The following is a 55442-nucleotide window of genomic DNA, read 5'->3' on the forward strand; positions in this document are numbered from 1 at the left end:
TTCAGTTCAACAAAAGTAAAATAAAAAAAATGACAAGTAAAACATCTGGATTATATTTTGATCTGTAATAATTTAATGTGTGTTACATGCCAGAACTGGTATCATCAAAATCAGTAGGTTCTCCTGTTTAATTCGATATGTAACATCCACGGTACTTTCCAAAGTACTTCTACTGGACTCAAACACAGTTTGAAAAAAACAAAAAAAACAAAAAAACAAATGGGACAGTGTTTACATTTGGCACAATTGTGAAATTAAAATGTTTTTATTTAAAATAGACCTGGATCAGACCAGAGGACACTGCCACACCGGCAGTCCTCTCCACTAATTTCGTCTGACTGGGAGGGGTGGGGGTCTGCTTATCTCCAATGAGTGGAACTGTATTCCTTTACCATCTCTGTGTGACAATAGCTTCTTTTGAATCGCATGCAGTCACTATCACCCACCCTATTAAAATCCATTTTGTAGTTGTTTATCGTCCCCCAGGTCAGGTAATGGTTGGATGTGTTACTCTCATCCTTCCCTGAGGATGGACTTCAACATTCACCTAGAAAAACCTCAGGCTGCTGACTTCCACACTCTACTTGCCCTGTTTGACCTCAAGCAAGTGTCTATTGTGGCTACTCACAAATCAGGTAACTAATTGGACCTTGTTTACACACGCTACTGCTCCACTGATCATACACTGGTTACTCCACACCTCCACACCTCAGATCACTTCTACCTTACTCTAGCTCCTGACACAACATACACTCTACAAGTCACCTTTCGGTGTAACCTACGCTCACTCTCACCCTCCCGCCCATCCTCTATGGTTTCATCCTCACTTCCTCCCCCTAATCAGTTCTTATCACTAGATACTAACAGTGCTACTAATGCTCTTTGCTCCATTCTAACAGCTTGTTTAGACAACTTTTGCCCCCTTTCTTCCAGGTCAGCCTCCGTCCCCTGGCTACCTGATGTTCTCCATGAGCATCGTTCTAAACAGAGGGAAAGTGGTGCAAATCAAAAGATCCCACTAATCTTAGTTTGTATCAGTCACTCCTCTTTTCCTTCTCTGCAAATGTCTTCACTGCTAAAACATTCTACCACAATAAAATGAACAATTCTCACACGCTTTTCAAATCCTTTAGGTCGAAGTGCTTGGACCACTTCTCTTCTCCATCTAGATGACGTCACTAGGATCTGAGGAAGGAGGGAAGAGTACAAAGAAGAAATTCTTTGTACTCTTCCCTCCTTCCTCAACTCTAACAGCTGATGACTTTGCCACATCCTTCATAAACAAAACAACAACCATCAGCGGCCAATTCTCCATGCCACAAACTGTCAAACACATCTTAACAGCAAACACACACACTCTCCCCTCCTTCTCTCCGCTCTTGGAGGCAGAAGTCTTCAAACTCGTAGCATTTAAGCAGTCTCGGATAACCCCACTGCTTAAGAAACACACACTAAATCCAACACTTTTTTTTTTAAACCTACAGACCGGTATCCCTTCTTGTATTCATTGCTAAGACGAGTCGTGTTCTACCAAGTCTCTACCTTTCTCACACAAAACAACCTCCTAGACAACAACCAGTCTGGAATCAAAAGCGGCCACTTAACCAAGACTGCCTTGCTCTCGGTTACTGAAGCTCGATATATGCAAGCGCAACTTCCTAGTCATCTGTACTCATCTTGCTGGATCTGTCTACTGATTTTGACACCGTTAACCAACAGATCATCCTGCCAACCCTCATGACAATGGAAATCTCAGGAACCACACTCCTTTCAGGTAGGTCCTTCAGGGTGTCTTGGAGGGGTGAGGTACCTAAGACACAACATCTAGCTACTGGGGTGCCTTAGGTCGAAGTGCTTGGACCACTTCTCTTCTCCATCTAGATGACGTCACTAGGATCTGTTATTCAGAAACATGGCTTTTCCTATCACTACTATGCTGATATACTCAACTCTACCTCTCATTTCATCCAGATGATCCGACGGTAGCTGCTCACATCTCTGCCTGCCTGACAGACATTTCAGACTGGTTGAAGGACTACCTTGCAAAGACAGAACTGCTTCTGATCTCGGCCAACCCAACACTTCTCCATTCAGCTAAGCTCATCATCCATAACTCCTTCCAGGACAGCCAGCATCAGAGTTGAGGTTGATGATCAGTTATATTTCACACACCACATTGCTAGAATGGCCCAATCCTGCATATTTGGAAGATCAGGCCCTTCCTATCGGAGCATGCTACACAATTCCTTGTCCCTTGTCTAAGCTCTTGTTCTATCCATACTGGACTATTGTAAGGCTCTCTTGGCAGGCCTTCCTGTACTGTCAAACCTCTGCAACTGATCCAGAATGCAGCAGAGAGAGACTTTAACAAGCCGAAGAGAGCACGTCACACCTCACTTCATCAATTTGCACTGGTTGCCGACAGCAATTTGCAGACTGGTTTTCAAGAAATGGCTAAAGTCGCATCTTTATTGTCAACACTTGACCTGTTAATAATAACACTTAGTATTCTATTATATTTCTATTCTATCTATTTATTTGTTTTTATTTAAAAAAAAACAACAACAACAACAAAAAAAACCTTGTTATGTGCACTGTGCTAGACTAACTGGGACTGTGCTAGACAGCACTGTGCTAGACAGCACTTACATATTGTTGCCCTATTGTTGATTTGCTTGCTTTTATTGTTCTCATTTGTAAGTCTTTTTGGATAAAAACGTCTGCTAAATAATTAAATGTAAAAAAAGGGGGTCTGATGGGTGTCACAGTTGTGGTTGCAATCCAACAAGAATGACGAAGGAATTCATTCTAAATAGTCCATAATTCACAAACACAAATACACAGGAGACTTTCAGGAGAACATATACGCAAACCACACTTAATAATGAAGATAACCAACAGTGAACTGAACAAAACAGGGAGTACTTATACACCGAAAACTAAACTACAAACAGGTGGGGGTAATCAGTAAGCCTAGGTAACAAACAGGAAGGAATTAGTAAGGAGATGGTAACTAAACTGAAGGAAATGCAGGAAACACAGGAGACCTGGTGAATGGCTCCATTCTCGGACGGATGCGTTGGCTGGCTCTGACTCTGGGGTGGACACTGTGGCTGGATCTGGCTCCGGGGATGGAGGGGTCTCAAGCTTGCAGTGCACAGTGGGCACTGGCTTGGGCTCTGTGTCCGTGGTAGGGATGGGATTCGTCTCTGGGTCTACTGTGAAGAATCTCTCTGGCCACCAGGGCACTCCTATATAGAGCGGGCAGAGAGATGGCTGCTGGAGGTGGTACTGGCTCTGGGGAGTCAGAGTTGTCTTCCTCAGCGACTTCCACGGTGAAATAGGATCCGCACGCCACAAGGTCTAGTTGATAAAATAGATCAGGGGATAGTGACCCTCCTCCAACAGCAGGATGTTGCCCATCCTGCTCCAGAAGAAGTAGTTGAGAGCCATATCATCCCAATGTGCCTCGTTGTACAGCTCCAAAAACTCCTCCACATACTCCTCCAGCATGCTTCTCTTTTGCAAAAGACAGTCCATATTTTTAATCATTTGAGGGAATTCAATCTAAATAGTCTTTAATCCACAAACAGAAATACACAGGAGACTCTCTGCAGAACCTACATGCAAACCACACTTAATAATGATGATTACTGACAGTGAACTGAACAAAACAGGGAGTACTTACACACAGAGAGCTAACCTACACACAAGTGGGGGTAATCAGTAACCTAGGTAAAAAAAAAACAGGGAGGAATTAGTAACTAAGGAGACGGAAACTAAACTGAGGCCCAGATGGCTTTTGCATAGAATTTTATAAAGCTTTTTCGGATCAAATTGGCCCTTTGTTAAGAAAAACTTTATTGAAAACAAAAAAATACCAGAAACACTTTATTCTGCAAACATTGCATTGATCTTAAAGAAAGATAAAGATCCCTTCTTCTTATAGACCCATTTCGCTTCTTGGTAATTATCTTAAAATATTTACAAAAATCTTAGCAAATGGATTAAGTAAATGTATTATATTCAATAATACATGTTCAATAATACATGAAGACCAGACAGGCTTTATTAACAGGAGGTTTTGTACGTAGTATGTAGGCTCATGAACATTGTATATAGGAGTAAAGGAAAACATGATAAAATAGCCAATTTAGCCTTGGATGCGTATAAAGCATTTGACAGTGTAGAATGGACCTATATATTATGGACCATTAAAGAATTTGGATTGGGACAACATTTTTCTTCATAGGTTGAGATGTTGTACCTTTGCCCCTCCGCCTCTGTTCTCAAAAACAATAACAGATCACCCTCTTTTCTTCTTTATTGTGGTACCCACCAGGGCTGTCCACTCAGCCCTTTACTTTTTTTTTTTTGCGATGGAACCTTTAGAATGAATGAATGAATGAATGAATGAATGAATGAATTAGGCATTTATATAGCGCTTTCATATGTACTACTGTACACCCAAAGTACTTTACAATTATATCAGGGTCTCTCCTCATCCACCACCAGCATGCAGCATCCACTTGGATGATGCGACGGCAGCCTTTAGCAGTAAGTATAAGAAATCATCCACTTATAACTCCTGTTTTGAGATATTGAAAAGACTTGGGTATAGATATTTCAGAAGATTCCTGGGCCGAGGCCCTCTAGGGTATTAGGTCTTGCTCCATTTGCTCTAATTTTCAACTGATTCAATACAAAGTTATGCATAGACTGCAATACTCTCGTACCAAATTATATTCTATCCCTCTATGTCGCCTTTGTGTATTAAATGCAAGTCCAGTGAGGGTACATTGGCTCACTTATACTGGTTCTGCCCAAAAATATGGAAATTCTGGTCTGAGGTCTTTTGTTTTTACTCAAAGGTACTAAAGACTGAAATTCCCAATGACCCTCTTGTTGCAATATTAGGTTGGGCCCCTTCTTTGGAGACCTATAACCTTAATCAAATCCAGACGATACAATATGGGATGACAATAGCAAAGAAGGCAATTTTGTTGATGTGGAACTAAGAGTTGGTACCTAAATTTGAGATGTGGCTTACAGAGTTTAGCAGTGTGCTACATATGGAAAAGATCAGATATGAAAATGTTGGTAAACTGAAGAGATTCTTACAGATTTGGAATTCCTTTCTTGAATATCTGGAAGTTGTTCACTGATCATTGAATTTAACATTCTGGACATATGCTTTAAGAGGTGTGGTACTGTAGAGTATATAATGTCTGGCAGTGTGCAATTACTCAGTTTTTTGTATGATTGGGTAATCATTGGCTTCAGTATTTTATTTTAAGTATTTTTATTTTGAAGGTATGTGTATTTGTGTATATGCATATGTATGTATGGATATTGTATGATTGTGTATGTATATGTACTTGCACATATGTATATTTATTATTGTTGTTTCTTTATTTTTATTATTATTATTATGTATTTATTTTGATTTACTTTATTTTTTACTGATTTGCTGGCATGGGATGGGGTTGTGTAAAATGGAAAAAGCTTTAGATAAAATATATTTAAAATAAATAAATAAATAAATAAATAAATAAACTGAAACTGTTAATTCATTGGCCAGAGGAGGACTGGCCCCTCGACTGAGCCTGGTTTTTCCCAAGGTTTTTTTCTCCATTTTGTCACCTGATGGGTTTGGGTTCCTGCCACTGTTGCCTCTGGCTTGCTTAGTTGGAGATGCTCAGGGCTGGATTGGTAATCTGGCATACCGGGCATTTTCCCGGTGGGTCGACACACTATGGGGCCGATACAAGTGTGTTTTTGTTTGTTTGTTTGTTTTTTGCCATATCTGAAATTATTCCAGTAATAATTTTTCGCACTATTGATACACTGATACTAGCTGCACTTTCTTGCTTTCTCTTCTCTCCGACAGCGAATTGACAGTTTGACACCCGCCTCCTCTCACTCACTCGTCTCATTTGCTCTGGCTGAATAGTGTTGATACTTGACATTTGACTTGACATTTGATATTCAACAGTGCTTTGATCTGCCTGCATTGACACTATTCTTTTAAGAGCTGCTGTGCAGCCAAATAATGTACCAGTTATCAATGTAAAGCTGCTTTGAAACAATCTTCATTGTAAAAAGCACTATATAAATAAAGGTGACAGGGCAGGAATTTTGGCAGGTGGTTGCGGATATTGCGCATAATTTTGCTCATCCCTGCAGGTTTCACACTCACACCAAAAGCATGTGCACCACTGTCTACTGTATAAGTGGCGCGCACACAGAGCCGCCTCTCAAACAGCTTGCGAGTCTTTTTCTTGGCTTATTACACTTAAATGGTCTAATACACAAAAAATTATGTCAAAATTCCAGTTTTGGTAAGTATTCAGGTAAGTACAGTCAGTTACTATGTAAACAGTCCAGAAAGAAATCGCATATTATGTAAGTATATTGGATCTATATTGAAGTCTAATATTCCTGCTACTGTCTGTCATGTTAATCAAAAAATAAAAGACGGAGGAAATCAATCGCTGATTTTGACTGAATAATTAATTGTCAGCATTAATCTGTATTGAATTTTTACAATGAAGTCTATCCAGTGTTATTTTACATTTTATTACTTTATTTAATGTATTTCTTATTTAATGACCTTAAAAACTTAAAGCCAAGTTTATGTCATTTGTCTCTTTATTCTATGTGTGTGTGTGTGTGTGTGTGTGTACGTGTGTGTATTTTGAACAACAGTGTATATTAAATGGGTGGTGTCCGACTGGACCGATTCTGGATCGTAGTGGTGGGCCACCTGGACCAAAAATGCCAGGGCTCATTTTTTGTCCCAGTCCAGCCCAGGGGACACTTAATATTCAAAAATATTACTGCACTGACACTATTAGATGAGAGCTAAACTGACCTGGATCATGACATCACTGTTTTCTGCAGAACTGCTTTATAGATTAAATGAACTAATTTAATAATTAATTATATTTACAACAGAACTGAATAAACACTAAACTGACTTCAGCCTAACAATGATTCTATTTTCTTCTAGAGCTGCTGTACAGCCTAAATGAATTTTGTTTGTATCATTGAATCATTTTCCTGTTATCACTGTAAAGCTGCTTTGAAATAATCTGTATTGTATAAAGCACTATATAAATAAAGGTGACTTGACTTTAAGGAAACACAGGAACATAAACCAAAAAACAATGAAACTAAATGTGACCCTGACATTGTGGTGGAAGGTCCTTATTTAATCACAATGATGAACTTATGCATCAAGAAAAAAAAATAAAATAATAATAATCTTTTTTTCTGTTAGTGTTACTATGGCAGGAGGTAGGTTGCAAGAGCATCTATATTTGTAATTATTATTAATTTACACAGTCTGGTCATTGAAAACAAACAAGTCAAACCCCTCTCCAGTCTGCCCTATACTTCAGATTTGCCTTATACAAATTTCATATATGTGACAGTAATGATGTTAAACAATGCATCATATTTCTCTGAACCTTTTGTTTCAGCTTTTAGTCTTTGTTAGCAGAAAGCAGCACGCTAGCCTTTAGAGTGGAGAAGTTTATAATGTCATTTCTCTCCAGAGGAACTGCAATATAGGAACTGGAAACAAAGAGAGGAAGATTAAAAATGTTATTTCATGCTTGAACACAAAGTTTGTTTGCATTCAGGATGACCCCTAAATGTCATTGACTTGTGTTGTGGTGAGAGTGTATGACACTTGTGATGGTGTGAATGCTGAGTTTTAGGTTGAGTGTCCAGATGCTCACAGCAGGGATAACCTCCACCTCCTGCAGACTGTGGCCATTTGGTTTCACACACAAACACTCACATTGACACACATGAGCCTTCATTAACACCTTACAGTGCCACTGGTAACCACTGTGATTCCATTTCTCCATTCAGACCCCTGTAGCGTTACCTTGACGATGACAGAAAGAATCAAGGGGATGCCAGGTTAAGATTGCTAATTTCCTTTTTGAAAATGCAGCAGCTAGAGTTCTTACTAGAACTAAGAAGTATTAGCCCAGTTCTGTCAACACTACATTGGCTTCCTGTTAAACATAGTATAGATTTTAAAATCTTGCTAATTACTTACAAAGCACTAAATGGTTTAGCTCCCCAGTACCTGAGTGAGCTCTTAATGCATTATAGTCCTTCACGTCTATTGCGATCTCAGAATTCAGGCCAGTTGATAATACCTAGAATATCAAAATCAACCACAGGCGGTAGATCCTTCTCCTATTTGGCACCTAAACTCTGGAAGAATCTTCCTAGTATTGTTCGGGAAGCAGACACACTCTGTCAGTTTAAATCTAGACTAAAAACGCATCTGTTTAACCTGGCATACACATAACACAGTATCAATTTATGTTTTCAAATCCGTTAAAGGATTGTTAGGCTGCATAAATTAGGTCAGCCGGAACCAGGAACACTTCCTATAACACCAGATGTACTCGTTACATCAGAAGAAGAATGGCATCTACGCTAATATTAGTCTCTCTGTTTATCCCGTGGTTTACTGTAGTCAGCCGGATCCGGGCCGTATCCAGGTGAGATCGAGGATCTGCGCCTTGACAGGACCACAACACAGCTCTGAAGTGTCAGCAGAGATTGAGTCAACTAGATCATCCACTGTGAAGGCCTCATCGACACAACAGCCAGTGGCACAATTCCTCAACAAACCATCCATACCGGCGTGATAAATATGATCCTCAGCTGGATGGAACTAGAATAAATACTTTGACTGTTGCGATCCCATCGGACTTATGATAGCTGCCTGAATCATAATGAAGCACTGTTCGCTGTTGGCCAGAGAAGAACTGGCCCCCTGACTGAGCCTGGTTTCTCCCAAGGTTTTTTTTTCTCCATTTTAACACCTGTTTGCCACCTGATGTCACCTGTTGGAGTTTGGGTTCCTTGCCGCTGTCGCCTTTGGCTTGCTTAGTTGGGGACACTGACATTTGATATTCAACAGGTGTTTTGATCTACCTGCATTGACACCATTGTATGCGAACTGAACTGAGCTGGATGATGACATCACTGTTTACTCCAGTGCTGATATAGATAAATTAACTAAATTAATAACTATTGATTCTTACAACGGAATGAATCAATACTGAATTTACTTAAGATGGATAATGACACCATTTTCTTTAAGAGCTGCTGTGCAGCCAAAATTATATACCAGTTATCACTGCAAAGCTGCTTTGACACAATCTGCATTGTGAAAAGCGCTATATAAATAAAGGTGACTTGACACCGTTACACAATGTTGCTTCTAGAGAAAAAACACATTTAAGTAATTTCTATACAAACAATTTACAGTACATGACTCTAACTGGTTTAAATGTATTTTACTCACTAACAAATGAAAATCAAATTTTAATGCCTGAAAAAAAAAAGTTACTGAGGGCAATTTTCCTAAAAGTGTGTGTTGTCCACACATGTATTTTTACATGACAACCAGGATTTAGTGTTTGTTTTCATCATGCTCTGGGTTCACTGTTCATTCAAAATTAATAAACCTGCTGGGAATCTTTGTTTTTATCAACAGTTTTTCAACTTGTGGGCAGCAAGTCACCCCAGGTTAGATTTGTTATTTGCCTGTGTGTATTTTGAGTGTTATCTTATTTATCTTAGTGTGGCAGCTCTGTTCTCAGAATTTCTTTAGGGTTTTATACGACTCAGGGGTAGAACACACCTCATGACTCTCTCTTCTACCAAACTTCTTACATTTGCTATGTTGTTTTCCTTTTAGCCTTTTCCCCTCCCCACTCACAGAATTTCTCTAATAAGGTTGCAGAGTGTTCTATGGCGTTATGGTTGAATGAAGGTGCTGTCACATGGACTCATTTCTGGGCTGCTGCATGCACGCATAGACAAACTTTTCCATTGAACTCAGCACAGTAATTGATTGCACTGGGATAGCTAGCAGGCTCTTTACTCCCCTGTGTGTGTGTGTGTGTGTGTGTGTGTGTGTTTCTTTGTAGTGCAGAAGTCAGTAGTATTCCCTCTAGTTATTTTCTCCTGTACTTGTATTTTGAACAGAGACCTTCTTGAAATTAATTTGTATTCCAATACGAGCACTTCCTGCATCTACCAAGTTTTGCTTTCCAACCTTTTTTTCTTATGTGCTCCAACAACACCATCATTATTGCTCAAGTTCCCCTTCATTGACACTTGGTGTTTATAACAGTTCATAACATTATTTATTTATTTATTATCCTTTAGAATCTCTTGGTCACTATCCAGGACCCAACCATCCTTGAGAGTTCCTCTCTAAGAGAGTATTTTGCGTAGAATGTATGTGAATGTATGTGATCCCACAAAGTGCTATCTTCTGCACTTCAAAAGCACTTGACTTCCCTGGGATCTGGTCCAAATATCAGTGGACACCTTTCTTGATGCTGGAAGTACTTGGTTTGTGCTTCTTTACCATCTTCATGAACTTGTCGCTACCTATCTCGATGTATTTGCTAAGGTAGACAATGGCGATCTTGTATGTAGACTCGAGCTCGATAAGCCCAAGGCCACAGTCGCGTCTCTTGATATACAATCAGTCTGCATCTGCTTTTGGGTGGCGCATGCCGTGCACCATTAGTAGTTTCCTCGTCTTCCTGTCCATCTTCTTGATCTCCTTCACACTCCAGTGCACAATGCTGAAGCTGTATGTGGGGACAGGGACTGCTAAGATGTTAATAGCACTGATTTTGTTTTTGGCGTTGGGCTTGCTCCTAAGTGCCAGGCGGACTTGGCGATTGTACTCCTTGATCTTGCTCTTCATCTTGCTGAATACCATCGCCTTCGTCAATGCCCAGGTACTTGTACACTTTGTCCTGCTCAAGGTTCTTGATGGACAAACCTCCTTTAGATGGATGTTGTGGTTGTTGATTCGTTCGCCTCTTTTGAGGCGTTGCACGCTTGTCTTGTCCAAACTCCAAACTACAATGTTCTTGTCGTCGATTGCATATCTGATACCTATCCGATGCCTGTTCAGCATGTTTGAGAGCAATATGAGGCTGATGCAGAACAGCAAGGGAGACAGTGAGTCGCCTTGGAAGATTCCTCGCTTAATGCCGATTGATCCTTCTCGATGCAGCCTTTCTGGTGAAAAAGGTGCATCTCTGTCTTCCATTCCTTCATTGACGCTTCGATGAACAGAATGATGGTGGGAGTCACTTGGTAGATCCTCAGGATTTCCAGGATCCATGAGTTAGGGACGCTGTCGAATGAAAGAATGAGGCATTTATATAGCGCTTTCATATGTACTACTGTGCACCCAAAGCACTTTACAATCATATCAGGGGTCTCTCCTCATCCACTACCAGTGTGCAGCATCCACTTGGATGATGCGACGGCAGCCACAGTACAATGGCGCCAGTGCGCTCACCACACACCAGCTGTAGGTGGAAAGGAGAGAGAGCGATAGAGCCAATTCAATGGATGGGGATTATTAGGAGGCCATGTTTGGTAAGGGCCAATGGAGGGAATTTGGCCAGGACACCGGGGTTACACCCCTACTCTTTACAAGAAGTGCCATGGGATTTTTAATGACCACAGAGAGTCAGGACCTCGGTTTAACGTCTCATCCGAAGGACGGTGCTTGTTACAGTACAGTGTCCCTGTCACTATACTGGGGCATTAGGACCCACACAGACCATGGGGTGAGCACCCCCTGCTGGCCTCACTAACACCTCTTCCAACAGCAACCTAGTTTTCCCAGGAGGTCTCCCATCCATGTACTCATAGACAATACCTCAAAAGAGGCACATTATTATTACTTTTCCAACATTTATTATTCTTAAAAGTAATGTAAATTATGTTTGCAACAATAGCTGTAGGTTTATTGGCCTCAATGAGTCTGAGACTCCCGGCCTGAGATTGTGACCCAGAGGCATTAAATAATTTGTGAATATTTGTAAATATTTGTGGCTTAAACAGCTGGAAAATTGACTGTAGGCTACTGCAGTTCTGTGGATGTTTTGCCCAGGCAGGGTTATTATTATAGTTAACTAACAAAAACTAAAACTATTAAAAACATTTATGCTAATCGAAATGAAACTGAAATATAAGAAAATATAAATATTAGTTGAAAAACTTAAACTAAACGAAAATTAGAAATGTTGCCTTGTCAATATCATTTCAGGTTTTTTCCCCTGACTTTCAACTGACACGATCATTATCTTTTCATTAACCGACAAGATTATATTAAATTAGAATTAAACGAAATTAGAATGAATTTTTAATGTGACCCATTAAAAAAATCCCAGGGGTTTAGTTTTAGCCTACATGCACAAATAGCAGAATAAACAACAGAACATGAGGATTCATCATCATCACGCACCTGCAGCACTTCTGTGAACGGAGAAAAAATAGGATTAAATCATATAAAAGGAATAAATAGCCTATGTCAATACGCAAAATTTATTTCACTTAAATAATTAACATATTAACAAAATGAAAGAAAAAAAATGTGACAAGAAGGCTAATAGACTAGGCTATATGCTGAATTTCAGTTTTTGAGAAGTTCACGGAAAGAAAACCAAAACGGCAGAAAATTCTTTTTGTTTTCTTTATTTTACAAGCAATGTTTTGTTTTTATCGTGAGTGTACAAAAATAATAGGCCTATTTAACCCTTCACAGATTCGAATGGTGTTACATATATGTGACCATAAATGTCTGAGTATTTTAAGTTGTTCCCGCTTTTATAAGAAAATCGTACTTGGTTACGAACGTAACCTCGGTTCCCTAAAATACGGAACCAGTACTGTGTGTGGGAAAAACTCCTTTTTCCTCGATACTGAAGCCTTATACAACAACGCAGTGTAACTGCACGGCCATTGGTTCAAACTGGAAAACTTTTTGAACCAATGACGCTGCGGCGGAGCTGCGCGAGCCTATGGAGAAGCAGCACGCCGAAGCCCGCCAAAATGGGCGGGGCGACTGGCTATATAAGCGGGCGCTTCGCCATAGGATTTCAGGTCAATCGACTGAAGCAGCGACATTAAGTCGTGCAGCCCCGTGGCACGGCAACTAACGCAGTACTCGTTCCGTATCTCAGGGAACCGAGGCTACGTTCGTAGCCAAGTATGTTCCCTTTCGATACTTCACTCATACTGCCTTTGGGGAACGAATTTAACCATGCCGTGCCATGGGAGGGAACGACTGAACCTATCTTGGGCACCAAGGGGGCCCAGAGGATAAGTAAGAAGGCCGAAGCCGTCGAGCCCTTTATGTTACACTTGCTAAAGAGGGAGCTAACTCCCTAAGTATGGTATGATGACGGGGCTCGTTAGGCCCAAACTCAAGGCACGCAGGGCTCACGGAGAGGGCCTTCAGATCGCCTACACACTTTACCGATGCTAGAGCAAGTAGCAGAGCGGTTTTATGCGTCAGGGGCCGAAGGTCAGCTGACTGCAGCGGCTTAAAGGGGGCCCCTTTGAGCGCTCTGAGGACCGTGGGACCGTGGAAAGGTCCCAAGTGGGTACAGTGAGAGGACGGGGGGATTCAACCGCCTAGAACCTCTTAAGAAACGCACTACAAGGCTGTTTCGTCCCACTGACTGGCCAGCGATAGGTGCGTGGAACGCTGCTATGGCTGCTACATATACCTTGAGCGTGAAAGGGGTGAGGCCCTTGTCCAGACGCTCCTGGAGAAATGACATATCGAGATATGTCACACTCAACAGGGTCTTCGTTTCGAGCTGCACTCCAGTCGACGAAGACTGACCATTTCTGGGCATAGAGGCGTCTAGCAGACGGGGCTCTCGCCTGAGAAATGGTATTCAGCACGTCCCCTGGGAGGTTAACAGGCTCCCATCGAGGGACCACAGGTGCAGAGCCCAGTTCTCTGGCTGGGGGTGCCAGATTGTCCTGTTCGCCTGAGAGAGGAGGTCCCGTCTCAGGGGAATCGGCCATGGGGCTTTCGTTGAAAGCCTGAACAGCTCTGAGGACCAAGGTTGGTTCCTCCAGAGTGGGGCCACCAGGAGGACTCTGTGATTGTCTTCCCTGATTCGTCTGATAACCTGAGGGATCAGAGCGATTGGGGGAAAAGCGTAAAGAAGGAGGCTGAGCCAGTCGTGGGCCAGCGCATCTATGTCCTTTGAAAAGAAGATTGGGCAGTGGGAGTTGTCTTCTGAGGCGAAGAGGTTGACCTCTGCCCTCCCGAAGATCTCCCAGATTCTGAGAATCATCTGGGGATGGAGCATCCACTCGTCTTAGGGGACATTGTTCCGAGATAGCATGTCTGCTCCCAGATTCAATCTGCCCGGTATGTGCGATGCTCTTAGCGATCGCAGCCTGGGCAGGGCCCATTCCAAGAGCTGCTTTGCCAGTGCACAGAGGCGACTGGATGAAAGCCCGCCTTGGTGATTTATGTAGGACACCACTGTCATGCTGTCCGACCGGACCAAGACGTGGCGTCCCCTCAGGACCGTCTGAAAAGAGTGAAGGGCTCGACTCACTGCTAGCATCTCTAGACAGTTGATGTGCAGCTGGCTCTCGTTGCTCGACCATGAGCCGAAGGCTGGTCTGCCCTTGCACAGAGTGCCCCAACCCCAGTTTGACGCATCTGTCGAGACCACCGTCTTTCTGGATACCGCCCCCAAGGGAACCCCACGGCTGAACCACAGAGGATCCTTCCAGGGTTTCAGGGCTGCTATACAGGCCTGATTTACCCTGACAAAAAAGCAGTCGTGCCGCCAAGCGTGAGGTGGGACCCGAAGGTTTAGCCAGTATTGCAGAGGTCGCATCCGTAGGAGGCAGAGCTGCAAAACCGGGGAGGCGGAAGCCATCAGCCCTAGCATCCTCTGGAAAAACTTCAGAGGGAGACGGATTTTGATCCTGACAGAGGCCATGAGCTGCTGAAAGGCCAGAGCGCGCTCTGGCGATACTGCGGCCCTCATATGGGCTGAGCCAAGAAAACGATATACGTTAGCTGGGGAGCAGTGAGCTCTTGCCGAAATTGACCCTGAGTCCTAGGCACTCTAAGTAGCTGAGGAGCACGGATCTGTGATGCTCTAGCTCGGTCTGCGACTGGGCCAATATGAGCCAGTCGTCGAGGTAATTCAAGACACGGATTCCCATCTGTCTCAGAGGGGAAAGTGCTGCGTCCATGCACTTCATAAAAGTGCGGGGAGCTAGGGACAGCCCAAAGGGAAAGACTGTATATTCGTAAGCCACTCCCTCGAATGTGAATCTCAAGAATCGTCTGTGATGGTGTGCTATCTGGATGTGAAAGTACGCATCTTTCAAGTCCTGAGAGAAGAACCAGTCCCTGGAGCAAATCTGCGCGAGGATCTGTTTCAATGTTAACACCCTGAACTTCCGTCTCATGAGGGAGTGGTTCAGGTGTCTGAGGTCTAGGATGGGTCTGAGACTGGGGACGAGGAAATATCGGCTGTAAAAACCTGATTCGCTCTCTGAGGGGGGAACTATTTCTATGGCTCCCTTCTCCAACAGAGCCATCACTTCGGCGCGAAGGACATGAGCGTCGTTCGGTTTTACCAAAGTGGGAACCACTCCGCTGAAGCGCGGGGGTCTTCGGGCGAACTGCAGCGTGTAACCTCGATTTATTATCCCCAACACCCAGCGAGGGGCCTGGCGGCGTCCGGGCAGGAACCACTCGTCCAGTCTGCTGCGTGTCGGCTCTTCAGGGGGAGCCCACTCGAGGTCAAGTTCCTCAACAGCCCTGGAGAGAACGCGGAACAACTCGCGTCCATACCTGCCCTGGCGTCGGTGGGCTCCAGAGACGGTAGATGAGCGGGGTCTTCGTAGTCGCCGGCCCATTCCTCCGTTTCAGAAGCCGCCAATGACATGCTGTCATCAAGCGGCTCATCCTCAGAACCACCAAACGATACGAGGTCGCTCGCTTAAGCCGAGGGACGTAGATCGGGGCGGGAGAATAGGACGGGAGAAGACTCTTGTTCTCACAATGGGAACATGAAGTCCCGGTGAGCACCGCCTCTGCGTGGGGCTTGCCCAGGCAGAAAATGCACTCACCGTGCCCGTCGTCCAGATGCAGAGGGGCTCTGCATGTGCCACAGCTGTGGCGCGACATAGGAGGATGTTGCAGCGCCGTGAAAACGGCGTTTGTAACTCTTTTATTAAGCGGTGAAAACTACTAAAAATAGCTCTTTTAGAGAGCGGTAATAAACCGCTGAAATAGCTCTTTTAGAGAGCGGAAATAAACCGCTGAAATAAGCTCTCTTAATAAGCGCACCGGACGGCGGCAGGGGAGCGCTGAGAAACCGGAAGCACGAAGCTCGAGAGCAGTGCTCGAGGGCGGCAGTCTGCGAGGGCGCCGGCGCTGCAGGCGGTTGGCGGGTCTCTGCTGGTCCGCTGCGATGCTTCTTCAACGGCGAGGAGAGAGCTCGTTCCAGCAGGCCAGAGAAGGCGTTCAATTCTCGAAGTCCAGCGAAGATGTGTTGTCGTCGCTGAAGGAGAAAGATCTGAAATCCTATGGCGAATCGCCCGCTTATATAGCCAGTCGCCCCGCCCATTTTGGCGGGCTTCGATGCGCCGCTTCGCAATAGGCTCGCGCAGCTCCGCCGCGCCGTCATTGGTTCAAAAAGTTTTCCAGTTTGAACCAATGGCCGTGCAGTTACACTGCGTTGTTGTATAAGGCTTCAGTATCGAGGGAAAAGGAGTTTTTCCCACACACAGTATGAGTGAAGTATCGAAAGGGATACTATGACTCATTTTGTTGTTATATGGTTGTACACACAAAAACTGTAGTAAAACCATGGTTAATTTTTGTAAGGCTCACTGCTTTGCACTATTTAGCTATGTGCTTACATCAAACATCTACTGAAATAAATTAGGAAAGCATAATTTGTATGGTGCACAGAGTTGCTGCCTGTAGAGTTTTCCAAATCAACCACTTGAGGTTTCCTGATGGTTAGAATGCTGCTTATGTTAGGCAACAGACTGTGAGGAAGCTCACTGAGCTTTAGAACATAGCTATTGTTTTCTTAATATCTTTACCAAGTGGGTTTATTTTCTGCCAGTCTATTGAAAAATTTTCCACTCTCTGTCTGATGAAACCACCAACATTCACACAGATCTTTAATAACACTGTACTCTCTTGACATCCTGATCTATATCAGAAATCCATATTGTAGTCTACTACAAACGATAGGCCTACCATGATGCTCAGTAAGCATACTAACCTGGTGGCCTACTTTAGCACATACTAAACTGATCTGCTGTCATTAATGTGTCCTAAATAGAAATAAAAATGTAGGTTTTTATGAATTCACAGCCATCTGGGAGAGAGAGAGAGAGAGAGAGAGAGAGAGAGAGAGAGAGAGAGACTACACTAAAGTGTAACCGGTCCTATTCGACCCACTCAGGGCAGGATTCGAACCAGTTGGCATGGGAGACGGGTGAGCTAACAAGGACGCTAAAGACCGCTGCCTCTAGCGTGTCTCTTGAGGCCAGAGGAGTGAGGTTTATACACACAGCTCTTACTAGCTTGCCTTCGTTACACTCACCCCCCTAAACCTCACTCCCATCTGGGTCCCGGCACCAAATGTAACCGGTCCTACTTGAACCTCTCAGAGCGGGATTCGAACTGATGTCTCCAGCATGCCTCTAGTGTCAGTTGCTAGTGTGCCTCTTGAGGCCAGGGGAGTGAGGTTTACACGCACAGCTCTTAATAGCTTGCCTCCGTTATAAAAGAAAGTCTGAGTTTTTTTTTTCTTTTCTCTCTGTCGGTTGATAGTTGAATAAGAACTCAATAGGACTTTTAACAAAAACCTTTTGTATTCTCTTTGGTGTTTACTTACCATCAAAATGAAATATCACGTATGACCAAACCAACACTTAAAGTAAGAGACATTTTTAAGAAGAGTTCCACATCAGCGTTTTCCACTTTTTGCCTGACTTGTCTTTCTGCCTCTGACTGATTCCTTTATCCTTTCTGTGACTACCAAGTCAGCATGTAGCTGCTTTTGTGCTGAGGGGATTTTTCTACAAGCAGCTCAGTTCAGCAAGCTTTACTTCTAGCCACATTGTTAGCTTTTCTATGTTCTAAAAAATGGAGTGGAAGGCTTATTAGTCATCTACCAGACACCAAGATTGGGACAAAAAATTAAACTGATTTCCATTGGAAGTATTTTGAACACACCAGGTTTTATTGAACTACAGTTATAGATCTCATTAAATGTAATTCCATTTAATATTGCTTAGTTTTGGTTGAATGCTATGCAGAGGTATTGGGAACAGCTGAGGCTTTATCGAATTCTTTTGTGTAGACCTCCTGTAAAGAGTATTTGTTCATGGGGGTAAATCCGCTGGAATTCAAACTGACTTAGAGCTTGCGAACTGTAGGGGGTCTGCATGTGCAGGCAGGAGGGAGTCTTAGAAATCAAAAGACATTGACCAATCTGATGACCTCAGCAGTTTGCCAGTTCTGACAGTTTTCTGGCTGGAATATGGTGGAGTGAAGCGTGATGGAGTGATAGATGTTTCTTCATCACAAGAATTCTTCAAGCATGGCAAATTGATTGGGTGATAAACCTATACCTTTGGTTATCAGACTTACAGTGTCTCAGGTGTCTCTTGATTGTTTGTATGTTCTCAGTTTCTCTGTGTGCATGTTTGCACATGTTTTTTTGTTTGTTTGTTGGTTGGTTGGTTTGTTTTTTAGCATAATAAGTATTAACTATGTATATGAATGACCTCTTCTGATAATCATTACCTAGATAGAGGAAGGACTTTTTTGTGTATTCTGTCCCCAGTCAAGTTCATTAGCATGCATGCAAATCCACTGGCTAAACACCTACAGTTCTGTATTAAACAACTATCGCTCTGCCAAAGCACATCTTGTTTAGCAGGTTATTCCTTCACATCTTCTGCCTCCATTCTTTCTTGATGAGTTCTCTTTTTTATCTCTTTGTTTATTAAAGTCTGTTCATGAGAAAGTACTGTATTTCATATTTTGAACTTTGCAAGAAGAGAATCTTGTATCCACATTTGTGTGTTGATTAAGGTTCTAAAGGTGACATTAGTGGAATTTCATGGGCAAAAAAGGTCGATCTACTGTAGTGTATAATGTATGATGCACAGCTCACACAGAAGTCACTTTCAAATCAATCAGCTTTCTGCTGATCAACACGGCATATCTTGACCAATCTGAACCTATTGTGAAATCTGCGTTGGGAAAAACTATAGCCATCACTTGGATTCCTATTGAAATGACCAGATATTAACCTAACAACAATAAACGTGACCAAAGCCAAAGTTTGAATGAGCTTTTTCTGTAGTTTTGCTAAATGTATAACATGATTCTTACACATCTAATGTTGTGTTCTCTACTGCTACATTAGATTCTTCACGTTTAACTTTTATTTATCAAACTGAAACGATCACATTCTGTCTTGACACTCAAAGACTGTCTTCTTTATTGAAATTTTATCTCACAATGGACTGTAATATATCTCAAGCCCACACATTCATTCAAAACAATTGAGAACTACACACTTCTTGTTTGATTAAAAAAAGGAAATGTATTCTAAAGCCATTTTGAAGGCTTTTATTCAGTCTGTCCATGTGAGTTATACTCTGGCCTGCAGAGTCTGAATAGAATCACTGATACCCTTTACAAGGAAAGGAGCACAAAGCTTTAACAAATTGCATTTAAACAAATAGCTTGCAGTCATTGGTCGACCTGTGGCCAAACTCTTTCTGAGAGAGAGCCCATGAGAGAACATTCCTTTCCAGATAATTAGCTTTCACCGCCCCCCCAAGGACCCCTTTTTTTCCTCATCTCTCCGTTTCTCTTTTTTTCCTCAAACTTTCTCCGCCTTCCCTAAATCTTTCTCTTATTAAGAAGCTAAAATGTGCAAGATAAAATCCAAGGTCAGAGAGAAAGAAAATTAACACCATCCATTTTGTTCCTCTGACAAATACCAGAAGAAACAAGATATAAGATGTCCAAAGGTAGTAGTGTGTTTGTTTTGAAACTCCCTTAAGAGGTTTGGCTGAAAGAGCTGGCTGTGTTTTTGTATGGTTTGGGGTCACTTGTATTAATGTGACGTGAAGTGGGAAACTGGAGACAGGTGTGGATGGTGAAAATTTACCTGAGCTAATGCTAAACACACAGTGAGAACATGATATGAGACGACATACAGGAACTGTGAGAATAAAAAGGGTCAGAAGACAAAGTGTTTGGCTTCAGAAATCGCAGGTAATTTGTTAGAATGATCAGGGTGGGAGGAAACAGAACAGTTCAAGGAAGATAGATAGATAAAGCATAAAGGAGTACACCCCCTTTGAAAAGTAACATTTTAAACAATATCTCAATGAACACAAAAACAATTTCCAAAATGTTGACAAGACTAATTTTAATATAGCATCTGTTTAACTTATAACATGAAAGTAAGGTTAATAATATAACTTAGGATTACACATTTTTCAGTTTTACTCAAATTAGGGTGATGCAAAAATGAGTACACCCCACAACAAAAACTACTACATCTAGTACTTTGTATGGCCACCATGATTTTTAATGACAGCACCAAGTCTTCTAGGCATGGAATGAACAAGTTGGCAACATTTTGCAACATCTATCTTTTTCCATTCTTCAAGAATGACCTCTTTTAGAGACTGGATGCTGGATGGAGAGAGATGCTGAACTTGTCTCTTCAGAATTCCCCATAGGTGTTCGAATGGGTTCAGATCAGGAGCCACTGAATCACTTTCACCCTGTTCTTCAGAAATCCAACAGTGGCCTTAGATGTGTGTTTAGGATCATTGTCATGTTGGAAAAGTGCAGGACGACTAAGGGCACGGAGTGATGGTAGCATCTTCTCTTTCAGTATAGAGCAGTACATCTGTGAATTCATGATGCCATCAATGAAATACAGCTCCCCAAAACCAGCAGCACTCATGCAGCCCCACATAAGAACACTACCACCACCATGTTTCACTGTAGGCACCATGCATTTATCTTTGTATTCCTCACCTTTGTGACGCCATACAGTTTTGAAGCCATCAGTTCTAAAAACATTTATCTTGGTCTTATCACTCCAGAGTATAGAGTCCCAGTAGTCTTCATCTTTGTCAGCATGGGCCCTGGCAAACTCTAGGCGGGCTTTTTTGTGCCTGAGCTTTAGGAGAGGCTTCTTTCGTGGACGGCGCCCATGCATGCTATTCCTCTGCAGTGTATGCCGTATTGTGTCAAGGGAAATAGTCACCCCAGTTTGGTTTTCTACTTCTTTAGATAACTGCAGTGATCTTACATGCCAATTTTCTTCAACCCTTCTCATCAGAAGACCCTTTTATAGTCAACTGTCTGCTGGACACCTTTGTAATGAATAATTAGACTCACCTGTGGTTGAATTCTTGTTAAATTAAACATTTGTAGTCTAAAATTTAGCTTTGCTCCAGACACTTTCAGTGGGGTGTACTCATTTTTGCATCACCCTAATTTGAGTAAAACTGAAAAATGTGTAATCTAAGTTATATTATTAACCTTACTTTCATGTTATAAGTAAAACAGATGTTATATAAAACTTAGTCTTGTCAACATTTTGGAAATTGTTTTTGTGTTCATTGAGATATTGTTTAAAATGTTACTTTTCAAAGGGGGTGTACTCATTTACACTGAGCACTGTATATATATATATATATATATATATATATATATATATATATATATATATTAGCATGTAATGTTTTTGTACATCTAATTTGTTTCTCAATTAGATTTCAAAGCAGATGTAACAGTTTAAGGGTAGGTTTCACATTAGAGACTGTTGGGCTTTTTTTTAAACTTTCCAAGTCTGCAATAGTGCAATACAACCACACACACAAATCCAGTTTCACAATGAATCATACTCAAACACACACAATACAAACTGGTCTTGCAAAGAAGGAAGTGAAATTGTGACGTTTGGTGCTTTTGTGTGTGGTGTGTTGCAATTAATATCATCTCCTCCAACTTCCCTTTGTATTGTGGTGTTACAAATAATTTGTTTTATTTTCATGTGTTTATTTATTTATTTTTCATTTTAAAACTTTATTGGAAATGATCCACTCTTGATTTGAGTCTTTTTAATGTTTTAAATCCCTAAGCCTCTCAACTTTCCAAACTAATGCACTTTCTGTTGCCACAGTGATTAGGTGTACCTGCATATGCAAATGCTTCAGACTGGAGCTAGTGTGCAGCTTTTTCAGCTCCACCCACAGGACCTCCCCTGAACCCGGTTGCCTGGCAACAGCCAAAGAGATTGAGAAGGAGAGAGTAGGAGTGGCTGGAAACCCACAACTGCTGTCAGAGCTTCTGTAAGTGTGTAGAGGGAGGGTGTGTGGTCAAACAAGCTGTGTGGTGTGTTTTCACAAGTTTCAGAAATGAATAGATTCATTTAAGAAGTGAGCAGATGAAAATAGTCAGCATAAGGATTCTCTCTCTCTTCCTTGGCTGTGGATTACGGATTTTGATACAGAAGCTTACCAGTGGACGAGGCCTCACCTGTTGGATTTGAGTTGGATGACAACAGTGTACAGTAGAAGTGTACTCTGAGGAGTGGAGGAGATCATGGTCCCACAGCTCTGAGAGACAGGGTAAAAGGAGCTCTTTTTATTGTGTTTGGCAGGGGAAGGAATGGACTTTGAATATAAGAAATTAATGTGATGGGTTTCATGTTTGTGTTGCTCACTCAAGGATTACATTTACCTGTTCATTTCTCATTTGTGTTATTTCTTATACTCTGTTTCACTTGTTTCCCATCAACCTCATTTTCTCACACTAATATGTCTGGACTATGTCTTTTGTTGGTTTCCAAACAGTTCTCTGTTGTACCTGTCTTTCTCTCATTATTAAACTGTCTGATTGCCCTGCAGTCAGATGATAATGAGATTAATTGTTAATTGAGGGCAGCTGGCAGTTTGTGTGTTCATAAACCTAAAAGACATTTATAGTAGCAGACATAATTGAAATGTAGGTTAAATTAAAGGTTAAATTGTAAGGTTAAATTTGTGACCTTGTCACTTCATTGTCCTTTTAACAAAACATACATTTACTTTAAGAAAAAAAGGAGGAATTAAGTGGTTCATATTAGAATGCCACTAGCATATTCAATAATTTCCATACTTTTAAAACCAGGTAAAAGTTAGACCTATAAGAAAATTGGTAAAATATACTCATTATTATGTAACAATCTTGTCTATGGTGACAAATGTACTGTAAGTCTTAATCATGAGGTTGAAATGCACCTCACCAGGTAACTAGACCAGCTTGAGCCATTAAAGATAATTTAAAGTGTGTTCTGGGTTAATTGTTGAGTATTTTAGATTTGAGTGTCATTGAATATGCCTGTCAGTTGCTAAATATTTGGTCTGTAACTGAAAACTAGAATCTCCTCAGAATTTCCTTAAAACTGTCATCTAGTTTATCTAGTTGAAATAAGATGTTAAAGCCCGCAGGCAGCTGTTTCTGAAAGTATAGGCACATAATGGTGATCAGAAAGATCACCATTACACTGATTTTGGATAACTTTATCATTCTGCATTTTTTTTTTTAAAAAAAATACTGAAATTTTAAAAAAGGATTTAAAAAAAAAAAAAAAAAAACTGTTAATAGAAGTGTGTGTAAATGTGTTTCCACTAGTGTTGCTTGCACTGCTGTTCCTATATATCATCTTGCTGACATTTGTTATATCACCTGTCCTTCCCCCCTGTAAACAGTCTCTCCTTTTTTCTCTCTCTTTGCAATTAGTTTTGGTCTGCTAAATATAGACACAAGAAGACCAGTGCATAGTTGAATTTAATTACCCACTTGTGTTTCACACACTTAATGTATTGTATAAAAATACTCACACACCAGCATGCATAAAAACCTCTGGAATGCTGTCAGAATTGATTTTTCCATTGACCATTTATCAATTGTTGCTACTTTTTTCTTTTTCTTTTTTTTTAGAAATTTGATGTTTAGAACACCTAGATTTATTTTATATGTATGACATTCTGAGCAGCTTCCTAGAGAAATTTTAGCTTCTCTGGTTTTGACATTTATCAAAAGTACTCTTGAAAGCCTCTCAAGTCTTTTCTGAATCTCTGTGTCAAGGTATCTCACACACAAAACCCCTCGGCTTGAGTTACTGCTTTAGCACAGTGCAGGTTTCGATGCACTTTACAAGCTGCACAGCAGAGCGATGTGGTCTGGTAATGCAATCTCTCTCTCTAAACAAAGACAGACTATATATTTGTTAACTGGATATGGGTAAAAAAAAAAAAAAAAAAAAAAAAAACCTGTACAGCAGCCAGGCGCAATCCACACTAGTACATATACAGATATAGCTTATATATAGCATTACACAGAAACAGGTTTATGATTATTCATTTTTTTCCTCTCCATTAAATTGCACCGAGAATTATTCATTTGAGAAGTGAATCAGTCTTGGCAGGGAGTTTTTGCTATTGGCAATACCATGGTTTGGGCATGTAGTGTATTTCTTTGGGTTGCAAAAACTGCAGTGCATCTCAGGATGGTGACTCATTGGTTCCTGTGCATCAGCTCGGCCTTGACGGATCTTTTTGTTTTTTCCTCTGTGTGTGTGTGTAGGAGGGAAACTGTCTCCTCAGATGAGTGAGAAATGTGAATCAGTATGATACATTACACTGACTGTAATCATTATAACATGGGAAATACACGTATCTCTTCAGTTATAAGAACTGTGCTGATTCTAGATTTTAAGTTTGTAAAATACCATGAGATGGGCCGTTTAGTCAAGATGTACATGCAGCAATATTAGACAGTTGGCATGTGCACATATAGACCCCAAGTGGTGCTCAAGCACCTGCCCTTTGACTAGATAAATGCCCTTTTTGAAGGCTTTTTTTTTATGATTTAGTGAGTCATTTATTACTCACCCTCATGTCGTTCCACCCCTGTAAGACCTTCGTTAATCTTCGGAACACAAATTAAGATATTTTTGTTGAAATCCGATGGCTCAGTGAGGCCTCCATAACCAGCAATGACATTTCCTCTCTCAAGATCTGTTAATGTACTAAAAACATATTTAAATCAGTTCATGTGAGTACAGAGGTTCAATATTAATATTATAAAGCGATGAGAATATTTTTGGTGCGCCAAAAAAAAAAAAAAAATAACGACTTCTGATGGCCGATTTAAAAACACTGCGTCAGGAAGCTTCGGAGCATTATGAATCAGCAGTTCGGAGCGCCAAAGTCACGGGATTTCAGCAGTTTGATTCGCTGATTCATAACGCTCTGAAGCTTCCTGGCTATGGAGGCCTCACTGAGCCATCGGATTTCAACAAAAATATCTTAATTTGTGTTCCGAAGATTAACGAAGGTCTTACGGGTGTGGAACGGCATGAGGGTGAGTAATAAATGACATTATTTTCATTTTTGGGTGAACTAACCCTTTAATTGTTTGTAGGTAGCCAGCATAGCTATATCACCGTGAGTACAGTAGACATCATAAATGTCATGAAATCTTAACCCATTTAATCCCAAATTTTTCCCAGACATGAAAATATCCAAATGAGGTGTCATTAGTTGCCCCTTGAAATAATCAATAATTATTTTTTGAAATTTTTATGAAAATGTGTGTGAAAAATTGTTTTATGTTTGGCCACAATTGTGACCGGTGGAATAATGTGTAATGTTACGTTATACTGTTATAATTCTTATATAGTCTATCAGCCCAGTTATTTAACACATTTTAAACTCTTTCATATCATTTTAGGGTTACTATTAAACATAAAAACCTTATACAACACTTATAGGAATACTGAGATAAAAGAAGCAGCTGTCCACCATGTTGAAATAGTAGGCTAAGGATTGTAAGGTCTAAAAATGTCTGGTTTTAAATTATTGTTCGACCACTATCAATACCAATGCTACACCTGCTCTAGCGCTCACCTGATGGCCTGCCAAAATGGCGGAGTTTAGATTGCATGACGTCAACATCCGGAGCTCTATACAAATGTCATTTACATATTTTAGTTTGTCAAGAGATTTTAAGCACCGTTTTTGAAGAGTGTGCATTTGCGTAGCTACGTGCTCTAGTAGGCTGCGTAAGAACGAGCCTATGATTGTATCTGGAAATAAACTGAGAAAAATTAGATATAGTCCTTAGATGCCATGTCCGTAATTTATAGCAAAAAATATAGCATTAATTTGATCTCAAACGGATTAATTCAAAGAAGTTATTACGCCACCACTTGCGTGACATCAACCAACGTGGCTAAACGACAGGTTTGCGACAATACTGTTTGGGGAAACAGTAGTGATGGCCGATTTCGAAACACTGCTTAATGAAGCTCCGAAGCTTTATGAATCTTTTGTTTCGAATTAGTGATTCGGAGTGTGTATCAAACTGCCAAAGTCACGTGATTTCAGTAAACGAGGCTTCATTACGTCATAACATAAACCTTTCGAAACGGTTCGAAATTTCAATGGTTCACCGGTAGAGGGCGAAGATAAAGTGAACCCATGAATCATGCAGATTCACTGAGAACTATTGAACAAGTCTCTATGGGCTTTACCCTATGGTTTTACCAGATCTCTGATCAGTTTTATACATTTGTAGATGTCGAAGCCTCGATGCCCATCACTAGTAAACAGTCGTGACTAGTTAGTTGATTTGTTCAACGATGCGTCGTACTTTGGTAATGAAGCAGCGAGTTACGTCATTGTATGGGAAAAGCACCCCAGAGCAGTCGAGCAGCATCCACGACTACTGTAGTCCCGGACCTTCCTTTATTGGTGACGTCCAGGTAACGATCGTGTTTGCCATAAACTTCGGCACTGTCACCGCTTTGAAATTAAACCACTATTAAAACACCTCAATACAGCCAGGCTAACTTAGCCAATATTTAAGCTTAACAACAAGAAAGCTAGTCTGGCATGACGTAAGCGTCACGCAAGGTCAGAAATGGCACCAACATTAATAAAAATGTTGGTGCCAAATTCATAATATAAATTGAAATATTCAGTGGACACTTGCTTCATTCATAATTAAATCAGCTGGTTTGAACGAATCAGTTGAATGAATGATTCTATGATTCACTTATTAGGCCTACGACTTACTGCCACATACCGGTGGTTTTAGTTTCTTATAGGCCTAGAATAATTTCATTTTTCCCAAAATTTCATATTTCTGTATTAAAAATGTTATATTTAGAACATTAATCAAATAACCTCATAACATTATTTAGGCATTTTACGGTGTAAATGGATTTTGTTGATAGGCCCACTGATTTAATTTAATTGGTATAACAGCCCTGTAGTGTGTGTTAAATAGTGTAATTTATTAAAAGGGGATCAACATTATGTAACTTTACTTAGTATAAATAATTATTAGAGGGGTGCCCTTTTTTCACTTGAGCACCTGCCCCCCAAAATGTCTGTGCACGGCCCATGGATTTAAATAGCTTGCTTGTTCACACACCCAGCTGGACAGGCCCTGAATCAGTGGTCTGATTGTTCTCATTAGAAAAATAGAGAACATACTGCAACTCAATACCTTTTTTTTTTTTCTTCCTCTTCTCTGTCTCTTCCTTTCCTTCTCTTAGTCTCTCCTCCCTTGAAATTACAAAACTTAAACTTAACTCAGGGTGTGAGAGTTATTTAAATGTATCATGGCTGAACACTAATATCAATATAAAACTATCTACATAAATATGTCTATATAAAGCAGATATTGACTTTTCTAGTGTAATTCTCTAGATATTTTAATCATGGTTGAATAACTTATGCAAGACACTTTATTTAGACAATTAGCTTTGAGATGCAGTGTATGTAGCTAGTTTAGCTGTGACATCATGCTAAACCTCCCATAAGTCACTTAGTATTGTCCAAAGAGTTTCTGGGCTTACAGCTTACAAATAAGAACATTCCATAGAAATCCTTCAGCTATAGCAACTTCTCCTCCCCTTTATGTGACAAAAACACCTGAGCAGCCTGCTTTTGTTGTGGAACAATAACAATCATGTTTTGTACAGAGTCTGTTGTGTTTTTGAGAAAGGCTTTTATTTTACTATTTATTTCTTTATTTGAAAAAAGTATGATTACTATCAGTTTGGTTTAATGAAATATAGTGCGTTCACAGTTTTTGCTCCCAGAATCAATTTAGACACCTTCGATATTTGAGTTCAATCCATGGAAGTTATTCTAAAACTAAACTATAGTTATGATACTAACTGCAACAATATTTTTTTTTACAGTGCATTTGTGTAACTGAACTTTTGATACAAAACCTCATAAGTTCTTGAGATATAATGACTGTGTAAACTAATGATCTAGCCAAGAGGTTAAAGAGTGTATATGCACTATAGTGTCATTGCACATTTGACGCATTTGATTTGCTTTGATTCACAAATGTGCTTTTAGTGAGTAAAGCAGCCTGGTGAGGATTGCTAAATTTTCTAGGCAGTGAGCAGTTAAATAGAGCTTATGATTACAAGTTGTTAATAAGATGGAAATGAGAACAGGGCCCTGGGGCTCTTCTGTTCAAGGGCGAACATGAGACGTCACACTCCAAAAAGGGTCTAGGAGACCCTGATGTACGCCATTGATTTTGTAGTTGCACCCATTCTGCCCTTGGGAAGGATAATGTTTTTAGAATTTCTCCTTGGTGATATTGCATGAGTTTACCTTCCTAAATTCAGTTTTTGTAGTTCATGTAATTACCTGACTAAACCAGTTTGTTGTTTTGGGAGCAGTGTTTCACGAAACGGATTGAGACTTCTCCAAGAATGATGTAAGAGGCAGGTGGAGAGGTTTGTCCTGCCGTAAACTTACTTTTACTACTCATATTTCATCCTAGTATTGTGTTTAAAAAAATAAAAAATTCTCATTCACTTCAGCTGGTTTCAAGTCATTTCGTATTTGGGCCACCTCTTGCTTTCTGTCTAAAATAACCCTACTTACTGTACATGTACAGCAAGCTCACTGTACTCCTGAAAACAGCTGCACACAGTGGCCTTGAAACCCATTAAAGTATTATATAGTGGCTGGTGGGTGGTAAGCTTGTGACTCCATAATGCATCTGTCTAAGTGGACTAGTGGAAGACTCACAAGTCCTTGACTAGACAATCAGTCATTGCTATTTCACAACTTTAACTCAGGTCAGCACTAAATGTCAGTTTTTTTTTCTCAAGAAGCTATTGGCTCTGACTAAAAATGAATTTTATTTCAGAGATTTATTTATTGTATGTGTACCATAAATTATAACTGCATTTTTGAAGTATTTTTGAATAAATTAATAGATGGTACAGAAAAAATGTCGGATGCCAATATCCTTGTGGGCAGCACTCCAACATGCTCGGACAACTCCGGTTGGTTGCACTTATTCTTTTCATCCTGTCATGGTTATTTGAAGTGGCCTCGTGCTCTGTTTACCCACTGTTTTCAGTTGATCAAAGAAAACAGCAGAAATGTTAACATAAATCTACATCATGACATGCACAATTGTTAATTGTGTAAGGTCATGTCAGGTCTCAGAAGTTCACAAAGAACATGTTTTTCAGACAGCATGCCTTTTAGTTTCATGTATGGCATATTGTTTGAGTAAGGAATTACATAATGCATAAAACTGACAAGTGTTCTCAACATCTGAAAAATACACCCATACTACTTTTTTATTATTTTTTTATTATGAATGTTAAAATTCTTTTAGAGACCATTATGTAATGTGATCCTAAAGGGGCATTGCACTGTGAAATGTGAACATTACAGCTATTGTCTGGCAGGCACTGAACTTTTGTGCATTTTTCACACATGCATATTAATGCTTTCAGAGCAATGTGTGCATGTACAGTTCATTTTCTAGCATTTCCAATGAATGTTGGCATCCTTTATGTAAAAGCTTCCTGCGGGGCATTTAATGTCATGTTTCAAGTTGTGGCGAGGTGTGTGCATTTATAATCAGGTGCTCAAACATGGGTAATCGTACCCTGCTGAGACAGTCAAGGATCATATTGTGGAGGAGGAGATCTATTCACAAATAGAAGAGCACATAATTACCTCAGTTTTGTGACCTGTTTTGATTTTGTCCTTTGCAACGGAATATGAGAAAACTGTTTGTATAGCTTGTATGCGAGAGAGAAAGAGGGTGAAAGAATAAATGCGTGTCTGCGTGTGCGCGCGCACTCCCACTGTTTCTGTGTCTGTAGGACCACTCACTGTTCAAGCACCCTGACCACACATTGGCATTTTGTATCCCTACCCCCTCATGTTCAGCACAGCAGAATACTAAAGAGCGCTTTTTTCTTTCTCACACATGCGCACAGACACCTGCTGTGTGATCAGCTTACAAAAATGACTGTTAGTTGTAGAGCCAGCTTTGTAAACCACAGAAGCATTGTCTGATTGATTAAAAATTAGGAAGAGAATGCTTTATGCTTTTGCAGTTCTGTCCATTCTTCTGTAAATGCCAAACAGAATGCAAAGAGGTAACATGGGTGCCTACACAATTTTGGCCAGTAGCTGTGATTGAACTTTTGTGTTTTCTTGTTGTGGTCCTATCATGGTTGGCTATGTAAAGATTCCTTTATAATTTCTTTTTATCTTTTTGCATACAAAGACGTATTACGGACACTTTACTAAAAAATTGCCAGATGATAATGTGTTAATGACATTATGCTTTTTTTTTTTTTTTTTTCTATTTAAAAGAAATAGAAAGTCCTAAATGCCAGGGTGATATAACTGTCCTGATATCATAATGAAAATGTGTTTTTTTTTTTTTTTTTTTTTTCTTGGAAAAAAAAATTCCTTATAAAGTTTTGGCGTAAACTTTTAGTATTATTTCTTATAAAAACTGTTAACAAAACCTAATTAAATTTATGTGGTCCAAAAAAACAAACAAAAAAAAAAACACACAACTGTGTATCAAGTCTCTTAAAATATCTGATAGTTTAAACTGGGTTAATTTAGATTGTAAAACATCATGTGCAAAAACGTAAAAGTATTTATAAATAAATGATATTTACTCTATATATATATATATAATATATATATATATATATATATATATATATGTATATGTGTGTATATATATATATATATATATATATATATGTATATGTGTGTGTGTGTGTGTGTGTGTGTATATATGTATATATATGTGTGTGTATATATATATATATATAATTATAAAAAAACTATATGAAACCAATATGAATACAAGGTACATTGCTAAGAATTTTGCACATGTATTTAACATTCTATTTTTATTTTTTTTTTAAATGTCCTTTTCTTTGTTGTTACCCTAATACAGTATGTCTTCAGTCACAAATATTACTAATATATATCTGACACCAAACGGATAAACTGTTGGTATCCATGTTCTCAGCTTATGAGGCCTCTGCCCCTCCCACCCCGAAAAACAAAATGCCCGTCCACTTTGTTGGTCCCCCAACAGATATTCTACTGACTATTAGTAACTTTGCAAGTAAACTTATTCTACTAACCCTAACCTTGATCTAATAGTCTACTAATACTCTAAGTTACTTTTAGTTAGTAAAATATCTAAACTATGGAAATGGACTATGGAAATAAATATAACCGAGATTTTATCTCTGACAGACATCAATGCGTCAATGATATTTTCATAATTGTTTCTGTTCTTATGTAACCTGAGTTGGGTGTTGTGTGACTGTTCTAATAGTTTAATCTCTTTTGTTTTTGACAAAACATTCAGGACAGGCCGGACTACAGTCATCATGTCCATCCGGGAGTGCCTAGATAGCCCAGTGCTTGAGGATGAGGAGGGTGAGGAAGGCAGAGGGGTGGAGAGAGAGTCGGACAGAGACAGTGCAGTAGATAGCGCTTTGTCATCAGAGATATCGGATGAAGGGAGAACTGGACAAAAAGAGGAAGGGATTGGGATTTGCCTCCCAGGAGAAAAGTGAGTGCTTTTTTATGTTTTCTGAATATACATAAGGCTGAATTTATGGATTTGTAAATGAATGAGTGAACAGAATAATATTTGCTTTCATGGATGTTACCAAGCCTAATGCACACACAAAAAAAAAAATGCTTTTTTAATTTCCATGTCTTCTCTCATTGCTGCAGGTTTAGTCAGATGTATAATCGCTCAGAGATTTCTGATCAATCTACACATTCATCTGCCTCATTAAATGAGGAGCAGTTTGAGGACTATGGAGAAGGAGAGGATGGAGACTACACTCCTAGCAACCCCTGTCCAGACGATGAGATCCGAATTAATGGATGCTCAGATCTGGGCTCCTCTGTTTCCTCCAGGTAAATGTGTGTCTATGTTTGTATTCCTCTCTCTGACTGCCCCTAAGTCTGTTTTCAGAGGACTTACTTTAAAATGAAAGAATGATTAGTTCAGAAATCCAGATATCAGCTTTCATTACACAGGATTTCTTTCAGCATGTATATGAATAATTGTATTAGTGGATGGAATTAGATCTTTTTCACTCAAACAGCATTATGATGCTTTTTAGTCCTGACAATGTCCAAAATGGTTTTATTCATGTTTTCTAATCTACTGAGTAGTCAGTACAATGTTGTTTTGGTAATCAAATGTTTTTTTTTTTTTTTTTTTTTACTAAAACAAACTTATGGCTCATTTCCACCGAGCGGTAGGGTTCAGTACAGTTCAGTACGGTGCGCAATTTTTGTCGTTTCCATTGTCAGAAGTTGTGAATGGTACCCTAATTCCGAACCGTACAGTACCACTTTTTTTTGGGACCCTACCGTTGGGGTACCAAGCACAATAGTACCAGTAGTACTGGTACCAAAAGGGTGGAGCTACACTCACTGCAGAACGTTAATTGGTTGACAGAGAATCGTCACTTGCACGTGCTACAAGGTGAATGACAACACAATACCAGTGCAACACAATGTGTATTTTTCGGTTGATTGCTACTTTCTGGCATACACCACGCCTATCAAGTAAGGGTACTGTTGGCGGAGGAAACACAAGCCGGATCAAGGTTTGCCGTCCTGAATCGTACTGTACTGTACTGAACTGAACCGTACCGCTCGTTGGAAATGAGCAGTCCCCAACACCACATTTTATTTTAATTATTTTAATTAAAAAAGAAAAAAAAAAGCAAACATTTTACCCTTCCAGTCTGTTCAGCCATTATGTGTTAGTTTTTAACATACAGGAAAGTAGATGTTTGTTTGTAGAGTATATCAAATTAAAAAAAGAGAATCTGCTGATTTATATGATACATGTTCTGTCATTTAAAATGCACTAATCTGACTGCAAATTAACTTAAAACCCAGAAGTGAAATGTTGATTTTTCTAAACCCAAATTGCTTTTTGTCCTGCAAATGCTTTATATTTGTACACAGAGGCTGTGTCCAAAATCACTTCTCGACCACTTAAAAACTATGTTCTATATAGAATAAATGTGTGTAGTATGAATCTAATCTGTACGTACTACATTTGCCATGTTTTCATTATCATGTGACCTTCCAGTGTCAATTGCTTCGCATCACTGCCATTCACAAATCCTTTCCCGTGGCCTCATGGGATAGTAAAGTGTCCATTGTATGCACACTTCAGAATTTTGTTGGAAGAAGTAGGTCATCCGGGTACTTTTTGCCTACTCTTTAATGAGTACTGTGAATTTGGACATACTTCTTTTGTCACATACTGTTTTTCACCTACTCTATTTTAGGAGGTATGCGATTTCGGATGCAGCCAGAGTTTTACAACTTCTACCACTTCAGAAAGATGGTGGTCATAAATATGATAGTGACAGCAACACTATACCTAATTTCTAAGTGCTTAAAGTGATGGTGTTAACTCACTTCCTGTTACAACCATCCTGATCCTCATTATACAAATATTTTCTTTGGAAGTTTCACAGAAAAATATAATAAGAACAATAGTTCTTTGGAAATATACTTGACTCAAAAACTGTTGAGGCATGTTTGAATGGGCATGATGCTTCTATCCGCTTGTTAAATTGTGACGTAAGGAACGCCGTTTCTGGGTCCAAGCCCTGGCTCGTTTCACTTGAGAATGCCATCTCGACGGCATTATTTATTCATGTTAAACATTTAACATTTTAAAAAGTTAAACATTTAAAATACTTACAGTCTACACAACAGTCTCCTTGCTCACAGCGTCACAGACATCAATATATATTAACGATTTATAAGATGAATTACTGTCTGGCCATCTGGGATTTTGGTGTGGAGACGTGTGTATATTAGCACCGTTTGTTGTTTTCTTTTGGTATGAGATAGAGCATTTGGACTTGGAAGCGCTGCCACGTGATGTCAGACTTAACAACAGAATAGGGGAGAAAATTTCACTTATGTGTTTTGAATTGAATGTTTTTGAAATGCACATTTGATATACCATAAATGTTTTTGACCTTCACTCTCATTCCCTTCATCCAGTGCTGGTCAGACTCCTCGGAAGATGCGCCGCGCTGGTGACCAGATTGATGTGTTTTGCTCTCAGTGCTGTAAGAGGGTCAGTCTGCTCAATGACCTGGAGAATAGGCTGAAAAACCTCAAAACCAACAGGTACAACATTGACTACAGTTTACATGTGTTATGAAAGATAAAGTTATAAAATACTTTTTCATCCAGAGCGGTTTGTCTTAGAGGGTGTAAGCTCATCTTCAGGAAGACTTGGTGTTAGAATTAGCTCTTTGAAACTAAAGTTTAGTGGTTATGGTCTAGTTTCTCTTCAGTAATGTAAAATGAGTGTTCCCTTACATCTGGGAAATAAGCTTTTAGTGGCCTAGAATACACATTAGAGGCTCAACGGGAGGATTAGAAGTTATTTGTTCTTTATTCTCTTCCCGTGGGCTACAATAGACAATATAAAAGCGACAGGGTGATAGAAGCAGGGTTTTCCTCAAGGAGTTAATGTGAGTATATGAGAACACAATTGAGGTGGAGGGGCTCTGATATCTTGCTGCAGTCTCTCTGCAGCACTAATGATTTGCTCCCTTTTCCATACATCATCCAGCCCACCACTAGAGCCCATTAGAGCTTTATTAGGCACCTGCACATATCCACACATTAATCTGTCTCTACGTATTCTGTATTTTCCCGTCTCTCGGTGTCTCTTCTTCTTTCTCACTCACATCAACATCCACACATGAACAAACAGGCAAGCCCTTCTGAGGCTTTGGATACTGATGATTTGTAGAGAGTCGGGAGATACAACCAGATCTTCTCTCTTCTTTTCTTCATCTCTGCTGGTTTCAAAGATTGTCAGTGAGTTTACTTTAACATTTCTCTCTTTTGAGGGGGCTTGTAATTAGCAACTTATATCTTAACCTTTCAAAATAGAAGATGAAATAGGAATTAGATCCAGATAGACAGATGAAACGTGTGTGTACATGTTGGTTTGGGAAGAGGGCGTCAGATAGAAGGGGAAGAAAGAGAAAAGGCCAGGATGGGCTGCGGGATAGAGTGGCGGAATGAAAGCTAAATGCTCTGTCAGCAGATTGCTTCAAGAAATGCATTAGTTCACACCTCATTCTGTCACTGCTGGAAAAAAGCTATGTCGGCAATAACTCTATATGTGTGTGTATGAGCGGGAGAGAGTTTTGTGTATGAATCATAGTATGTGCTGCTTTACCATAGAAATCATTAATTCTTTGAAAACTCTATTTAAAGACTTTTTGTGAGCATTGGTATGGTTGGAGGTATCTGATCTCGTGTCAAGGCCGACACTAATATTCAAATATGTTGTGAGTGAGCCTGGATTAAGTGCAGTGTCCAAAAATGAAATAAAGCCTATGACACTTTCTACTGATAAGGTACAATTTGAGGTCCCATTATTGTTTTAAAAGCTTACTTTTAAAAAAAAAAAAAAGTATTGAAATTAACTGGCATGTCTGTATTTTGATCACATCAGAGCACTTGACCATTTTGACTGTATTCAATTATTGAAATCATATTCAATGTGTATAGTAAATCTTTAACGATTTTTTTAATTTTTACACAATTTTAGCATTGGCTGTATTTGTCAAGGTCAAGCATTCAAAAATATTATTTAATTAAAAATAACTAACCCTCATATGTAAATAAATATATAGTGTTTTACTGAACAGTTGTTAAAAAAAGTTTTGATCAGTATTAAACTGAGAGACTTGCACTATATGTTTGATCTATGTTGTCATTTAATTAGCTGTTTGTTTTCTTTTCTTCCCCCCCCCCCCTCTCCAGCCCGAACAGAAAGATCTCCAGCACTGCATTTGGAAGGTAGGTCACTTCATATCACTCTGCTCTGTGTTTTGTTTGTGTAGTCTATGCTGCTGTTAATAATTAATTGTGCCTGTTTCCAACTCACTCACTGCTTTGACTGTGAGCACCACCTGTGGTTTAATAAGTGTTATATAAAGTTGTGGAGTCATGATATTAATATAAATCTGGCAGGCTAAATCTTTAATCAAAAGGTGAAAACCATTTGTGAAGGAGAGTTGAGAATATGAATGTGTCAATTCTAATCTAATTGAGATGATTTTAGTAAAAGACTCCAAAGTTAAGTAAACTGAAGATTTCACAATAGGGTAAAAAACACAGAGCCGTGGAGCACTGCATAATCAGAATAGAAGTTTGTTCCTCATATCAATGTTTGTGAAATATATAGTGCAATCTGTAATTTGTGATAAAGAACAACAACAAATGTGTATGTTGGTAAAAAAAAATCACATATGTAACCATACATACAGTGTCTCTCATAAGTCTGAATCCTGTTGAAAATTATTCTATTTTATATTTTATATATTCTATTATTCTATTCTATCTATTTTACAGTTTTTTTTTTTTGTTTTTTGTTTTTTTTTGTTTTTTTTTTTAATTGCTTTGGTGCAATTTTCACAAGCAATTGGTACATTTTCATAACTCTTAGTACTAATATCACAACAGATAATCAAAAGTGCACTTTCTTCAAACATTTCAGCATATTTTCAATTGTATTAGTGCAATACACAAAATTACAAAGTATCCTTTTCACTATATAAATTTACTATATAAATGTTTCATTCACAGTAACTGCCTTTCATAAAGCTTATACTCTCAAACTTTTCCATCTCTTTTCATTCAGTTTAATACATTTGTCTATTATTTAATCCAACTGAACTTGATGGTTAATCAGTTAATCATTTGGTACACCTATAGATTTCTATTGATATTGATTCTATAGGCATAGTTTCTATAGAACTTATTTGCAATTTCCGATATGGATAACCAAATGTAATGAATGCTTTTTACATTATAAGCAATTTATCTTAGATGATAACCACAATTTTCAAAGTGCGTGTGTGTGTGTGTGGATCTGGTAAACACTGCATTGTGAACCAAATGTCCCCACAAGGATGGTAAAACCAGTAATTTTAGACTTTTTTTTTTTTTTGGTCCCTATGAGGAAAACAGCTTATAGATTATACAAAATTACATTTTTATAAAATGTAAAAATGTAGAAAGTTATCTGTGATGGGTAGTTTTAGGGGTAGGGGATAGAATATACCGTTTCTACAGTATAAAAATCATTGTCTATGGAAAGTCCCCATAAAACATGGAAACCCAACTTGTGTCCCCATAAAACATGGAAACCCAACAGACTGCATAACATCAGTTTGATCAGAAAAAGGGAGACAGATTGCATAAAATACAGAATTTTACATTATAGTGTGCCATGTGATACTGTAAACAGAGGCATTACCATAGCAGAGACTGCCACATTACTGTAACTCACCCTTCTGTAAAGATCAGCTACAGTATAGATTCTGTCATATGGTACAGTTAGAACATTTACTGTATTGGCAGCAAACTCTGTTCTACTTCACACATTTTGATAACACACTGAATAGATATTACAAACATTATGGATTTTATGTCAATTATGTAATTTAGGTAATGCAAGTATATTTTCTAATGTGGGATCTGTAGCCTGTGTAACTGTAATTATTTTCGCAACAAGAGTGATTTGAAACATGTATCTTACATTGTTTGTTATTGAACTAACTGATTGTTAAAACTACTACACTGAAAGAAGAACATACTGTTGTTTTTCGGTGATTAAACCAAATGTTTTCATTATCCAGCATGATATTTTTCCCCATTGAGATCTGATGTGTTTTCAAAATGTTTTGAGCAGTGTGTGTGTGTGTGTATGTATGTGTGTGTGTGTGTATATATATATATATATATATATATATATATATATATATATATATATAATATATATATATATATATACATATATACATATATATATATATATACATATATATACATACATACAGTGGGTACGGAAAGTATTCAGACCCCCTTAAATTTTTCACTCTTTGTTATATTGCAGCCATTTGCTAAAATCATTTAAGTTCATTTTTTTCCTCATTAATGTACACACAGCACCCCATATTGACAGAAAAACACAGAATTGTTGACATTTTTGCAGATTTATTAAAAAAGAAAAACTGAAATATCACATGGTCCTAAGTATTCAGACCCTTTGCTGTGACACTATTAATTTAACTCAGGTGCTGTCCATTTCTTCTGATCATCCTTGAGATGGTTCTGCACCTTCATTTGAGCCCAGCTGTGTTTGATTATACTGATTGGACTTGATTAGGAAAGCCACGCACCTGTCTATATAAGACCTTACAGCTCACAGTGCATGTCAGAGCAAATGAGAATCATGAGGTCAAAGGAACTGCCTTGTAGCGAAATTGTACAGGTATTTAATTTATAGGTGAAATATATGAATATAATAAATCATAAAGCTTTATGATTAATTATAATACATATACCGACCCAAGAGGGAATTATACATATATTGTGAATTAATTACAACAAATTATAATCAATTACATATATGATTAGTTCTGGTTTAATAATTATTTAGAGAAACTATTAGTTTGTCCAGAAAACCGTTAGCTCATCATAGACTATTATAAAAAGGAAGGTTTTTCTCTGGCCACGAGAAAGACTTCCTATTCTAGCATCAATGCGTAAAGCAAGGATACTGGATCGAAACGTTAAAGTGACCTGGGTTTTGTTGAATGACCAAAAAAACAATCGAGCATGAATAATGTGTTTAATATATGAAAACTACTAATACAGAGGTTATGCGTCTAAATATATATATATATATATATATATATATATATACAGAATATGCACATATATACAAGAGCGGAAGTAAAGACAGGTAAAGAGAGAAGAGAGGTAATCAAAGATTGGCAAATTACAACAGTTAACCCTTTGAGAGCCAGCACAGAAATCAGTTTAAACGAATTTCAAAGAAATTGGTACTTGCATATAGGTTCAAGTCAGTGTGCAGTAGAGTTTCAGTGCGCGTGGCTTGGATTGATTGGTCCTTTCTGAGAGGGTTTCCTCCGGTGGGGTTTTCAAACGAGGTTTAACTGACGAGTAAAATAACCGAGAAGAGAGAGAGAGTCCAAGGAAATGGTCGTCCCGGAAGAAGCTGAGCGTGTGATGAGAGCGCTGTCGCCTGAGGCAGTTCAGGGGCAATCGTGAGACAATCGGGAGACAAAGGAAAAGTTGTGTGTTGGTGCTTTTATGGAAAACCAAGCTAACACACCTCCTTCTTTGAAAACAACCAATAGTCAGGGTGCAATGTTTGGAGGGCAAAGTTTTCTTTGTCTTGTCTCCTGGCTGGATTTGCATAATTTATGAGGTATCAGATAGGAGTGTATTTTCTTCACAGTACCTTTAAAAATAGAACAGTGCATTTTGCAGTTATGTGACATACCTCAGTGAATGAGACGTGAAAAGAGCTTTAAAACGAGACCAAACTTGCCATAAGAAAAGCATATAAAAGAAGTTACAGTTTACAGTCAAATGTAATCGTTAGAAATGACACTAGTACCACTACAATCCTAGCTAAGCTTATACAGTGGGAATAACTATATGCAATTTGACAATATAACGGCAGTTACATTTATATATAATTATATCTTACACATACAAGGCGTTTCTCAATGTCAAGGAAGGATCCTCGGAAGCCAGAATTTCGAGGATGCTACGTCATCGACATCCGTCGAAGGACTGTTCCAATGTTGAGGATCCTCAGAATTTCAAACAAGGACCGAGTCCTTCGTTCGAAAAATATCCCATATACAGGAAAGGATGCATATGTGTAGCCTTCGCGCTCTCAAATCACCCACAATCCTATGCGCGCAGCTTTGTGATCTTGTTCAAAAAATAAAAAAAAAATGTTATATATTTATATTTATATTTATAATGTTATATTATATATAGGCAATATGCTTTCAAATGTAAGTATATTTACGTTACCAAACATTTGTTATAACTGTAGTAAATATGTCAGATAAATAAAGTTTAACGTTTAAATGCCAGTACAAATTACTACCGTATTGATATTATAAATTATACAAATACAAATGACGTTATTGATGGCTAACTGAACCAGACCGTCATTTAACAATTGTTAGCTTGGTTGCCTTTTCACTGACGTAATGACGCAATGACGTGCACTTGCTAGTCTGTTCCATTTACGTGTTCTCCGAATGCTAAAGAGGAGCCTCGCCTAGCCTCTGAAGGAAGTGACTTGGAAGGACCAGTCCTCCCAAGGAAGTATCCTTGACATTGAGAAATGCCTACAGTCTTCAATGCATGTTTGTGTGTCTGTGTGTGTCTGTGTGTGTGTGGTGTGTGTTGGAATGTGATCTGGCACTTAGTCCACATGAGGGGCCCTTTGATGTCCCAAGAGCTAGGAAATGGGGTTCTCTGTTTAACCTCAGAGGGTCCATGAAAGTGCCAAAGTGCTCGTCTTTCTCAGACCGGCCGGGGCCGATGTGAGATTTACAAACACAGTTCAGCATGCTAAAAGCATTCTGAAAATTCCAAAGTTGGTTGGCTAAGACTGATTCTTGTATAGACGCTACAGCCTGAAGAGCTCAGAGACAGAATTGTGGCAAGGCATAGATCTGGCCAAGGTTACAAAAAAATTTCTGCTGCACTTAAGGTTCCTAAGAGCACAGTGGCCTCCATAATCCTTAAATGGAAGACGTTTGGGACGACCAGAACCCTTCCTAGAGCTGGCTGTACGGGCCAAACTAAGCTATCGGGGAAGAAGAGCCTTGGTGAGAGAGGTAAAGAAGAACCCAAAGATCACTGTGGCTGAGCTTCAGAGATGCAGTCGGGAGATGGGAGAAAGTTGTAGAAAGTCAACCATCACTGCAGCCCTCCACCAGTCGGGGCTTTATGGCAGAGTGGCCCGACGGAAGCCTCTCCTCAGTGCAAGACACATGAAAGCCTGCATGGAGTTTGCTAAAGATGGTGAGAAATAAGATTCTCTGGTCTGATGAGACCAAGATAGAACTTTTTGTCCTTAATTCTAAGCGGTATGTGTGGAGAAAACCAGGCACTGCTCATCACCTGTCCAATTCAGTCCCAACAGTGAAGCATGGTGGTGGCAGCATCATGCTGTGGGGGTGTTTTTCAGCTGCAGGGACAGGATGACTGGTTGCAATCGAGGGAAAGATGAATGCGGCCAAGTACAGGGATATCCTGGATGAAAACCTTCTCCAGAGTGCTCAGGACCTCAGACTGGGCTGAAGGTTTACCTTCCAACAAGACAATGACCCTAAGCACACAGCTAAAATAACGAAGGAGTGGCTTCACAACAACTCCGTGACTGTTCTTGAATGGCCCAGCCAGAGCCCTGACTTAAACCCAATTGAGCATCTCTGGAGAGACCTAAAAATGGCTGTCCACCAACGTTTACCATCCAACCGGACAGAACTGGAGAGGATCTGCAAGGAGGAATGGCAGAGGATCCCCAAATCCAGGTGTGAAAAACTTGTTGCATCTTTCCCAAAAAGACTCATGACTGTATTAGATCAAAAGGGTGCTTCTACTAAATACTAAGCAAAAGGTCTGAATACTTAGGACCATGTGATATTTCAGTTTTTCTTTTTTAATAAATCTGTAAAAATGTCAACAATTCTGTGTTTTTCTGTCAATATGGGGTGCTGTGTGTACATTAATGAGGGAAAAAAATGAACTTAAATGATTTTAGTAAATGGCTGCAATATAACAAAGAGTGAAAAATTTAAGGGGGTCTGAATACTTTCCGTACCCACTGTGTGTATATATATATATATATGTATATGTGTGTGTGTAATATACAGGTGCTGGTCATATAATTACAATATCGTGAAAAAGTTCATTTTTTTTATTGTAAATTATTTAAAAAAATGAAACTTTCATATATTCTAGATTCCCTACATGTAAAGTAAAACATTTCAAAAGTTTTTTTTTTTTAAATTTGTTGATTAGAGCGTACAGCTCATGAAAGTCCAAAATCCAGTATCTCAAAATATTAGAATATTTACATTTGAGTTTCATTAAATGACCATCCCTACAGTATAAATTCCGGGTATCTTTTGTTCTTTGAAACCACACTAATGGGGAAGACTGCTGACTTGGCAATGGTCCAGGAGACAATCATTGACACCCTCCACAAAGAGAGTAAGTCACAGAAGGTCATTACTGAATGGGGTGGCTGTTTACAGAGTGTATATCAAAGCATATTAAATGCAAAGTTGACTGGAAGGAAGAAATTGGGTAGGCAAAGGTGCACAAGCAACAGGGATGACCGCAAGCTTGAGAATACTGTCAAGTAAAGCCAATTCAAACACTTAAGAGAGCTTCACAATGAGTAGAATGAAGCCGGAGTCAGCGCATCAAGAGTCACCACACTCAGACATCTTCAGGAAAAGGACTACCAAGCCACTTCTGAACCAGAGACAACGTCAGAAGCATCTTACCTGGGCTAAGGAGAAAAAGAACTGGACAGTGAACAGTGGTCGAAAGTCCTCTTTTCAGATAAAAGTAAATTTTGCATTTCATGTTGAAATCATGGTCCCAGAGTATGAAGGAAGACTGGAGAGGCACAGAATCCAAGCTGCTTGAAGTCTAGTGTGAAGTTTCTGAAGTCAATAATGATTTGGGGGGGCCGTGACGTCTGCTGGTGTTGGTCCATTGTGTTTTATCAAGTGCAGAGTCAATGCAGCCATCTTCCAGGAGATTTTGGAGCACTTTATGCTTCCATCTGCTGACAAGCTTTATGGAGATGCTGATTTCCTTTTCCAGCAGGACTTTAGCACCTGCCCACAGTGCAAAAACCACTTCCAAGTGGTTTGCTGAGCATGATATTACTGTGCTTTATTGGCCAGCCAATATGCCTGACCTGAATCTATGGGATATTTTCAAGAGAAAGATGAGAAACAGTCGATCCAACAATATACAGATGATCTGAAGGCTCAATAGTGCCTCAGCAGTGCCACAGGCTGATCACTTCCATGCCACACTTCAGTGATGCTGTAATTTGTGCTAGGAGCAAGTCATTTGCTGTAATATGTCCTGCCGATCAAGTATTGAGTGCACAAAAGAACATACTTTAAAGAACTTGAACTTTTCTGTTTTGCAAATCCATTTTTTGATTGATCTTAGGAAATATTCTAATATTTTGAAATACTGGATTTTGGACTTTCATGAGCTGTACGCTCTAATCATCAAAATTTAAAAAAAAAACTTTTGAAATGTTTTACTTTACATGTAGGGAATCTAGAATATATGAAAGTTTCATTTTTAAAAATAATTTATAATAAAAAAATGAACTTTTTGATGATATTCTAATTATATGACCAGCACCTGTATATATCTCATACAAGAGAGATCATCCAAAATGCATGCTATTTTTTATTTAGCACTGTCCTGAGTAAGATATTTTACATGAAAGATGTTTACATATAGTCTACAAGACAAAAAAATAGCTGAATTTATTAAAATAACCCTGAGGTATCAGTTGTCAATGTTTGGAAACCATTGGTTCTTAATACTGTGTGGTTACCTGGATGATCTACGACTGTTGTTGTTGTTGTTGTTGTTGTTTGTTTTGTGATGGTTGTTTATGAGTCCCTTGTTTGTTCTGAGCAGTTAAACTGCCCAGTGTTCTTCAGAAAAATCCTCCAGGTCCTGCGGATCCATCTTGATGCATTAAGGGGGGTAAAAACGTTTTGAATTTGAAGATCAAGGTAAATTGTACTTAATTTGTCTTCCGGGAAACATGCAAGTATCTTCTGTTGCTTCCGAAGGGCAGTACTAAATGGAAAAAAAAAATATTTCAACAAAAAAAGAAAAATTTGGACATCTTAATCCTGTTCAAAAGTTTTCACCCCCCGGCTTAATGCATCATGTTTCCTTCTGGAGCATCAGTGAATGTTTGAACTTGTTTTAATAGTTGTGTTTGAGTCCCCCATTTATCCTCAGTGGGTCTCAAGATGGCTCTCAAAATCATACAGTCACTGCTGGAAAGGGTTCAAATATACAAAAAAAATCCTTGGAAACTGAAAAATCCGCAGGACCTGGAGGATTTTCTTAAGAATACTGGGAAGTTTAACTGCTCAGAACAAACAAGGGTATTAAAAACCAATGGTTCCCAAACTTTTGAACGGGGTTATTTTAATAAACTCAGCTATTGTTTTTGTCTTGTGGACTATATGTAAACATCTTTTATGTAAAATATCTTACTCAGGACAGTACTAAATAAAAAATAACATGCATTTTGTATGATCTCTCTTATTTTGTTAAAATTATTCACATTTTCACAGATTCTGCAAGTGGTTCCCATACTTTTTCAGATCTCGTGTTTAATTGTAAGAATCTGATCAAATGTTGCGTGGGAGTGTAAACACTGGGTGGCGAAATTGTGTGGGTGAATAGCAGTTTTTCTTGTCCCTTTGGCAACCAGTCTCCTACTCTAAATCACAGTGACAAGATGAAAATGGCCTGCCACAGCTGACCTGAGTGTAAGACAGAGAGAGAATGCAGAGCTAGAGAGAGAGAGACCAATGTGTGTAATTTATATAATGTATTTTCATGTGTGAAGTCATTGCTTTAATGAGAGTGACAGAAATAAAACAAAGTGACAACAAAGACCTGACTCTGCAGAAGTGTTACGTGAATGTGTATTTGTATACACACACAAGATTACGGCTCTCAGAGACTAATGCAAGTGGGACAAGAGAATAGTGTACATGCCTGCGCATGCGCTTGTGTCTTTTAGACAAGTGCTTTTTGGTTCTGTGTGGGTGGGTCGACTGGATTGGGCACTGCACCAGCTCTCACAATGCCTCTATTGGTCAGTGCCTTCTCTCCTTCGAAACTGCAGTGCTCCTAAAGATGCATAGGCATTGAATGTAGATTCATAGAACAGATGAGTGGTGGTCCGCTGCAGTGATGCAGCATGGGTAGCGTAGTTTGCAAGTACTGATGCTGCATTGTAGTCCAGTCCATCCATAGAACTGAGCAGAGAGGTAAGTGGGACATCCCTCTTGCAAAATATAGCTGTCAGCATGGGATCTGAATGCTGAGGGTGCACAAAATGAACTGGTGTGATGTGTGATGAATCGAAATTTATCGCGTTATAATATCTTATTGTGATGCATGACAGTATTCTATGATTAAATTGTTCCTGTTTTTGTTTTGTGTGCATGTGGGTCCAACAGGCAGCTGCTGCACAACAGTAACCTCAGCAGTAGTAACGGCAGCACAGAGGATTTGTTCCATGACAGCATTGACTCCTGTGAATTAGACATTACTGAGAAGGTAAAATCCCCTCACAGCACACTCATCTACTTCTTGAACATAGTCCTGTGAAAACTGCATCACCAGTGCTGACTATCTTTGGAGTGTCTTTTTAAATACACGCTTAGTCCTGACCTCTGCTCAGGAAATCACATCCGTACGTGTAAGCTGCTTAATACAGGGGGTTAAATGGGTCCAGATGATGCTGATGACTTAAAATAATGTTTTGATAACATTAAAGTGCAACGCTGAAGAAACACCCAAATGCAGACAAAATCAAATTTTTTCTGCTTTTCAATTGCCTTTGTGTATAGATATTAGTATTTTACCCTCCTCCCAAACACAGACTTTTGAGCTTAAAATATCAAAATCTTTTATAAAATTAAAACATCATTTTAACCACAGAATGCTATTAAATACAGTATTTAAGTTCAAGATGTAATGCAAATAACATTGTGGTGGAAATTGTGGATTATGAAGTTTCACCAAAAAAAAAAAAAAGACAGAATTCAGCTGTGATGCACTGTTGGACTTTGTTAGTAGTTAAAATTAACTAGTGTGTAAAAAGTGAGTGTGTAAAAAGTGAGTTTATTTTCTAAATGTCTACAGGGTCAAATGTGCTCACAGTTGAAAAGTCAATTTTATACACACAAACACTTTTAAAACCTTTAACCTGCACTGTTGTTGCAAAACCTTTTTCACTGTCATGCTTCGGTGCTGATTGTCATTCAGACTAGACTGGTTCAGAAACTGCCTCTGAGAGTGATGGTGAGATTTAAATTCATTGTTGTTTCCTACACAGGTAAGTTACTTGGACAAGAAAGTGACAGAGCTGGAAAGTGAGATTCTGATGAATGGGGATGTGAAGTCCAAGCTGAAACAGGAAAACATACAGTTGGTCCACAGGTAAATTGCTAGTCAAGCTCCACCAACCCACGCAAAGTTCATTTCATTGGAACTGTTATATGGATATGTGTTTGCATATTTGTCTCTTTAAAGAGCAGATTATTTCCACTAGCAAAACTTTCCCTGAAAATAGTCCTAGCAAAAGTTTTGCATTTGCTAAATGGTAAGGTCAAAGTGGGTCTCAGCAGGTCTTATAAATTTCATGTTAATGATGAGGACTGTGCTTCAACAGGATTCACGAGTTGGAGGAGCAGCTAAAAGACCAGGAGACCAGAGCAGAGTCCATGATGGAGGAGGAGCTCAGGAGACACAGGGAGGCCTACAGTCGACTGGAGAAAGACAAGAACACACAGATAGAGCTGCTTAAAAATCGGTGAGAGACAAAAATAACATTGCAGCACAATGTGAATTGTAATTGCAAAACTGCCATTTTTTTCTTTAGCATTTTGAGTCTTGTAAGATAATTTGTTATTCCAGTAAACATTTTTTAAAAATCTTTAAAAGGTCAATTAACATAAATCTAACTAAACTTAGTGAGGTTTACAGTACAGATCAAAAGTTTGGAAAAATTAAGTCTCTTATGCCAACCAAGGGCATATTTATTTGATTAAAAAAAAAACAAAAAGAAAAAAACAGCAGTATTGTGAAATATTACTATTTAAAATAACTGTTTTCCATTTTAATACATTTTAAAAATGTAATCAGTTACATTGGCAAAGCTGAATTACAGCATCATTACTCCAGTCTTCAATGTCACATGATCCTTCAGAAATCATTCTCATATGCTGCGTTGGTGGTAGTTATTATCAATTATTATTGGTATTCTATTAATAATGGTTCTTATTATCAAAGCAGAAAATAGTTTTTCTACTTAATATTTTTGTGGAAATCATGATACTTTTTTTCAGGATTCTTTGAATAAAAAGTAAAAAAAAAAAAAAAAAAAAAAATATTTGAAATAGAAATCTTTTGTAACATTAAAATGTCTTTACTGTCATGTTTGATCAATTCATTCTCGCTAAATAAAAGTATTTTGTATTAGTTTTTTTTTTTTACTCTGCTTAAAAAAATCTTACTTATACCAAACTTTGAATTATAAATAAAAAAAAAATAGAAAAAAAGTTATTTTGAAATGGTTAAATATTTTTTAATGTAATAATATTTCACCATCATACTGTTTTTACTGTATTTTTGATCAAATAAATGCAGCCTTGGTGAGCAGAAGAGACTTCTTTCAAAAACATTAAAAAATATTAATTATTTCAAACTTGTAACCTATATATATATATATATATATATATATATATATAATATATATATAATTATATATATATATATATATATATATATATATATATATATATATATATATATATATATATATATATATATATATGTATATATATATATATATATACATTAACCTATACTATAGGATAACAAAAATAAACTTAATTCTATGTTTTAAAAACAAATCTTATATAATTTTGCTTATAAAGTAAATGTCTAAAAATACTAACTAATACTATTATTTTTTTCATGCAGTAAATACAATAACACTTTTAAATTATTTTTTACTATAATTTATTTTTTAAATTATTACCTCATTTAGAGTTTTGACATATTCGCCTAGGCAGTGGTTTTACATTCCACTGTCCTGCTATTTCAGCTTTTTTAAACACTCTTTCTAGGAGGTCTTCCTGTATTATTGCACTTTTATTATGAAGCATGGTCCTTCATAAGGGTGTTAGACAGAAGAGCAACACAATTGAGCCACTGAAGGGACCATTACATTTTATCTAGAAACCTGAGATCTTGATTCCCAGAACTATTGTGCAGTGGACGTGGACGGACACTTTTATTATTAGTAGTATGATGGACTAAATATTTTCTTTTTTTTTTTTTTCCACCGGCAGAGTACATCAGCTAGAGGAGGAAAATGGAGACATGGCAATGAACATGAACAGACTAAAATCCCAGACAGAGAAGCTGGATGAGGTGGGATAGCTTAGACATACTCTGATTTCAAGTTTAGGTTAAAGGAAATGTAAATGAGGAAGAATCAAAGCTTGTAATGGTACTGCTTTATTTAAAGGTAACCTATGTCACTTTTTTTTTTTTTTTTTTTTTTTTTTTTTTTTTTCAAAACTAACAAAATTTAAATAAGAAGTCAATACATCATCAATATGTATTTAAATCATTTAATATTTCTATATTCAAAACTTTCTATTTAAAACATTAATCTCATAACATAGTTATCATGAACTTAAATGCATCCATGCCACTTCTGAGCCTCATTAAACAGTCTGTAAATATACCTCAATGCCACTTTTTTTGTTCTTCTGGCCACCTCTGCAGTGCAAAGATAAATTTTGTTGATACATCATTTGATTAGTAACTTATTCTTCCTGATTGTGTCATCTTATTCAACTCAATTTATAAATATAAATTTATGAATTTTTGACTGTTCCAAAATTTTTAAAATTGTTTTATGAGCAGTAGGATTTTTAGTTATGAGAAGAAGCATATTCATCCACACAGTCACGCAGAGCTGATGCACAACCAATACAGTGTTCTTCTGCAAAATGCGTGCAGTTTTGTTTTTTAACTGCTAGAGGGCAAAAAGTTAAATAGTGTACCTTTAAATGTTTAGAACAGAATTTGTTCCTAACACAAGTTTTGGCTTGTAAAGCCATCTGACAGTGCTTACTCTTGCAAACTGATGAAAGCTGTCTTGCCAATTTTAGAGGATCTGAGCTGATATGAATTTTAAAGAAATATTCGAAAATATTGTGTTTGTATGTTGGTTAGAATTTGACCAGCTTGAGCAAAAAGGTTTTGCTAACTTAATTGCCAACTTATTATTAAATCAGACTTATTCTTAAATGTTTTATTTAGCGATCTCCAAAAAAAAAAAAAAAAAAAAAGACCAAATAGGGATTTTAAAAAAAATGACAAGTAATTGTCCAAATTGACTGTACACCTGCTTATTTTCCGTTTGTGCTTGTGAAGGAGAGGCAGCGGATGACAGATAAGCTGGAGGATACGAGCCTGCGGTTGAAGGATGAGATGGATCTGTACAAGAAGATGATGGACAAGCTACGACAGAATAGAAATGAGTTTCAGAAGGAAAGAAATACCATGCAGGAGGTAAGACCATGTTCTAAAATGTGCTTATTTTCTGACACTGATTAAAACTGACAAAATTTTTGGCAACTTTTGATTTATAGAAAATCCCATAGAAGCTTATTTAAAGATTGTGATAATTGGGATTTTTGCCTATTTTGACCAGTGGGATTTTGAACAGTTGGCAATAGTCACTAAAGTTTCCAGTAATAGATTTGAGAAAACTCTGTAAAAATGGGAGTGATTTAAACACAGTCTCATTATTCAGCAAGCTGTCAAGAGCTCTTCCTAAGCTTTTATATCTACTTTTATGCTGGCTGGTTTTTAAAATGTATATAGTCACCCAAATATATTTACAGATAGAAAAAGAGTGGTAGAGTCTTGGCCATCTTTAGTTGCCCTCAGACTTAAACGGGTTGTGTACTTAAAAACAACAATTGAACATAGTCAGAAAAGTCAGAGATAAATTTACACAAACTTAAAGAAGACTCAGGAGCAAATTCTATTTTTTATAATTTTGAAATTAATAGATTTAGTCCAGAATTACCTTCTTCTTATTCTGTCCATAGACTATACAGCAATCCTGCCCTTGACTACATATAAAACACAAGTGTTCTCAGTTCAGTAGCTTAGTGCTTTTGAAGTTATTTTCAAAAGTGTATTTTCTGTTCCACTTCTGTTTCAGCTGATTGAGGACCTTCGGCGAGAGCTGGAGCACCTCCAGGTATACAAGCTGGAGGCAGAACGAATGGGGCGTGTTCGCAGACCTTCCATTAGCCTATCAGAATACAGCACTCGAACGCGTGAGAGTGAGTTGGAACAGGAGGTCAAGAGACTAAAACAGGTGAGAGACATGGAAAGCTGCTCAATCTCTCAGCCTGTATATTTCCTATGGCCTTGACTACGGTAGTCCCACATAGTCAGATCTTTGATGAAACATAATGAGTACAAATTATTTCACATTTTCACATGAAACTATGCCTACTTTTTAAAAAAAAAATTAAAGAATTATTTACTTTTTATTTGTGTTATTACTTTATTTAGTGTTTAATTTAAATGTGATTTTAACTGAAACAGTGCCTCCTCCTGTGAAGGCTGTCAGCTTCATTCTCTTTAGGCAGTCTCCACTTTTTGTTAAAAAAAACACACCAGACAACAGTAATCTTTTTTCAAGTCTTTCTTTGTCTTTTTCTGTCTCTTCATCTTTTTTTACTGTGTGTGTATGCAGAGAAGTGTTTCCAAGGACATGCCCTTTGACCTTCAGCAGCTTGTGTCTGCTCGGGCACGACTCTTTCCGAGTCTGATGGTAAACTGTAATTCTTGAGAAGACTTAATATCATCTCATTAACCACTAATGTGTTCATTCACAAGAAGTCTATTTTCAGATTATCTGCCAGTCTTCTCACCTAACATCTAATACAGTTTTTTTTGTAGGTTGTAGATTTCGTAGTTCCATGTTGCTGTCAAAAGAAAAGGATTATTAGACAATGTCACAAAAGTGCTGATGTACTGAATATCAAGAATATCACCTTGTGCCTAAAGCAGAATCACAGGGCATATTGCTCAAAGCTTTCTGTTTTCACACCACTCTAATTTTCCATTTCCAGCTCCCCACTGATGCTCCAACCTTCAAGTAACCACTCTTCACCCATGCAAAATCACACAACTCTTACTGTGGAGTGATATAAATAATGAAATATCCCACTGCTATTATACTAAAAATGAGCACTCTTAAGCCTCGTTTCTACCAAAATTTCCCGGAACAGTTTGTCCCAGGAACTTTTTTTCAAGGAATATTTTTTCCCCCAGACCCGTTACTGTCTGCATTTCCATCGCAGTCTTAAGTACCGTGAGGATTAGTCCGGTGACGTAGGACTGCAAGTGTCTTTCCACTTCTCACTGGATTTCGTCCTCCGCGTATAAGCTTAATAAAGCCTGAACCTCATCGTTGGTCCATCATTGGCGCGAACGCAGCATAACACAGCATCCGCTTGGTGTGTTTATGTTTGGTGCTGCTGTGCTAGTGTTGCTGTGATAGACGAGATGTGTACAGTGACGTAAGACCTGGCTCTGTGCTGGCTCTCTAGCCCATGGAAAGGCAAACCAGTTCTTAGAAGGCTCGTCAGTTGAACCAACTCCGAACTAGCACCTGGTTCGTGCTGGTGGAAAAGGGGTAACTGACTACCATCCCAAAGTCCCTAGTTCCTGGGTAAAGTTCCTGTGGTGGAAACACGGCTTTGGACACTGCTTGGCCAATCAAAATGGAGGGATTAGAACCAGTTGTGCTATTAACTAATATAGCTGTTGCATATTGTGAAAATGAAGATTAAATAGTAGTATTACATTTAGTGTATGGCTGTTATAAGAATGTGATCTGATAATTTTTCCAATCTACATTCATACATTCAAACACCTCATTCCAGATTATCATCATCTACAGGCTACTGCTTTCTGTTTGCCAGCAGAAGCTGGTCTAACCAACTTCTCTTGTTTCAGTCAACTAGGCCACAATGAAAAAAGGAAAAGCAAAATGACTCTTGGAACATCTTTCTGGGCTAATTGTAACACCATCCTCTTTCCTTTTCCATTATAGGAGAACCAAAAATTGAGAGAACAGAACGAAGATCTAAATGGTCAGCTTCTCAGTCTGAGCCTCCATGAGGCCAAAAACCTGTTTGCCACACAGACAAAAGCACAGTCTCTGGCCATGGAGATTGATCATGCCTCCCGTGACCAGGTAAGAGAAATGCATAACCTTGATCTGCTGATAAAATTGGAACATCCTAGAGGAAGTTTGTAAAAGAAAACGCAACTTTAATATGTACGCGTGGACAAGAGAACAATATGAAGGGGGGAGTTGGGTCTTTTTATTTAAAGAAATTAAATAATTAAAGGGTTAATGGGGATTTAAGGGAATAAAGAAAAAGAAATAAGAACGGTAAAAAGTTCCAGGTTTAATGGTAACCTAGTTGTGAAGTAATCCATTTAAATTCTTTGCATATAATATTTTATTTAAAAATATGCACACATTGACTCTTATTTGAAAGTTTAATGTCAAAAATGCAAAATGTTTCATCTTGTCACATTCAGTTATGAATGACATGGATCATGTAAATGATAGCATATTTTCAATTAAAAATAGTGAAATTCCATAAAAAAAAAAAAGTTGAGTAGTTTGCATCACCGTATGTTACTGTGGGTCGTTGAACATATCTATTGTAAAACAGTGGTCAAATATTAAATGTTTAGCTATTTACATCTTACCATTACCTTATTTGATCTGATTGGCCATCATTTTGACATTCATGAGCCCTGCATTACACCGCTGAGGCAGACCAGCCTAAAAAATTAAACTTTTAACTTAACTTTTAACTTTTATGGTGGTTACAGCCATAATATTTACTGTAAACAAAGGAACTTAAAGGAGTAGTTCACCTAAAAAGGAAAATTGTGAGTAGTTCTCAAATTTCAGTCAAAATCTTCAATTTTTGGTAACCTTTCCATTTAATTTGAAGCTCATAATAAATTGACAGTTTTTAGAGACCTATACAATCAACCAGTTCAATATCATTCTAACACTGTTTTGATTCCCACAGTTGATGGAAGCCCTCAAGGAACAAGAGGAGATCAACTTCCGTCTAAGGCAATACATGGACAAGATCATTTTATCCATTCTGGACCACAACCCATCTATTCTGGAAATCAAAAACTAAAAACCTGTCATAAGCTGTTTAGAAACAGAGGATCTAGAGCTCCCCCTGAGGTAGCACTGGACCTTAAATGACTTGTGCCTCTAAATGCACAATAACTACAATATGCTGGTGTTTTGTGCACCTATTTCATGTTACAAAAATCTAAAATATACTGGTGAAATATTCATGCACTTTTAAAGGGCATTTTTGCGGCTCTGTACGACACAAGGGAGTTTTCACTGGAATGGCATTATGGGTAGGGTACTGAATTGCACCAACTAATATGTGAATATTTTAGCACTGGGTGTTCACGCAGTGTATTGCGTTATGGATTGTTGATGTTTGCTGAGTTTGCACTGGAATGTGATGATAAAGGGTGATTGATTGAAAAAGAAAAACTTATTTAATGGCCATCAGAGCTTGTCCCATTCAGAGTTGCTGTATCTGATGAGAGGAAAGAGATTTTTGTAGGTGCATATGTAATGATTTTGGTAAGAGAAGGTTATTTTGACCGACTTCCTATTATATGGCATGTGAAGGAAAGAGGTAAGGAGAGACAAATGAGAAAAATAGAGGAGAGGTAATCAGAGCTGGAAATGGAACTTGATAACACTGCCTGTTGTAAAAGAAATCCATTTTAGATGAGGGCAATGCTCTAGTTTGTGTTTGCAATATAAGGTTGAGATGTTTATTCTGACAATAAGCCGTACGTGCTTCAAAAATGAGTAAAAATGCAGGTGGTTGAATGTAACTGTCATTGTGAATGAATGTACAAAACAAGTAGTATTTCAGGTTATTTACAGGCTTTAGCATAATAGTTTAAGACCTGTCTGTTCATCAGCTGAATTATGTTCTTAATGGCCTTAAAGGAACTTGCACTTGTTCTTCCAAACTAAAATATTTAATATTAAGTTAATAATTTCAGATGCAACAATCTCATGATTTTCTATAATGTGCAAATGTGATGGGTAACTTACAAATACAAATAAACATGTAAATGATGCAGGTCTACGTGAACACAGACAACTATGAAATTTGTGTCCACATCCAAGGGGGGTTTCATATTTGGTATTTGAGCTTTTTGAATGGTAAACAAGTCTTAAATTTTTTTAGAGCAGAGTAAAATTACAAGCCCACCCCCCAGGCCTACATTTGAATATATTATGCGATCCTGAAAATGTTATTGTACACATTTTCTCATCATGTCTCCCTTTTCACTCACTAGTAGACCTATTTTTTTTGTTCAGTCACACATTAAATAATTACTGAGCTATATTACACTTTATATGTGCTATGTGTGGGATTTTAGCAACTTGTAAATGATGTAAAAAAATCTTTTTTTACTCTATGTGCCACTCATTGCTTTTACATTATCTCTTGCTTTATTTTGTAAGTACTTTAGGCGTGGAAACACCATGACTACTATCTGATTATTTCTCATTCTCTTTATACATTTATAAACGAGGTGCTGGAAATAAAGACAGTATTAGGTTGGTTTGTTTGTGAGAGAGCAGACTGGGTCAACTACTCATGATGTCAAAACATGCTGAATGGTAACACAAACACATGCACATACACTTTTATCCAGAAAGGGATATGTACACTTGCACAAAATGTATACCAATTGAATAATAGACTGGTCTCAAATGCCTTAGCAATACTTATGACTGTAATGGGCTTATTTCTGTTTCAGATGTCTGTTAATCCCTATGATTAAGATGTGCATACAGGCTTTTTACTTTTGCATGTCAGGAGTTACTGAACTGTAACATGAGAAACTAACAGACTGAACTTTTAAAATAAAACAATACAGAATTCCATATTTGTGACTGAAAGGGTTTGGTATATATTGCATGACCCTGTATTCAAGACTGATGCAAATAGAAACAACAATAAGAGAGGTTTATATAATATGTAAATTAGATTTATGAATCTCATAATTGGTGTACATGTGTAAAGACAAGAACAAGAGAAACAAGTTATATCGATGATACATATGATACAATGTATATATTCCAATAAAAACTCATCACATACAAGGAAAAGATATATATATATATATTTGGTTTATCTTAACAATATCAGAGGGCAGTTTCATAAAACTCTAAGAAAAGCGAGGATTAAACTCCAACACCTGATTTGAATGAGCCTAACAAATAAGTTGGGGCTGAA

General features: G+C 38.3%; 1 protein-coding gene across 2 annotated transcripts; it reads left to right on the forward strand.

The window, feature by feature from the left end:
• Positions 1–22250: 22250 nt before the first annotated feature.
• rab11fip4b (RAB11 family interacting protein 4 (class II) b) lies at positions 22251–55090 on the forward strand. Of its 2 annotated transcripts, XM_051897052.1 has the most exons (14): positions 22251–22545; positions 31652–31858; positions 32026–32214; positions 34342–34470; positions 36130–36165; positions 45468–45567; positions 46349–46452; positions 46685–46825; positions 48369–48450; positions 49465–49602; positions 50264–50422; positions 50807–50884; positions 52172–52315; positions 53175–55090. In XM_051897052.1, exons 2-14 carry the CDS (start codon positions 31674–31676, stop codon positions 53289–53291), a joined length of 1602 nt encoding a protein of 533 aa, XP_051753012.1. In that variant the 5' UTR covers positions 22251–22545; positions 31652–31673; the 3' UTR covers positions 53292–55090. The 2 variants fall into 2 exon arrangements, with proteins under 2 accessions (XP_051753012.1, XP_051753013.1); XM_051897053.1 differs by lacking the exon at positions 50807–50884 and having other exon boundaries at positions 22253–22545.
• The last annotated feature ends 352 nt before the right edge of the window (positions 55091–55442 follow it).

This window comes from Ctenopharyngodon idella, chromosome 6 (assembly GCF_019924925.1).
Source record: "Ctenopharyngodon idella isolate HZGC_01 chromosome 6, HZGC01, whole genome shotgun sequence".
Lineage (NCBI taxonomy): Eukaryota > Metazoa > Chordata > Actinopteri > Cypriniformes > Xenocyprididae > Ctenopharyngodon > Ctenopharyngodon idella.

Coding starts and splice junctions, on each gene's coding strand:
- rab11fip4b (XM_051897052.1), top strand. CDS start 31,674: ATGTCCATCCGGGAGTGCCTAGATAGCCCAGTGCTTGAGGATGAGGAG. Junction 34,471..36,129: donor AAAAACCTCAAAACCAACAG/GTACAACATTGA, acceptor CCCCCTCTCCAG/CCCGAACAGAAAGATCTCCA. Junction 36,166..45,467: donor TCCAGCACTGCATTTGGAAG/GTAGGTCACTTC, acceptor TGGGTCCAACAG/GCAGCTGCTGCACAACAGTA.